The 69,730-nt window shown below is 35.7% G+C and overlaps 1 protein-coding gene across 2 annotated transcripts; it reads right to left on the bottom strand.

Moving 5' to 3' along the window:
- Positions 1 to 13,115: 13,115 nt before the first annotated feature.
- LOC111625037 (protein lin-28 homolog) lies at positions 13,116 to 49,001 on the bottom strand. 2 transcript variants are annotated; one of them, XM_023368047.1, is made up of 4 exons: positions 48,560 to 49,001; positions 45,129 to 45,238; positions 17,727 to 17,899; positions 13,116 to 15,758 (listed from the first exon to the last, which is right to left on the bottom strand). In XM_023368047.1, exons 1-4 carry the CDS (start codon positions 48,684 to 48,686, stop codon positions 15,500 to 15,502), a joined length of 669 nt encoding a protein of 222 aa, XP_023223815.1. In that variant the 5' UTR covers positions 48,687 to 49,001; the 3' UTR covers positions 13,116 to 15,499. The 2 variants fall into 2 exon arrangements, with proteins under 2 accessions (XP_023223815.1, XP_023223817.1); XM_023368049.1 differs by lacking the exon at positions 48,560 to 49,001 and adding an exon at positions 47,874 to 48,141.
- Positions 49,002 to 69,730: the final 20,729 nt, after the last annotated feature.

Raw genomic sequence — 69,730 nt, 5'->3', positions numbered from 1 at the left:
TTTTTTGTATTCACTTATCCTTGATACATTAGTTTAAATGTATATATATATTTTTTTTCAATTTTTTAAAGCACGTTTATACAGTTAATTTTCATAATTAAGGACTTAAAATTATGTAAATAAGATTAAAAAGTCATCGTTATAATCTGATTGTAACGAGTAGAAAATTCTATTACTAGAACATTGTATTTGCAAGAGATTTATGGTGATGTACACATTTATTTACACTTTTACAGTATACAGCCTATGAAATGGGTAATTTTATGGATATTTATGGAGATATTTTATTTATTTTGATTTTTGTCATATTTTGAGATGTAACAGAAAGCTCAAATCTTTTATTAAGAATAAATTTAGAAAAAGTTTACGTTAAACTTATGTAAACTTGTCAAAATGTCCATTTGGAAGTAACAAATTTGAGTGAAAGCAGTCGCTTATTTACTAAATATTTCTTTTAAACAGTTATTGAATCTGATATAATAATATATTACATATAAAAGAAAGACCAGAAGGCCTTAATGTAAGGCCTGCCCATGATAAGGCCTCAAAAACGTTACAAATTATTCATTCCACTGCATTTGTTGTGCATTAAGGAAAAAATACTGTATTTTTTTTGTCAAATTTTATTTTTTTTAAATATAATGCTAATTCATAACACTTTAATATAACGAGGCCTCAAAAACATTCTTATTCGGGCCTCATAATCTCAATATAAACTCAAATTGAAAGTTTATATATTAAACATAGCCTACATACACTTACCTAATAAACTGTATAAGTGTAATGTATAATTCATAAACTGTATAAATTTTATTTTGATTAATTTAATCATTATATTATATACTTACGAAAATCTCAAGGATCTATAAAATAGATTATTTAATGCGAATTCGTTTGTGTTGACAAAAGAAATAAATGAGTCCAGCAACGAGTTGCGTAACATTCCCGGCAAAAACGTTTGAAGAATGGTGTGTAGAGCCATCTGTTATGAAATTTTCTTTTAAAAAACTTATTATTATTATTATAAAGTAACAAAAAGCTTAATTTTCAGAGTAGAGACGCCTGTTACAAAACAATCGTAAATGCTAATAACGAGTAAAATCTTTATCCACCAAAATTTAATAGCATCTATCCCCTTAATAGATGAGTCTCCCTGTAAAATTTTTGACAAAAGGAACAGGAGTTATTAAGCTTCAAAATGGGTGAACAAAATCGTGCCCTCCCCACACACATTCTAACATTCATACATACAGAAAAAAATCCCGAACTTTTTGAATTTGTCGAAGTTTCATTTTTCGACCCAAAAATAACAACAACATCATTATATATAAAGTCAAACCTCTGAACCACGGCCACTGATGGTCACATAAAAAATGGTTACTTCTTGTAGATTATTTTGTTTGCATTTTTGTTCCAAAAAAAAGTTTCTGAAAATTGGCCGCTGTTTAGAGGTTTCCATTATCGGCAGACGAATGTATATACAGTAAAACCTGTATAAGCCGAATATTTTTTCCGGTTTGGTTTTTTAACTCAAAAAATTGCTGCGTTTCGAAGAATTATTCCCGTTTAGGCAGCTTTCCGTTTCATTAAAGTTCCGTTTTGAACAGGTTTTACTGTATATATAGGCTATATAAGTTTTTCTTTTTTTTCCTTCTTCACTACCAAAAACAGCTTTACACCACTTTCACATCATGCTTTTTTACATAAAAAGACTAAATTTTGGGGCCTCTCCACATCGGGGGCCTTGCAATATGCCATATACCTTAATCATTTACTGATTTAAATAAGATAAATTATGTACTGTATAGAGCTTGTGATTATCTTCTCATTACATTGAAACATGCGGAAACGTCATTGTGTAATCACCAATCTTACGTCATTTTTTCCTTCAGGAATCTTTACGTATTTACAGATTTACGTCACACTACTCGATACCGGTAACTCATTTTTTCTTAATCGAAAATCGATTATAATGCCGCCATTCTTTTTCTTCCATTTATTTAAAATTATTATGAATAATTAAAGAATAAACAAGAGGATTTTTTCTGTGTTGTAACGACTTGGATATTAAATTTTAAGTACAGTACCTGTAAACCAAGACATTGCCCGCCATTTTGTAAACAAGTGAAAAAAAGTATAAAGGATAATTTATATGTTGGTTTGATAGCGCTTCTTTCACTCTAACATATATAAATGATTCGTTGTAATACAGTATTTACTACAGAATATTATATTATACTTACCCCTCGTGGTCATAAATTGGCTGCAACGTATATTTTTTGAAAGTTTATCGATTACAAGCAGGTAACGTAATGGACAATGGTGTCTATCCCAGGCTTACATTTGACCTTTCACAAGCACAAAAAATACAATAATAATATATATATATTTTTTTTCAATTTTTTAAAGCACGTTTATACAGTTAATTTTCATAATTAAGGACTTAAAATTATGTAAATAAGATTAAAAAGTCATCGNTTGACGGGTCGAAGTTAGGTTTGTTTAGTATTATTTTGTATGGAAATTATTTAATTTACATATTTTTTAATTTTATAATATCAAAGAACATATTTTCCAGGAGGAGCGCAATGCTTGGTGACAGATAATCACATTAATAATTTTTTATTTAATTATTTAATTTTTGGAGGGCTTTATTAGTACGTTATAGAAAGATCGAGGGTCTTATCTCAGTCACTTTTACGATTATAATTTGTGGAATTTTCACTGATACATGGGGAGGCAAGTGCCCGGTTTGTACCCCTGTGCGTACCCCCACATCAAAGGATCCTTTTAATAATATTGAACGTTTCGGGTGGAACATTTTTCGTAAGTTCTAAGCAAATTACACAATTTACAAATTAGAAAAGTTACTAGAATATATTATTAAAATCGTCATAATGCCAGGCTGCAATTTCTAATTATCTTTTAATTTGAAAAACAATTTTTTGAATTGAAATCACGTGACTCTACGTTCGGATCCAATAGTTTCGTATATACAATAGTTAATCAGGACTCTAAACTCTCCATAGCTGATTTCGATTTTCATCTAGTTAACTCCGTCCTCGAGATTAATGAAGGACGGACGGACGACGGTGGGTATGTATAGGTTTGCAATTTGAAAATTGCAACCCAATATTCTATGCTAAATAAAATGACAAATGTGACCTTTTCCATTAAAATACTACAGAATGTTTTTGTGAATTTGCAATTTATATGAATTTTAATGCAAGTGGCTTGGCACCATATTCAAAAATACGGGGAAAAAAAAGCTTAATTCTTGAGATTAAATGAGATTTAAATGCTTTATTAGAGAACGAAGATGTTTTTGAATAAAAATTTAATTTGGTTGCCCAAAATTAAGCATCTTTTTCTCTTTTAAAAATTATTTATACGTAAATTAAATTTTAAAATTTTATAGTTTTTTAGTATCAAATTTTCAAGAATTTTTTAAAAATTTTAAGAGCCATTTATATCTTAATACACCTTTTTAAAATGAAAATTTGCAATTTTAAATTTAATGAAAGATTGCCTTTATGAAAGTTTTGCTTGTTGATTTTTCTGTTAAAATAAAACTAGAATATTTAAAGTGCTATAGAACAAGTTTCGAAAGGTCAATAGATCCAAATTTTACCTATAAACTTTACCTTCTATAGACATGTAACACTACCGATCATCAATTATTCATCACACTGACCTAGTGATCTCAATTAACAGATAAGGCCTCGGAAATTATCAGTAAACGCTCGTAGTTGGTTAAAGTTTGGTAGTTTTCATCGACTGGGGTCAAAAGGTCTTACGAAGAAGTATTCTATTAATGGTGAGGCAAAGCAAAGGACACACCCAGACGATTTAGAAGAGCGTTGTTCATGCCAAGCCGAATGGCGACACGACTAGGCTAAAGTATTGCCCTTGTCAACCCTACTTTAATTCCCAACTCTAGGCTATTACCTGGCCAATAAATGACTCGCCTGTCGAATTGGTTTATTGTGCCACTTTCCCTCATTGTCGATCTGCAATCTAAATAGATTTAAGTGGCTTATGTTTGCTTTTCATGTTTTCAATTTGATGCTATCATCTTTTAATGCCAAATTTCCATTTATTTACCATGAGTACGTTACAGTTATTACTCCGTTTTGCATTCTATATTTGCCTAAGCTCGGTAGGCTGTAGGTATTTGCATTGATTATCCATTATACGCCGGGCCAACGACTGACGTGACGTAAAAGTATCTTTTCATTATTCCCGGGTGCCAGGAGGGAAAACCACCAAAGTGTACAAAATACTTTTCGAAGGCCATCAATTTGTTTTATTCAGTAAACATGGTTTTGCATAAAGATAAGACAAACAGTACGATTATTGAAATTCAACGATTGCTGGTTATAAATGTACGGTTCTATCCATGTTATTAACATAAATATGTCTGTATGGCGGTTTCAATAAAAGAGAAAGTGACTCCTGTTACTTATTTTCAAGTCAAATTGATTGGTTTGGGATGGAAATATCGGAAAATTTGGTTTGCCTGAATCACAACGAACTGATTTTAATCCACTTCATTTCAGTTCTTAAACGTTGAGAATTCATTAAATAAGCGATTTTTATATAAAACCTATAAACCAGTGGTTCTCAATCAGTGTGCCGCGATACCGGATGCAGTCTCTAGCATTTTGTTCGAGCCTCACGTTTACGGAGGCCTTAAAAACACGCTACAAAACGCTGGCATTTCTCGTGTGTTGGGCCTATAAAAAATATCTTTCAAACAAAGTTTTATTATTTAAAACATTCTTTGAGATTTTTTAATATATTAGGAATCTCAAAAATGATAACTTGGCCGGACATCGCTGGACTTCTTTAAGGTCCTGTGTGTCAAAAATAATTTAAAAATGCTTTCCGTGCAGATGTTTATAAGGGCATCTTTGGTGAAACACTAAAGCATCAGCGTGTCACCATAAATTTAAACTTTGAGTGTGCCACTAACATGAAAAGATTGAGAAGTGATGTTGCTGAGAACAATTTAAATTGAAAAATTAATAAGACAAAGCATATAAAAACTGGTTCTGTATTCTTAAAAATTTTAGTTTAATACTACAAATGTATTCGTAATAGCGAGGCGAAAGATGTGACCTCGTTATTACGAACGGAGGAAGACAAAAGTGGACTCAGTTCGTTCTAAAAGCATGGAAACTGCCAAATTGTTAGAAAGACGTGGGGAATTCGCTGTGGGCATCTCTTCCATTGAGCTGTTTTCGGTGCTGTCTTTACTAATAACAGTAATTATACCAATAATTGTATCTTAAACGATTGTAAGTCAACTTCATGTCACATATACGAGAGACTTTCTAGATATTTGGTTCCTTATTTTGCATATTGACTCCATTTTACATGCAAACAGGAGCTTCTAACGTAATTAATCAATTTCGGAGCGTCATCTCAGAAAATTTAAAAAATTTTTATTATTTAAATTTTTTATAGTTATAAAAAATGTCAGTCAAAATAGTTACTTTAATTATATTCTTGTAATAAGATTGAAAAACAAATAACTGTAATAAAATCGCGTAACCTCCCCTCATCGATTGCAGTTAGTTATTTTGATATTTCAACACTAGATGGCGCTGTTGATAAATTAGCTTAAGGGGAATGTATATATACCTCGTTTTTCGAGCGAAATGTCAATTTTAGAAATTGCGTTTTTACGTGAAGCTCGGCACGTGTAAAATAAATGAGAGAATCGAAGTTATATGTACTACAGAGTTAGATACGTTCGAGACGATTGGCAGTTCTTGATAAATAATCCCTCATCTAACTTTTAGCCTTGGGCTTCAATCTGCGTAATGAGAAAGAAATGGTGTCGATGGAAAGTATCATAAATTCAAAAGAATAAATCCCTTGTAAATTCTACATTTCAAATCATTAATATAACAAAATGTTCAGTTAAACTTGACAGAAGGATTTTAAATATTAACCTCCAAACGGAGTAGCAAGGCTCTCAGATGAAGAAAGGCCCTTGCTACTTTATTTTTAAGACCTCAATATATTAAAAATAATTACATTTTACAAATAATAAAATTTGATTTTGTTTGAATGCACGAGAAATACAATAAAATGAAAATTTTGTAACAAATTTTTTATTTAATTAGTATTTTTTGTGCATAAGCATGAATTAATGAAGCTTCCGGATAGGAAACCAGGTCAAATGTCCCAGCTAATTCTTCTGCCTGATCTAAAATACTTTACAATTTAGAGTATTAACAGATGAATTATTCTAAATCAAGATTACGTTAAAATGAGTTGTTTATAAATAACGAATTCATAATAGAAACTGGGGATTTTCTACTAAGCTCTACAAAAGATCATTCATATTCATGTTATATTACTTGAACGAGTCAGAATATTGTAATCTCTGTAAAATCCTTCGTACTGTACTGTACAGCACATTTGAATTTGAAGACATTCTGCATCAAGGTTGTGTTTAAGAGCGTTGGCATAACAGAGAATTGAGGATTTTCAGCTAAATTCCATAAAAGATAAGCTAACATTCAAACACAATATTTCAATCTCCTGATCCCGGATGGAATGAGGAAGGCAGGAAGCAGTTTCAATCTATAGTCACTAGAGAAAAAGAAAGACGTAGATTGTAGCCATATATTTTTGTCGAAAATATCGACGAGAGCAGTTTTAATGGAATGTCTGAAGCCGAACCGAGCTTAATCCATCTGTTGTTGACAATTGGCGGGAGAAGATTAGTCAAAGCGTCTGCTTCCGACATGTTTGATTTTCTCTTTCTTTCCGCTCGAGATTTTAATTTGAGAAGGAGGAGCCACCTACTGTTTTTCTGTTCCCTTTATTGAGCAAGTGGCCAACGTTTCCCCTGGCCGACATAGAAAATTAATGATGTGAATACATACTTTCCACCTTTGTTTGCCCACCAAAACAACCGGATATAAATAATGCCGTTGTGTCACAGCATCGAGATCAGAATGTTTTCCCCTTATGATTTATTTAGAGGAGTTCCCTCGAGTAAACCGCACACCACTGCCAGGACTTTAAATTGCATGTTCTACCTTTAACGGAACTCTAATTACACAGAAGACATCCTTTTTCTAAAAACAAAAACGAAGAAAAACCTTTCCCGTTTTCCACCAGTCAGCACGCTTTTTTATTTAAAGGACAGAACGAAAAAATTGAGATTAATTATGTTTTCTGCCGCTAGATGTCTCTAAATGATGAGCGATGGTAACGCCCCTAAACTGGGATGGCAGCAGGCCGAAGTGGAAGAGGCTCGTGCCTGTCGCGTGTACGTCCAATGAACTGTAGCCGGGCTTTCTTCATACCGCCTCGTTGCTGGCCACCCGGATAAGCAACCCAGCGCTTTTAAAAAGACAAGTAATCTTCTCAAATTGCTCTGTAAGATTAAGGGACGCGCCATCTTCCAGATTGTTTCTCCTGATCGAAATGCAATTTTTTTGAAATGGTGATGGATGATTTCCATAAAATAAAAAATGTAATCGAGTCGTTTCTCTTCCACATTTCTCCAAATCCATGCATTTATATTATGGTAATCGTTAATAATCAGGTGTAATACTTCATACTTAATTTTTTTTTGTTTTAATACCTCGTATATCAAATAGAAATGGGTTTTGTAATCACCAAACTAAGTGGATTATTCTAGTTTTTCTTTGGTACTATAATCTCAATTTATATAAATTATTTTAATATTTTATAGCTTAAAACTATCGAATTTAATCGTTCAATTATCTAATTAATTTTTTATATAAATTAGTTAGATAAAGCTAAAAATCTGCTTTGCGTTTGGTACAAAATTGTAATTGTTTGCCTTCGATCTGCAGGAGGTTCTCGATTACAAATAGTCTCCATAGTTTTTCGTTAGATTTTTCTCGTGTGTGTCTCGTACACGCCTTCTTACCAATGCGAAACACACTCTTCACCGGGGCTTTAACAAGTTCATTTTGTCTTCTGATGGATGTTCTAAGGAACTGATGAAGTGGTTTATAGATAAACTTTGTATTCAAAGATCGAACCTTTCTAAAACGCGCGTAAAAAGCAGTTTAAAGTACCAAATTACGGGAAACCGGGAAGATCCCACGAAAACATATATTCGTTTCGGGATGATATCAATATGGAATTTTCTTCGGCCTTTTTTCACTATTGTCAAATTATCTTTAGTCCAGCGCGAGTTGTCCTGTTTACCGCGAAGAGAAGCTGGTATCGGATTATGATTTACTCGTCTTTCTCTGCCATAAAACTTGCGAAGTCGGTGCTAAGTCGTCGTAAATAATTCCTCCGTCGACAGGATGAGTGTGGAAACTGCTTCCGTCCGCCATAACGAACGCGTCTTCTTTGTCACCGACCCGTCATCCTGTCAGTGATTGACCTAGACGAATCTCGCAATGCTTTCTTGCTTGGCAGGAATGTGGCGCATCTCTTCAACAGGTGAAAAAAAAGCTGATGTGTAACACGAGATCTTCTTTGTTTCCCCGGGAACGGATTGACGTAATTTGCCGGATTATTAAATATATTTTTTTACTTGCGCGTGGCGTATATAAGACGCCATTTTAACATCCATTTATCGACGTTGCGTGTGTCCGATTGCTAATTTAAGCTTAAAAGTCGACTTGTATCGAACATTTATTACATAAATATTAATTAATTATAATAACGTAAACGAATAAACTAATGCCAAATAGGCCTATCCATCATATAAATGCAATTTTAACTCGTCTCGCTTCTGTTTAGGCCTGGAGTATTTAATGTTTGCAAAATTATTTTATTTGTTCTATAAATGTTAAATTTACAATAAATATTTTTAATAATATTATTTTTTTATCTAAAATTGAAAGCGCTATTTACGAATATTTTAATTAATAGCGTTCTCGCGTTTGCAGTTCGAGATTTATTCTTACGTCTTAACTTAAAAATAACGTTTTACGTTAAAATTAATATTTATAAAGTTATTCATAATAATAATAATAATAATAATAAAGAGAGGTCTGTATTAAAGAATCGAATTAATTAAATTTAATCGGAAATCTATAACTACGTCATAATGGCGGGAAACTGTGAGAAATGTCGTTTGGTTTTATTTTTCTTTATTTCTCAAAAAGTATTTGGGGATATTTATTGAATGTAATAAAATGTGTAAGATTTTACTTTATTTTAAATTATTTACTGTTATTTCCCCTTCTAAATACGTATTTAATTATGTACAAATAATTTTTTAGACAATTCTTCAATCAGAAGTTTCTAGAAGGAAGACATTAGGCCTAATTATTTATATGTAAATAGGCCTAATTTATAATAAGATTTGCAGTGTTTTATTATAATTTTGTCAGTAATTCTCAAGTAAAACAACTTTTTTGAAAGGAAATGATGTTACAATGTAAGTATTTTAACAATTTTCTCTTAATTGTGTTTAACAAGGTCTGGAAATCCAATAAAAATACTGGCATCAAAACAAAGAAGCAAAAAATACAATCCATAAATAATTTTACTTAATTTGATGCCAATTTTGATTTCAGATTAATTAAATTATCGAAAAATTTCAGAAATAAAGTTAAAAATAAAGGTATTTCTCGATAATTTAAACAGAAAAATAATCATATTGCCATTTTTTCAATAAAACAATATTAATTTTAGTTCGATATGTCTTTCAACTCATTACACGAATACAGTAAATTTATATCACACTAACATTTGTAATAGAATTAAAAACAACAACAAAATCAGAGTGAATTAAGGTTAATTTGATACTTCATATCTCAATAATTTAAAGATATATGTAATTTATCTTTTGATTTTACTACAAATCTAGGATATATGTATATAGTCTTCAATCAATATAGGCTATATACCTAATAAATTATAGTTTAATAATATAAATTACATGTTATAAATTATAGGTTACGTTTAATGGAAAATGAGTGCAATATGTGTGTTTCTCTTAAATATACATACAAATCTACATACACAGCTGCAATAGTTTTCTAATATATAAATATTTTAAGTAATTATTAAGGTATAATTTAAGACTGAATGTATAATCATAGCTACAAATTACGTCATTGTATAATACATATAAATTTTGTGTTTACACAGATTTAATTTATAACTACAATTTACATAATGTATTTATCTATATTAAAATTAAAATTAATAAATTAAATATTTGATTTTAAAATATTAAATATGTTTCTGTACTAATTTTAAAGAAATCATATTCATTTGATAAGTTACGATGATTGCAAAAATTATTGACAATCTATATAGGTTTTACTGAAATTTTTATGTTAAATAATATATAATTATCATTTTAATACTTCGAAAATTGCTTAGGAAAGACGAAAAACTGATTATTTTGTATTATATTTTTCGAAATTACGATTTTGTGACCTTCCAAATCTAGAAATTTACGGAAGAGTGAAGTGAGTGTCATTTAATGCCTCCTCAAGTGATGAGGATGCACTTAATAACACTGAAGTGCTTTGCTTCCTAACATGAACGGTAGAAACAATGAACCAGTATAAATAATTTCGGAGTTTGTCATTGGGATGGATAGAAAAGTATTATCTGTGTTAGATGATGGGCTTTAATTTTATGTTCAAATTTACGAAGATATGTCGTAATTGCATCTATTTTTACATTTTCTGTTTATAAATTATTTTCTAAATCCAAATATAATGGATTTTGGATAACTTCTATTCATAATCCTATAATTTACGAGTATTTAAATTCATAAATAGATGTTTAAAAATTATGTTTTAAATTAATTAAACACTGTTCTCTTTTTATTAAATCAAGTGCACTGTATTCAATCGCTTGTCAATATTTTATTTAATAAATTCAATTGAGAAATATTAATAAATTACATTTTATTGTGTTTGATATAACTGACAATTACCGACAAAATTTTTGCACATTTCACCTATTGTAATTTAAAAAAAAAAAAAATTTCATTAAATACTGTTTAACTTAAAGTATATTGAAAGATATTTTTCTGTACCTAGAAAATATATAATTTAATACAGAATTTATAATTTAATTATTTTTGTGAGTTTACGTTAAGTTTGTATATAATTAAATATGTGGTATAGTAAAGTGCTAAAAATATTTTGCATGTCTGTTTTATGTCTATAGATTGTGATTCGATTCGTAAAGGAAATCTTGGCGAGTTAAATTTGGCTATGGACCTCCACTTAAACAATCTTATTGTATTTTATAAATGATGGATTCGGGTGTAAAACTTGGTAAGCGCCATAATGAAAGTTTTGAGAAAATACAAAAATTAAACGTCTTAAGAAGTTTTCTACTTTGTTTTATTTAATTAGAATAAGATGCATGTTATAGTTAAAAAGTTGATAAAATATTTAAATTGAAATACATTGCTGTTTAGATGTTAGCACGAATTATAATGTATTAACGAAAATAGCACTTACCATACTTTACACCCAAACTCTTAAAAATAACATTGCTTTATTATATCTGATGTTGATTGAACGTTTCATACTTACAAATAATAATTGATTAGTAAAGGAAGTAAAAGAATAACACAAAGAATACTTTTCGTTAATATTATTTTTGCTAGGAAGTCATAGGCTATTTACATTATCCCCATCCATTAAATTTACTTCGAAATTGGTAGACAATACTATTGAATGAAATTAAACTCCAATAAGGGGACATCCAAGCTTACATCGTGGATTTTGTTGACATTTAATACGTTTTAGTACACCCTTCCATAATGCATGATAACATAACAATGTACAGTAGTTTACGAGAAATCGTTGTTTAATCTTTTCCGTGTGTGTTATATATCGAGTTGTATAAACGAATCGTAACTGGTAGGCGTGGACTAGTGAGTAAAACACCATGTTGGAAAGCTCGATATCGCAGGTTCATGCTGCATTTTTTCATAGTTTTTTAAGTGTGCAATCTAGTGAATTTTCAGTAAATATATTTAGTCTAAAACATTATTTTGTAATTATTAAACTCATTCTCTCCTCTGTAAACCAACAAGTGTGAAAAGCGAATCAACACTTTTCCTACAGTTGTTTAAAGATATGCAAATGATTTTAATAATCACAAAATAGTGTTTTTGGTAAAATATATTTTAAGCTAATTCACTGAATTGCATACTTAAGGAAAAATTGTAAAAAAAAATCAGGACGAACCTGTGATGTCGAGCTTTTCAACCTGGTGTTTTACTCACTCACTATTCAACGCATACTCGTTACGATTCGTTTCTAGAGCTCGATAGATAACGAACACGAAAAAGTTTAAACAATGATTTCTCGTAAACTAACGGTAACATAACTCGTGTTCATTGACACGAGTTATGTTACCGTATATTAATGGAAATACATACTAAAAACGTATTAAAATTTCAGCAAAAATCCAGGATGTCAACGTTTCGATATCTTGTGAGAATAAGATCCATATAGGCTTGTGATCAATAATATAAAGACAATTTATTATTTATTCAATTATCAATTTATTTATAGTATAATGGTAACCTATTTAGGAAGCTTTATAATCCTTAAAAATTTTAGATTTAGTAATTTTAAAACTAATTTTATCTAGATATGAGACGGCTATATCAAATAGCATGATCATTATTGTGGTTAATCATTCTTATATATTTAAATTACGTATATAAACGCGATTAATTATTTATTTCTATGTAGCGTTTTAAACAACAAAGAATATTTACGTCATAATCGATCATTATTTGTTGAAAGGATAAGAAGAAAATACAGCCTATTGGCTATCATAGTCATCTATCATTTAATAAATATTTTATATAAAATAATCGATATTTTATTTTATAATAATATCGTACAATAAATCATTATGACTTTAATAATTCGTAAATGTTTGTATATATTTTTCTAGTTATGTATGTTTTACTCGTATGTAAATCTATTGGCTAAATTTTAACGTATTTCGAATTTAAAATTTAGTAACTTTTAATGTCGTATTGATGAATTAGTGATTAAAATCAACCAGAAAATAAAAATGCAGCTGTATAGCATAATGAGCATAAAATAAAATTACAATTATGTAACCTAATCCTGAAAAATAAATAATTATTGCTCACAGTTTAATCTTAGTAAATTTTTTACATTAAATCTTTAGAAATGCTTTATTTTTTCATATTAAACGAATACTCGATAAAGTTACGAGAAATGTGGCTTTATCACGATCTAATTGTCGTGTAGCAAGAGAAAATGTCATATATACAATTGAGAACAATTAAATGAAAATGAGAAATGAGCGTTGTAATTAAAAGCGATGCGATGTAACTAGAAAACAAATCATATAACACGTTAACGTCCACAATATAATAGCTTACCTTATCAGAATATTTATAGGTTCTTGTTATTGGAATAATTCTGAATAGGCCTGTTTTGAAGTTCTTTCGAGAACAGGATAGGTTCTTTTCATGGTATTTTACGCTTAAAATCCTTCTAAAATTATGCAATCCAAAAGAACAATTGTATTCTTCGACCTTGTGAAGTTACACAAAGATGGCGGATGCGCTTGTCTATATTAATTATACTTTAACAACCATAACCTGCCCCAAGACGTCACGCCAATTATTCGTGTTTGGCATGGTTCAAGTCTTCTATCGACCATTTATCCGAGTAAAAAACGTCAAACTATAGAACACGAACCAGCTTCCGGTGAATTGGTACTGAGCGTGGGAGGATATTGCGCGAGCCCAGTGACAAGCATAAGGACCAAGAGCACAGCTTTGCTAGTGAAGTACAGTACAGTACGTAGGGTCTTATTGATTATAGACGTCGCGAACTAGTGATCTATCCAACTACCAATGATATGAATGCTGCTTGAAGTGGAGGTGGGCAGATTGCTGTATGATTTCACCAAAATATCGATTTTCTAGATCACGTTATTCTGAAGTAACGATAAAAAAAGGCATGCACTCCTTTGAAATACGAATTTTTATTTTTCTCCTTCATGATACAAACAGGAAATGAACAATGAATTTCTGTACAAAACTGCAGTTAGGTACGTAACAGTTTCAACTGCTGTGGTCTCACGTCTGGATTCTGTATATCGGAACTAACAGGGTCACATTAAATTATCAGCAAGTTTATTTATGGCAAAGATCTGTGCTCGGTTAAGTTCAGAAGATAACTCTCTTCTTATCCAGTGAGATTTTGATTCTCTCGGGACAGATTTAAAATTTTATAAAGATTTAGGGCGTATGGAGGGTTGTCCCTTAACCGATAAGAACGGGTGTTCTCATCTAAACTCTGTTACCAAACACAAGTTTTTAAAATAAAAGATGAAAAGCCAAAAGAATTGGGCAGAACATAGAGGCACTGGTGGGTTCAAACCATTTCTCCTGTTTGTGAGCAATGATCGTCGACAGACCGATCAGATGAAGTAGAAATTCAAATCGGTTATTAAATTATTGCGTAACAGAATCGGAAATCGTGAAACCATCGAGGACTGCCGTCTAGCAGTAGAAAGCATTTAGGAACAGGACTACATATTAAGTACTGTTAAGAATGTTCTATCACACACATCTCAGTAACGAGGAAGACCAATATAGTATCTGCTTACATATGGAAGAGAGGTTAGGGGGAGTAAGTACACGAGGAAATACTTACGACTAGGACAGCTTTCAGCTGAGAGGGATATCACTTCTTTCCGAAGGACGATATTCAAGGTGAATAGTGATTGCCACAATTCTGCCTGTCTCAATCACTCAGTTGCCATGGTGACCCGTTGTACCTAATCTGCTACTCACTCCATACACAGAAATGATATGTACTGATCTGATTATGTTGACTTCCGACCTCATCTATTTATATAGGAACTTCAACCAACCACGGAATTAACCGTGCTTTCCGGCAAAACACGCTCCGCAATAAAATACTAAACCGAAGGGTAGGGAGAATACCCTTTGAAATTTTGGATGAGACTATCTCGACTAACTCAACCAAAAATTTGAAACCTAAATAAATAAAATCATTGAGCAACGTTTGGCAGTTTTCTGAAGATGCGCTGCTCCTTTTGGGGGGCTACGAAAATGGGAATTAATTAAGCAATCTGTTCACAATGACCCGATTTGGCTGCCGGTGCAGCTCTCCTCTACCCTTATTTTAAGTGGTATATGGACACATCACCGGACTAGATGCCGTTTGATAAACATGCTAGTTATTATCAATAAAGTTCAAGTTCTTCTCGTCCGTCGTGCCGAAGGCTATTTTCTTTAGCAAAACACTTAAAAACATCAAATTCACAGACGATGACTTCTTAATGAGGTGCGCAATGTTAAAATTGTTCGACAGTCACTTTGAGTGTACGCAACTATCACGTGACCACGGTCCCGTTCGAAATGTTCCTAAAGAGGACAAAGAAGGACCAGTGGGATTTGGATGGTACCGTGTTCGTTTCCACCCAGAAGACCCTGGAAAAATTGATAGTAAGTTCGGATGCGCAGTACTGATGCCTCGGGCTAAACCTTCCTTTTCTCCGTGCTCGTTCCACTGCTGCCTGGCACGTCGTGCGCTTCCGTAGCAGTCCTGTGGTTATTAGAGCCGTCTTTATTGTTGTTGGTGCTGCTGTCTCCGTTTTTCGTCTTCTTTTTTTCTTCTAAAAGAGGACATTCCGCTATAAGATGATCGACAGATTTACAATGATGGCAACGCTTGGGCTGTGGACCCAAGGTGCATTTGGCTGCTATGTGATTGGCAAATTCTCCGCAGTTGTAGCACCTGTAAAAAGAGAGTATCTTAAGTTTCATCAACAATCGTATCGCGCTTCCCTAAGTCCCCCAATTTTTAATAATGTTGATAGTGGTTATAATCCACATCCAGCTGATCAGACAATACCAACACCGAAATCTCGTAAATTGTTGCTAGATACTTTGGACCTAACAGTCTCACTGGAGATCTATCCGATCAAAATCCACCCGCGAGATAATGGTTCTACAGAATTGCTCCATCACAATATATAGCGTTGGAAAAATTCTTTAATGATGAGCTGTGGCTTCATCTCAAAAATTTTTAACAACCGAAACTAGAGATTTCCTCCAAATGTAGGGTGTTTTTATATTTAGTCAGAAAGCTTTAATCTCTCCGTAATTGGTTTAGGTAAGGATAATGGCGGTAGTCATATTTGCCCCCGCGGTGTTGTCCAACTGACCAGTCACAACCATCTGGCACCCCAGGTCACTGGCTGTCGGAGAAAAAACCCACAAAAAACATACCTTGGTCACAATAGCGCAATAGTTTGTCAAAAAGTGATTCTGATGTCAAACACAGCACGGATCGAGTGCCACCCGATGGTTTGCGCTCGGCCTGCTTTAAACAAGTCTAAACCAATCTGGCGCACAAACAAAATCTAAATTAACATCTGCTCTTCTAGGAAATATGGCCTGGCCGGCCCGGCCCGGCTCGGGGTCAGTTGGGCAGATGTCCGCGCCGGACTGCACCTAAAGAACGATAAATAGCCAAATTGCTAGAATACGGTAAACACCATATGTTTCTGTTTTTCTTTCAGGATCAAATCACTTCCGGGAATGAGAAGTTTTAAGTCAGATCCGCAAGCCCCGTGTAAAAATTATTATACGGTGCACGACCGAGCAGTTACTTTCTCTCTTTACCCGGAATGGCGGTTGCAGGGATAAATTACACTACTACTAACAAAAAGTTATATCCGCAGTTTGGTTGAACATAAATACACATTTCCAGCAAGAAGCTTGACACGGGGAGAAAACAATGTTTTCTGACGCCGGTACAGCCATCCCAGCAACGTGTGTCCGTGTCTCATAAAGCAAACTTTGCTATTATTTTTCTTTCCCCTTCTCAATTTTGCCACTGCTATTATTACCCTTTCCCCAACGTAAACTCTATACTCCACTAATTGACGTCAATAAGCTATTAAGAAGCACATCACGTGACAGGTCACGTATCTTCTTATAAGCAAAAAATTCTTACTGATCGTGCTCCTTCTTCCGGTGTCGAGTAAGTAGAGGAATTCCGAAGGGGGAAAAATGAAAAAGGGTTTGTCGTGACAGCTAAAATATATTGCTCCGCGCGGGATACCTTTCTGTAAAGAATTGCACCATCATTTATATCCCGTGCAATCACTTGCCCGGTCTCGAACCTCTCCAATTATTCGACAGTTGCATGCCGTCGACGTGGATACCATTAGTTAGTTTGAAGGGTATGAATCTATCAAGCTGCAATTCAGTTCGATTGCACCGCTCACGTGCTGCCGTTTTAGATTAGACCTCCCTCGACACCGAATAGTCAAATTTCGATGGCCGTTCAGATGCTGAAATTTTCTCGTTCCTTCAATAAGAGGTCTACCAGAACCGAATGCGATCTGCAACAAAAGGTTCATCTCATAATGAGAAAAAGCTTTGTCAGCAGATCAATGTCCGAGGTAAAACTCAGACTGGAAGGATTATTCCTTTCTTACGTCCTATTATAAGTATTACATCACTTGTATACACACGGTACTGGAAGGCGCCAAGTGCAGCATTTAGAGGAACAGAGCCGTAAGATACACACAAAGGAGGAGGAGGTGGAGGTGGAGACTGGGCAGCTACCATCCGGAGAAGGAGAGATCGATGGCTGACTTTCTACTTTCGACTGCTTTATTAATGAACGGACAGCGGTTAAACCTTGGTGCTATCTGAATGATTTTTAGGTATCAATTAAAATTTTGTTGCTTACCTGATTTTTCTAAATCTTTTCTTGGACATGGGGCGTCGATGTGAACCCTTGCAATCCTGTCCATTGGGACCCGTGACAATGGTAGCTTCCAGACCTTTATCCGAAACTTTGCATTCGAACTCCACTTCCTCGTCATCTCCCAGACTTCTAAAGCCAGACATTTTGATTACGGACTGAAAAGAAAGAATCGGAATCAGTTGCCGCGGACAATTTTTCAACAGAAAAGAGGGAAAAATGGGAAGAGACGAAAATAGCGCAGACTATGTATAGAGCGGGCCTGTTATTTCTCAAAATGTACCATTAGCCGTATTTATAGCTTTCCAAAAATACACACATTCGGGCTTCGGTGGCAGATCGGGGAATAAAGGGCCGCACAAACAGACACCCAACCTCCAAGTTGGAAGAAGTGGGAAGAAGGCAGAAGTTTGTGCAGCCAGCCGGCCTTAATCTGAGCTGGGTCGTGCAGCTATTCTTCAACAGTAACAACCGTAGCAGCAACTCCCACGAGTCCAGTTATTTCAGGGTTCAGAAGTCTCGGCTGGGAAAGTGCAGAGTAGTGTTGGTCAGCCAGCCATCGAGAGAAAGAGTAAGTGAAGCGCACGAGAAGAAAAACGCCCTGTCAAGAGTTGAAGCGGAAAAGTAAGTTTAAGGTGAAGAAGAGCGTCTGAAGGGGAGAAGAAACGACGGGCCGTGAAATCTACCCCGGACATTAAGGGGAACGGTTGCCGATGATGGACCGATAATAAACACGGCAAACAGCGCGGACGACGAAAATTAGACGACATTTCGTACGTTGAAACTTCCTCGGATGCAGCCAGTGGAAAATTGTTCGCTTCCACTTTAATTTATAATGTTTGTCTCCTTCTTTCTTCTGATCTACCTAAAAAAATAAATATCCGAATGGCCATTTCGTGTTTTCCATCTTTACTATCTTTTGACATCTCGGCATTCTCTTATCGCACGTGGAATGCACGCATTTAATTAGAAAATGATTTAAACAGGCTCGTATTTCGGCGCCAGGAAGGAAATTCTTGTAGTCAAGTTTATTCAGATTCCATCACGTTGGCCAGGAAAGGCTACGAGCGTGGAAAATTTGGCAAAGACTCAGCGCAGCAGGTGGGGATCACTTGCCAGGGAGAAATCGAACTGTCTTTCTTAGTCTGGCACAGGTACAAGTGTGAATTGCCACCTCTTGTCTCCGCCCTCTTCTTTCGAAGATGGCAAAATCCATCCAAGTTCGCAGAAATGTAATATTTTCCTAGATATTACACGTTGTTTGTTCGTGAGTTATGTTAGACTTTAGCTATGTAGAAGTTTATATGCATTTAAAGCTAAATCGTGAGTTTGTGTATAAGTGAAATTGAAACCAATTTCGTTCCTCGCCATCACAAGTGAAAAACACGGTTAAATTTATTCTTCAAGAAAATTTTAAAAATTCAAAGTAGAATTGAGGAGGGGATGAGCGAGACGTAATTGATTCTCTTCATTTCAGAGTTGCATTAGGCGTTTGGTGATCGATGAAGTAAATTCCTCAAAGTTTCTGAGTTAAAAGAAAAGGAGGAAGAAAGAAAAAGAAGCGCAAATCATCGGGTTGTTGTGAGAAAGAAGTGTACAAATCGCAGCTGGATTGAAACAAAAGTTCTTGGATGGACGGGGAAAGCATCGCTTTCTGTTTTCATTCAACTAACTCCTCCAACCGTGTATATGGAATGGTTAGCGAAAAGAGGGGCGGAAACAGTACGATTTTCTGGAAGATTACTTCCACTTCTGTTCACGTGATGGCCGAACAATTTTTATGCCGTAGTTCCATTAGGCAGTGTAAAAAGAAAAGGGGAAACTACAAACTAGATTACGACGATATAGACAGGGATGGAAATCGTTTAGAGCCAATAGCAGGTACACTTAATGTACTGGCAACAGTGTAAAATGATGGCCCACGGTAGCCGGAACTAAGCTTTTCTCTTAATAAATTTATGAAAACTGCATCCCTACATCTCGGCCATTATCCCGCTCGGGATAGAAACGCTCATTTGTTACGTGTTGGCGTCATCTCTATTTGTTACTGCAAGTCTTGTAAATCCCACGAAAAGCCCCCGCGTGCAAAATGACCCATCCCTTGTCTCGTTATGCAAATCTTCCATTACTTTATCGTACAGACTGTCGAATGGCGAGAAGACCACGAGATTACATTTACACCTTGGCATCTTTTCTCTGTTGCAAGAAGAATGAGAATTTGCATGCTAGCTTGCGATCGATTCCATTCCTTTTTGCGGCGGTCATAAATTACCGCTTTAAACAGTCGAATGGGCGCAGAGACGGCAACCAATGGCGAAATGGCCTCCAATCGATGTCATCGACCGTGGCCGAATGAAATGAGTGACGTCGGTGGAACGACTCCAAATTGCTAGCTTTCACGACATCCTGCCTCCCCCTTCAGTTTAAAACGACCCCCATCCAATTGGAAAGGGAAGGGGGCGGGTATTATCCCATTGCACGTTCAGACTGGCAAGCGACCTTCCCTAGCGCACGCCCCAAATTTTACTATCAATTTAATTTTAGCCGCCACTACCGGCGGATAGCCTCTTAACGACTATATTCACTTTGAATGGAAGCTGTTGAACGCGATAACCTTCTGGCCAGACTCTATGGAGAAGTGTTAGCGAAATGACCCGCTCAGTGATGTTGCTGAGCCGGTTGATTGCCTCACATTTACAGCCGGCTACCGTACAACCGGATCTTGATCACATACATCAGTTGTAAGGTAATAACTCTGCCCTCTGACCACTTACACGTCACGTGGATCTGACCACGTGTGTGGGAACGTCACGTGCTCCTTTCTTTATTTTATTGCTTCTTCTAGCCACTTTTTCTGATTTAAGTGGACTTCCAACCCGGTGGCCGTACGAGTCGAATTGCACCGATTTATATTTCGAAAATTAGCCGCTTCGATTCTTCTCGTACCGACCGCGAACACCTTTTTTTCGTTTTTGAGCAGCTGTTCGGTCAAAAATTGGTTGGCTGCCTTCTTATGGCTTCCTTTTCTTGTCCAACGTTAATCTCCGGTGGGGGTGGGCCGCTGCATCTGCCCTTCAATGGCCGCCTCCTCCTCGGTCGGGCGGTTTGTTTCCGTTCAAAGTGGACCGAATTAATGGTCGAGTTTAGAAATTCGCCCACTCGCCCTCCGGCCTTACAGCTGCCTCCCCCAACCCCAGGTGTTCCTATAGTTATGGTTTATCTTATACGCTACGGGAAAATGAGCTTACACATCGAGTCGTGCCCTCTGTTCGGGGTGACGGCAGCCAGAAGTTCATTTACCGGCACTTCTCGTTCTGATCTCGTTACCGCGGGGAGAGCCGTTCGGCCCTAGTAGATGAACAAAATCGACTTTGGTCCAGGAGAACCACCCGCCGGCTGGAATTTAAAAACGCGAGCATCCCTACCTGGATTGCACTCCAGAGAAGATATTACCATCGGAACTCTCCGGCGCATTCGTTTATTGGTACCTAGGGGTCGATGGCCACTGGGTCTTAATAGGTCTGACCCGCCATATAGAAGGTTCGGTTATCTATCTTCTGCTCACCCTATTTAATAATGGACTGACCCTCGTATTAACGACTTGTGTTCCTGCAAGTTGCCATGGAGATCGGGACATCCTATTGTCCCCGTCGCCATCTGGATTTGGCTGTTTGAATTTGAATCGCTGGGTATCGGGTTTCGTCCATTTGCATCTTTCCCGGATCGCTTTTCAGCAATTAGTTTTTCCCGCATCACAAAATCCGCAGAGGAGGTCTGCAATGTTAAAAAAAAATACACGAAAGAGAAAACTGAATACGCTTCATTATTCCTCCAAAGTTTCCGCACGTATATCTGTCCCACGCATCAATAGGGACTGCTGTTTGTTCATCCGCATCCCGATAACTGCACTGTCTTTCGAGCGGTAGGGAAATCTCACTACTAGAAGAAAAGGCGGTGAGGCAATCAATCAGCGGGTGTTAGATGTGTGGGCAAATCAACGAAGCGAGTATTTTCCTTACGTAATTATGATGGACACTGAGTGAGCCTACTTGTCACTCATAAATTCCTTTTCCCTGGGTAGTGTTTAGCTATTATTTCGATCTGGTAGATCTGATTTGTATGCCTCCTTCTATAGGGCTTAGCTAGTCAGTAAAATATAGGTCCTGTTTTGTATAGTTGAAGCTTAGTTCTCCTGCACGAATATATTCTTACGGCAGCTGGAAGTGACAAGCGCAATCCACTTAACAAACTATATTTTTTCTATTCTGAGAGAAACAAACGAGGTTGAAGATTATTATAAATTAGAATTTAGGCTTCTCTAAACTTTGTTTCAATGTGATAAAAAATAATAATATTAACTTCTGCGGTAACTTCAAAAGAAAAAATTATTGACCGATCCGACTAGTGAGAAAATAATATTCAGACTGGAAAATCTGTTTATCTGAAAGAAAGAGACCACAAGTAGGGCCAGATAGGAGCCGAATAAGGAGCTTAAAAGGGAACGAGTACCATACAAAAGACGCACGATGTTAAGTTCCCTTCTACAAACCAATCAAAGGAAGATAATACCCCGAACTAGGTAAAAGGGCACGTGTATTGTTATTTATTTTTTAACTTAGGAAACGTTTCAAATCTTTGGCTCGCTCCTCTATTCAATAATCTCTTCTAATCTTCATTTTTTTTCCTAACTGTTAGTACGAAAATTTTTAATTTCGAATTGTCTTAATCTAAAAAGAAACTTCTTTCGTGTTGTCTGTCGGATGAACTGTATATTTTGTCTATTTTCCTTCGTATAATGCGATTTTCTACTGATCTATAATGAAATTGAATCCATCCAGATCGAATTATATTGTCCGTGTAAAACTATATATTTTCGTCATCTCTTTGGGAAATGAAATTTGCTGTCTGTCTTAACAAGATAGAGTTCTTTTTAATCATTAAGCTTATCGGTTTTCTCACAAAGTATTTCGGAAGATGAAGAAAATGTAAAGAAATTTGAGTTTCCGAGCGATCGATAAGTAGAAAAATAAAAGAGTGGAGTACAGCTACTTAATTGCAGATTTCAATGAGGAAGTAGTAGAATGGTTTTCCGAACTAATTGAGAGGATAGACATCGTCAATACACACTTTAATAAGTAGGGATCGTTAAAAAAAAGGCCTCAGGCCGAAGTAGAAATTCTACTCTCGGTCTCTTTGTTGCTGCCCTCGGCCAATTGTCTAACAAGTTAACGAGGTGTCGGTTGGCCTTCTTCGCTTTTCCTCAGACAAACGTCTTTTGTTTCATCCAGATCTTCCCCATTAGGCGTCCACCTTTTTCTTCCAACGAGAAATAAGTTATTTATTTCGCGAGATCTATCCTTTGACCCAGGAAGAAGTCGAAACTCGTTATCATTTAGGGGGGACGCTCTCAGGTGGACGGTCGACGACATCTACCCTACGACAAAAGTCTCTTCCCTGTTGTCCGCCGATCGATGAGTGACCAAGCTTATTTTTGATCTGGGCACGTAGGAGGAAGGAGATGGGCGGCCGGTCACAACGTTCTTCAATCACCAACGTGAAAAATCCGAGAAAGGCAAAGGATCAAAGCGGAGAAAATCCGATGGTGCTGTAACTAGGCGGGGAGATGAAGGACACGGCACTGCACTCAAGCGGGCGCCGCCAGGGAGCGTCCAACCGGCCGTGATCCGCTCGACCCTAATAAGAATTTACAAGGAAGTGTTTCTCGCACGCGCCAATTACCGGATACGGGTGGGAAATCGAAGGAATGAAGTCGAGTATCGGATGTCGCCGGGGTGGCCGAGTAAATTTTCATTCGGATGTCACGGGCGAGAGGATGATGATGATGGAAGAGCCGAATCGTCAGCCACAATGGTTTAGTTTCCAAACGCTCGACCTCAGGTGGGCAACGGCCATCTGACTCCTCTGACAATGAATGATGCCCCGTTGCTGTTTCTCTTTGGCCCTTTACAATAAACAGCATTCACACTCAAAACCTAAACAGAAAAATATGCTATTTTTTTTGTTAAAGTCAACATGTATTTAATCTTCTTCCAGGAAATCGAAACAGATAATTTTGTAGATTATACTTTAAATCAGCCGAAGATTCCTGTATTATTTGCAGAAGGAGGGAAAAAACTCGTTTTGCATTCCTACGACATAAAAATGAGCATAAATATACAAAGAAGCTGAATGTGTAAAGCTAACTAACGTCCATTATACAGACTGTAGATTCAAAAAGGAAGAGGAGGAGAAAGAAAAGTTAGCGATAAAAACTTTTCTCTGAAAATGGATGAAGGGGAGACTAAAGAGATTTTTGCAGCAAAATCCAGTTATGGAAGTTTTTTTTTTTTTGTTTAGTTTTCTGTCGTGTTCCTTCTTTCCAAGGGGGTCCAAGCAATCTTGGAAATTATCAGCAGTTCGAGTGGAGGCGTAGATCATCCGACAGGTACATCAATAACGTGTGTTTATCATCGCGCTACTTGGATATGACAGCGGGGACTGCCTAGTGTCTCTTCCACCGGACAGCCTCCACTCTATATCTATCACCGTTTTTTAATACCTTGTCCGAGGCGCAGGAAGTACAACCTTGCCATTTCTTCCCCCTGGCCACTTCGGGTTTATTAAGCTTTGTTGGGAAGGGAAAAAAAGCGAGAGACGGGAATATTTCCGGGTCGTGGCTCGTCGTGTATAGTTTTTGGGATACGAATCTACCCGCGGCGCTTTTACGAGGGGAATTTAAACCTTCTTTCTCTGCACGTTTTGTTTTATGACCCGGGGATCGTCTTAAATCAGGGCTCCCTTTAAAGTAACACCGAGCGGGCTAACGGCTTCCAATCTTTACGACAAGTAATCTCCACTCCAAATGTCTACCCGATCGATTGTACGCGCAGGACGGAGTGATGCCGAGAGGCGGGACTATTGGCTCCACCTAAACCGTTTCCATGACGACACGACGGGACCCAGTTCAGCCTTTAAACTGAATTCTCTCTCTTCCACCACCTCCATTCGTAAAACGGAATTCCTATTAATTCTCGTGGCCCCCTTTAGGGGAATGGCGCGTGAGAAATGTAGCATACAAAGAGATCGACTGTCTCTTGGGTAGCGATCTCCCTAGTAATTCTTATCTAAACGTTGTTCACAAAGAGAAAATGACGTCATTGAACTGGTTATTTTTCTTATATACTTTTGCGACGATCTTAAGAATTATTTACTTATTTTTCATCCGAATTACAATGTAAATCTTACGAAATTTCTAAATTCCGATGAAAATTCTACAGATCTAGTTTAAACCCTAGAAAAATGCGCTTTCTCAATGAATTCTTGTAGAAAATATCAACTACAATATATGAAAGAAGTTAGGAGATTAAGAATTTTAATAAAACTTGGGAGATTTTTTTACCGACAAAGACGGTTTAGAGTTCTAGACACAAACAACCTTTGTCAGCGCCTTCCCGAAAGGCCAATTTTAGAAATGGAGTTAGACATTGTTCAAAATGCCCCTCCGCGTGATATTCCCCTCATTCATTGACCACTCCAGATGAGTAAACACGACCAGGTAGAAGAGAGGTGATCCATCATTTTCTGAGCCCAGCACGAACACAAACTCGTTCAGAATCACGGTAGTTAAGCGCGCGTGTATACCAAGCCGCTGTAAGGATCGCTGTCGGACATATTTTCGTGGTTACGAGCTCTAAAAAAGACTCGAAAACGTGAGAAAGTTCGACCCAAGCGGGTATTCTCGTTGTACTTTGTCAACGAGTGTTTATCTGGTGAAAATGTAGTTTAATTGCTGCAGATAAGCGTTTTACTCGTCCCTCGACGAGTATTAACGCCATTTCTCCAGAAAAAGAAAAAAAGGGCAAGATTCGGACATTAGAAAACAACTTAAATACGATTGAAGTGAAGAGATGAAGGTGGCTGCGCAACATGGCTTCTGCGTTTCCAACAAACAGTGAGCCGGTCAATGACATCCTTTTGAGTTATGAGAGTCGGTAGCAGCATCGACGCCTTCCAACTCCACCTTATCGTGATAATGGAGGAATGCTGTAGGTTGCAAGATGCAGTCACCGGATTGACGCTTTAAAACGCACCAATCTCCGCTTTGCTCCTGCTCTTCCTCAGCAGTCGTTTTTCATTTGCCAGCCGGCTCGCACTGGATATCGATCCTCAAATCACGTCTTACATCTTTCTCGTCAATGTCCCTCTCAATAAAATGCGTCTCTCTGTGTTTCACCTTGTTGCCTCCCACCAAAAAAAAAAGCTTCTTTTGTCTAGGCCGACGGGGATTAGGGGATGAAGCTTCTGCAGAATTTCATTTGGAAGCTTTTTACTCGATATCTTCCTTATACAGTTTTGTCACGGAATTGTTAAAGAAACGAGTAACTTTTTATAGCATTTCTCGTTTAGACCACGTATTTTAATTTAAAATACATCTGGATTTCAGCAGTTGGTCTCGATACTCTAGCGCTCACGTCATATAAAGAATTGATCGTTCTGCAGATCCCGCACCATTTTTGAAACCAAAATAGATACGTTTGCCGATACGTTATAAAACGTCGCCAGAAAATCCCATCCACGCGGACGATAACTAAACTTAATCTTTAAATTATAGCCATTTTTAACTGAAAGCGAACATCCGTAAAGACTTCGTCCCAAGCTTCCAAACAATTGCCAGAACCACGAAAAGAAGTGGCCCCGTATCGGCCTGAAGCATCATCTAGCCCATCTAAGTAGGGCTAACAAGATCCAGCTTCTACTACTCCACTTTCGGGTTAACAAACTTATCCTTGAGTCAATCAATCTGGACATTGGCAGCAGTCTGAGTGGTGACACACAAACTTTGCTTTATCGTCATCGCCCAAATCTTTATTGAAGGAAAAAACCACTTCTGTCCATAACTCACCAATCACCACCCGCGCATATTCGCCTTGGGGAAAACCAGATTTGTTTATATCTCTCTTTCTAGCCCGAAAGACTTTTATGCTTAGCTGAGAGATTCATTCTTCATCAGTTTGTCTGTACGCTTCTCATTTCTATCAACGGAATAAGCCATTTTAGACGGGCTTAGCTCAAACCACTTATTTATATACTATATAGGATGTTTTATCGCTTTATTTATTGCGCCTTAACGAGGAGAAGTAAATAACAATTATTGGAGCTGCCCTTCGATCTACTTTTCTCCACTCATTGCAAATGGAACGGATCAATTTCTGCTGCTGATTTTTGCATAAACTTAAATTATTTATTTATTTTTAGAAAAAATGGCAGTTTAATGCTGAATTCTATTCTGATTTTCTAACTTAATTGCGAGGAAACTGTTAAAAAATAAATTAATTCTTCGGATTTACGGTATTTTATACTATGTCTTTAAGAATTTCAAATATTTGAAAATAAATCGCTTGTTCATTAAAGTAGAAAACGATTTCGCATAAAGAAAGAGCGTGTTTAACATACTCCTAAAAGAACAGGAATGTCGAAAGACACGAGAATGACAGATAGATAGGAGTTCGTTCGAGTGTTTTATTTATTAAAAGGCCGAAAATATCTCTTACATCAAACCAGACGTATCCTGCATCGAACCCGGTTGTTAAGTAGTAGATTTTGTACTTAAAAGCGGTACACGCAAGCCTGGTCGATAGTCACATAATTTATACATAGAATCGTTCCGCCCTGCATGTTACTGTCTGGCGTGATGGACCACAAAAGCGTCACGAACCTTTATAAATTACACGATCTCTTATATAAATTGTCCGAGATTAGAATTTCTATCCTTTTCGTGACGTATTAAAGATGATTGAAGAAAATTACAAGAGGTTTTTTTAGATTAAAATACCATCCGCTTTAGGTATGTATGTCGCAACATAATCAAAACTTTCCTTTGTAGAAGGGGGGAAAAGAAGTGGTGAACCTGCACTTCGTTCACCTGTCCCCTCACGTGGCTACCTGTCTGATGGGAGAAGAAAAAAAACGGCAGGGCAAGAGCGAGGAGCTCTTTTTTTCCTTTCTTCTCCCCTATTCTTGGTCTAGGAGAGTGGAGGCACGTGTAAACCCACGTGCTTGTCTGTGACACTTGTCGCCTATCTTTATTTCTCATTCACTGATATCCCGTATAGAAGCGACCTTAATTTCTTAGCGTAGTGAGCGAAATAATAAAGCGAATCCGTGTCTTTGTAAGATCTACAAAGCGGGTAATTGTTTCTCTCCAAGATTTATATTACGATTTATAGCTAAATAGGACTATTCTTCTCCAATACTCGGTGACAGCTTGATCTCTGCCCAGTAACGAGCAAGAAAGTTCTCGCCAATCAGCTAAGGTGTGAGCCGAACGGAGAGAGATTGAACTAAATAGAAAATTCGAACCTTTCTTCGCTATCTTCTCCGTCCTTATCTGCAGGGTCCAACCGAGATTATCCGTAGGGAGAAGAGGCGAAGAGCAATCTGCAGCATCAATTGGCCGCGGGGGCAGTGCACAGACGATGAGTTACAGTTTGCAAAAGTAATTTCCAGCTTCCAACGGATGGATGCCTACCTGGAAAATTGGCACTAGTATATGTATCGATCGAAGTAAGAAGGTGCGGGTCCGGACAACAGATAATCTGTCTTCTCCGCTGGTTTGCCAGCTGTTTCACCCCACACGAGTCTGCAGAAGGCTGTTAGTTTCATTGCAACAGTTTCACGGCCTTATGACGTTCCACCCCCATCTTATTCGCTTCCCTTATCAACAGACATAAAACGGAATGGTCTTTGAGAAGTCAAGTAGACCACGTGATCAGAAGTCCGTTCCAAGTGGAAATAATCGCATTGGCAAGGTCCAGGCTCCCGTACAAAAGTTGTCGCGTCAAATCGTAAAAATATTTATGATAAATTTTTCGAAATGACGTCTTCGATAACGCAGAACCTTAAAATATTTAAGAGTTTTCGTATCAGGTATTCGAATTTTAGGTTATTGCTTCTCTAAAGAAAGGAAAAAAAAAGGCATCGTTCTCTGAATAAGAACGATTGTATTCGCCCGATTAAATGGCACAAATCGAATTTTTTTTATTATAACCTCAGTTCTCCATCTAAACTAAAAAACAGCAAAACCAAACGGTCCGAGTGGCTTCGATCGGCCTCCTCTCTCGAGAACGCATTCCGCTTTAAGATTGGAGATTGGTAGACGATCATCGATTTCTGTAAAAAACCTCCCCTGCCTGGTAGACTCCACCCCCCGACACAGCTCGGCCGAAACCAACTTTAACAGAAATTGCATGCGCCCAGCCGTCCATCGATTCGATTAGAAGTGCACCAGCCGCCTTCTTCCCCCATCTCTAGGGGTTTTTGCAATTCCACTCGACAGAATTTAAAGCCGAGCCACCAATCTGCCATCGGGGCGTGGTTATCACCCTCCCTCACTTTACAATTGGCTTTTTTTTTAAAGCGGGGGTAGGAACGATTTTCATCAGTTTCTAACGGTTCAGTCGAATCTTATCGCCGATTTTAAAGCGCATTAGTTGGAGCGAGTGTTGAATTTCAAAATTATGGGCCCAAGTTACATAAAAAGTTAATAATCGTGAGTGGATTGGGCTCTTACTCCTTGACAGACTCTAGTTTACGGATCCGCGCAATGTGGATAAGTGGAACCATTCATCAACAGAGTTCGAAGCTTCTAACGAAGAAATATGGTGAAGTTTGTAAGTAAGACGTCCAAGCGACGAACATACATGCCATTGAAGATTGAAGAACAGCGCCTTTGATTGGTCAGATGGACAAGACAGTTATAGAGGCGAGTTCAGTCAAGTGGCAAGACGGTGCAAGCTCTCCACAATTGGTTCAGTCGAATCATCCAGGAATCCACACCCAGACGGATTTCAGGAAATTAGAAAAGTTTCTGCTGACATTCTTCCAACTTAACGGTTTTTCCCTTTTCATTTACTCGACCGGAAAACCGGAATTGTTCGTTCCATTCCATTCCATCCCTTTACTTTTCAGGGGTTTTAAAACAGAAAGAAGTCGAGATGGTGGACGAGGAAAGAGGAAAAAAGAAGAGTAGAAAACCCACCAGGCGCCTTTGCCTTTCATTCTGATCAATCGCTTTACGCTCGAATCGTCAACCGGAGTCAAAGATTTAGGATAAAGAGAAGCGTCCAGGAGATAAGTTCCTTTTGAACTTGCCTAGGCGATCAATGGAGCGTGCTGGCTAGAAATTGGAAATATGACTCCATATTTTCCTTCTTCCTGCCTTAGGGCGGCACCGATATTGGAGATGCGGAGGAGTCTCTTTGTTTCTAAAAAAAGTACACGGCCCATCCTTCGTTTTTCTTTTCCTTGTACCGGAAATAGTTCAGGCCGACTAGCTTTCCTACTTCCTGACACTCTAGATAAGATGGTCCACAGGTTTGCAAATTCCGGGTTGTATATCATTCTGGCATTCCTCGACTAAAAAGGGAGGATGGACTTACGACTGGGGAGGGAGAAGATCGCCCTGTCTTGGAATTAGTGGTTCCAGTTAAGAAAAATCGCCGATTGGAAACGAGAAGAGCTGGTCCATCGATTCTAATTTTATCTCAAAGAATCTTTTCTAAATTTAAGTGGAATCACATTTGTAACTTTTATTTCAATGTATATGAATTACTTTACGGAAGTAGTCTGAGGTGTATGTCATAGATATATAGAAAAATTGGGTTTCTTTTCATCTCTGTCAGTAGACCTAACTATATCGTCACTCATTATGTCACGGAAAGGTACTTAAATCAATGCAACTTCATCAAAATCTTTTCCTTCGGCAATTCCCGATCGCAAAAGCGACCGATTCATTCAAATTATATATTAAATATAACGCATCTAACTACTATGCGCTGTCGAAAAATGCATTTCAGATGTATAATTTTAAATATAAAATTTTCAAAAATATTAAGATGTGTTATAATTCATTCTTACATCGCAAAAAAAGTATATTAAATGGTACATTTTTTAAAATTTTTTAATAATTAATTAAATTCGAATTTAAGACACATTTTTTTTTACGTTTCCTAACTAAAATTCCAAATTTACTTTCAAATTTTCCCCAAATTCGAAATAATACTATAGCCTATATGTATACTCTTAAGTATATTTAAATTTATTTTTATTCTTATAATTTGATATAAATCACGCTTATTACTCTATGAAAATCGTGAGAACGTGTTTAAAAATATGTAATATTTATTCGTTTTAGTGAATTCAAATAAAATTTAAAAATTTCAAAATATCAACACTTTTCTAAAGTGTAGACAGAAACAGATGAAATAAGCCCATTATATTAAATTTTAAACGTGTTAAACTAGTACTCAAAAAATATAAAAACTAAACGAAATTGCAGAATTTAGAAAAGTTGCTTTATTTTAGATAAATTATAAATAATTAAGCTAAGTCACCCAAAATTATTAAATGAAAGCAGAAATATTGGGAGGAAGAAATAAAGGAATGTAACAAAATATATTTTCTAAAATTATATTATTATCAGAGATTATAAATTTGAGAATTATGCAGTTTAAGTTGCAGAAATTTAATGAAAAAATGTATTTAACACAAACATTCTGTAAGCCCTTAGTCTCATTTAACTTAATATAGCCTACGTAAGAGTAATGGTGGACGAACTTAAAGGGAAAAAACAAACGCAGTTTTATCTCACTTACAAAATTTATTAATTGATTTAATCTCTTTTGAATTAAAAGAGTGATAATTGTTAATTTAAATGCGAATATTTGCCAGTTTTGCGACAATAATTGCGTTTAAACGAGGAAGAGTTAACCGGATTCTTATCAGAATCACATCATTTACAGGCACAGCAACTTTTTATGTAAAGCATTAACAATAGAAATTACAGACGAAATATTTAAATATTAATAGAAAATTAGAATGCCGAGCTTATTCAAAGGTTTAAATTTTTGTAAATGTTTCAGCTTAAGTGTGTTGTGTCTTAGACATTCTGTCTGAGACAAAACAAGACATTCTATCTTAATTTACGACTCTTGTAAATTATAAGCTAATGCCAGCAATCCGAAACATTCAAACACTCCTTTCTTTTGTTACGCTTTCGACATTGAAATTTTTTTCTATGACGTTACTCAACGAATAAATTTTAATTTATGCTATTTTTTAAACTTGCTTTGTATCGTCCTCAAATTTCATACAATTCTAATTAAGATAGAAGGCCGAAACTTTGAGGACATACCTATACCCTATTACAATGTATTTTAATAATGTTTTAAGGGGTAAACCCACCCTGAAACACTATAAAAGTACCGTAGCCAAATGTAGAATTTAATCATGGTGTGTGTAAGTGTACTATAATGATGTACTGTACTGTAGTGTGGTGTTAATCTCGAAAAACGTGACCAATAAAAGCGTGTATTTTAAAAATTTTATAAAAGGAGTTGATTTGAAATTTACCGATTTTTAAGAGCATAACTTACTTCGTATAGGCCTAATATAATAGGATATAATAAAAGAAAAATAAAAAGGACGTTCTAACGAAGAATTATGGATAATAGAAACGTTGTAAGAAGCGTGTAACGTTCATTAATTGTAAAGCTTTTAGTGTCGAATGTTATAGTAGCGTTATATACGACCCTCGAATAGTCATTTAACTTTATAGATTAACATAGAACAATACGAATGCCCAAATTAAATACCGATGAATCTTTTTGAAAGATTTTTATTAAAAATAATTTGTTTATAACGCGCTAATTCTTTTATTTTATTGGTTACTTTTTTTATGGAGCGAATTACTTGTTTTGTTGGGGGTGGTTATAGCATGCCATATAGCAGTACTTGATGTATTTTATAAATATTTTATGTACTGTACAGTACAGATAAAAGTTTATATTTTTATGCAAACATACTGTAAATTTTATACAATAGAAATCATAATTCATTATCTTGTACGACTCGCTCTATAATTAATTAAGAAATTTTTAAAAAATAACTTCTTACATAAAATTTTATAGAATATATTTTAAAAATTATTACAAGTTTTCGATATGTTTTAGCATTGTTTCTTTGAATTATAATAAGGACTTTATTATATCTTTCGCTGGTAAAATATTCTAATTTCGAAAAAATTCTCGTTTAAGAAATTTTTCGAATATTTTCTCGTTTTTTTTTCGTTAAGTTTCTACTTTTTTTAAGATGATTTAGTTCCTTGAAATCCAACCAAAAAAGTGATAAAAATAGGTGCGTAAATTAACCGAAACAACCTTAAAATCCTTTAAGTGCAGCATTAAAATTCGAAAATTATCTCTCAAATCGAAATTAAAAATTCTGAAAATAAAGTAGTAAAAATGTTATTAAATTTATTCAAAAATTAATTTAGTAGTGAACGATTATTTGGTGTTTTATGATTCTAACATTAAGCAGAAATGATTTCGTGAAGATTTAGTAAATCTTCAAGCTTAATTGATGGAGATTGGATATTTAATTCAGTTCGTATTAAGCTATGTTGCAGTCTCTACGCCTCTTCATAAAATAAGAATAAAGAAATTAAATTTCTTGTTTGTTTTTAATACGTATTAATTAAATTCACCCAAATTTATAAGCTCTACATAAGGAAACCTTGTATTTAGTTTTTGGGATATTTTGAATCTGTCAAACCATTCTAAAGTAAATAAATTGAGTATAATGGGAATAACAATTCATATATTAATGACTTATGTTGGTTAAATTAATTTTAAATTGATATTTTCGATGGCTTAGTTAATAAGAAATTTGTACTTTAAACGAATGTTTATGAGAATGGAAAGAGTGTTGTAACTTGAGTAACTTGTTTCGTTTGATTAGAGACAATATTAACAAGAGAAGAACGAGAAGATTCGAACGAATCAAAGCAAAAATCAACGAATAATCTCTTGGACAACGATACAGAAATTTATTCTGGCAGATGATCCAATTTGTATCGTGTGCCGGGAGCTAGATAAACGGATATTTATGCAAAAATCTTGTTTTTCGGATTAGTTTCGCATAAACCCAAATATCGATTATGATAGCTCTCTCTCTCTCTCCCCTTTTCCGTTCATCTAGATGGTCATTTCGCAAAAGGCTCTGTAACCTGCGGGATCTACTTTAAGCCATTGGGCTTTAAAGTGTGGGAGAGAGGAAGGGCAGGAAGTTGCGTAGCATTCAACTCATCCGTCGGTTCGCAATTAAACTATTTGGAGGTAGCGGTGGTCCGACACCAATTTCCTGTCGGCCGATGCGAGGAGAGGAAGCGGCCAACTGACACATTAACCGATATTTACAACTGTGGGCAACGAGAGACAAAAAGGAGATAAAGAAAGCCCCTTGTCCTACGACCCACACATCCGCAATTACTCTACAGAAGCCGAATTCACCTTTCGTGATCCCACCCTTGATCTACGACCACAGAAATCGGAAGAAATCCCAAAAACCGCCGAACCCCCCCCCCGTCATTTCCGGAGTCGTGACCTCTCACTGGCCTTTGGCACGAAAACTCTTACAGAACCGGCCGCTTGACTTTCGAAACAACAGTCGAGTATACGATCCTAACGGGGCGCAAAAAATTTCCGTTCGAAATCCATCCTAATAAATTAACTCCTACTTAATAGGAGGGCCACGCGTCGTAACAGGTGCTTCACTTACTACCTGTTAATAGAAGCCAGTCTCTGAATCAAATGCCTGGACAAAAAAAGAGAGAGAAAGAAAGAAGCGGCAGACAACCTTGGTGCCATCTGGTTCTCCCATGATACAGGTGTCGACCGACAGCAGGTGGTTGTTAGAGTAAAGTAGATCAAGTCAAGCATCGATGTCATGCACAAGTCGTTACCAGACTGATGGCCAGTCGCTTGGGTTTTTGACTCCATACTGCTCCAAAGGGATGATGGTTAAGAGAGACGTCTCCGAATAGAGAAAAGGCTTCTTTTTTGCCAGCTGTTCCGACTGGTTACGAAAAATCAAAGCTGAGGCGCGAGATAAGCTTCTACTCTGGAGACCTTCCACGTGCTGGGAAATCACTTTTTCGTCTTGATGTCATTGTATGCCTGTTTGTCAATAACTTTTCTAATCGAGATATTCTTCGTACCACCGCAAGCCAGATTTATCCATCCGCTTGTAACGGCGAATCGAAGCGCAAATTCTAGGCACTCGCGACGACGAAATTTCAAATGAAAAATTATAGAAATTCATGAAATTTAAAGTATGAAGAATATTTAAAAATCTTCTTACCGTGTTGCCTGTTTGATGTTCTTTCTGGTTTAAAAGGGAACCGCCCGACTTGGTACGAACAAATGACATACCGAGCGAGCTTCTCCAACGGAGATTACTCACGCTCTCGGTTTAACCTTTCACCGACTGCAAAATGTTGAATTTGCAAAAAATTAATTGCATCTTCAACGAGAAAAGAAACTGGTCTAACGAGATGCCATTTTGGTCGTTCTTCCCCCGCTTCAGATTTATTTACTGAGAATAAATTTCCGAAAGGGGGGGAAACAGTTTTTAACACGAAATCCTTCAGGGAAACGTTTCAATTTGATACTTTTTTAATCGAATTTTTAAAATAAATTTCTTTCCGAAAGTGTGCGATCGAATGAGGAAATACCGTTTAATGTAATTTATCTATCGAATGATGTAACGTAATTAGAAGGCTTTATCAGAATATACTGTACATTTTAGTACTAAGTAGTTACATTCTCAACAGGATTCTTACGTAAATATATTAATACTTTCCTTTATGAAAAGTAGAGGATAGTTTAATAATAAAATTAAAATCTCGTGTGTAAATAGTTTTATAAATTTCGGAGTTTTGATTTAATAGCATTTTTCATTCAGTTAAAACAGTAAAAATATTTTTTATTACTCATAACTCTATCAGTGTAGTAAACAATTCATTAAAGCGTGAAATCTCATGATAAATTTAAACCAAAAAAAAAAAAACTGTTAGAAAGTTCATTTATTTATTGGCTTTCGGTATAGAAAAAAAGTGATGAATTTTCTAACTTTTCATTAAATTTTTATTCGAAAGCTTCTTATTAATTTTTAAAATTCATAAAAAATTTTTGAACTTCCTTCTTAATTATAATGCAGTAGGATATTTAACAAGTAGGCAAATTATATTTACTAGAAATATATAATTAATCTTAATATTAAAGACTCGATTATTGTAAAGAGAGATGTTAAAGCTTTCAGTACAATACTTTCATTCGATCAGTGTCAATTAACCCTCACTTAAATACTATTATAGTTAAATTTATCAAAGTGTCATTACTGCTGTAGTAGTAAATTTGACATTTGAAAATCCCAAGGGGTTAGTATAACTGAATTACTACAGGGCCTGTCAGCAATGGATTAGTGTCCTCGTCTCGTGACATTGAGATATTTACGAGCACGACATAAACATTTAAAATATATTGTGAAATATCGACTGTACAAAACTATTTGTTGACGTTGTGTAATTTCCAATTTCAATGATAAAAACGTGAAAAATTAATTTAAAAAGGGCGCGAAAGCGATACAAGTTTTAATGTTAATAAATTACATTAAATTAGAAATTTATTCAGAAATAATTAAGGAAATCATTAAACTGGGGTAGTTTTATAATAGCAATAGTCGACAATTAAGTGGATCATCAATCAATGTTTGCTTCGGTTCGTTTAACAAGATAAATATGGAATAATATATTGTAATAAAGAAAGATCGATAAGATTTTGACTTAGTAAAAAATCAAAAGAGTAACCGTATAAAACGCCTTTCAAAATTAACTATTTTTGCCTTAAAAGTAAATATTTTACTAGCTTAAATGTATGTATTTTTTACAGTAAGGTCCGACACAAATTCACGACGGTGCGAGGAATATAAAAGTGAGGTATTGTATGTAAAAGGACGTTATCGAAAGTAGCTAGTAGAACATCCACGGTTTACGGGGAGTCCACATCTAATCGGAACTCGATTATACGGTGAGATGAGAAATGATACGTCGAAGAGATGGAGTAGAGAGTACAATTATTGTTGTCGCATCTGTGAGACAAACGAGCGTAAGCTTACAAGCGATAACACGGATGAACGCTTATCACCACGAGTTGTGGAACGCAAATTTTAATGAAAACAACCTCAGTAAAGTAATTTTAACCAGTAAGTTAGGACCATCTTCGAAAAAACACGTTTAATATTGTAGCCCGTGATAAAGTAAGTAGATTCAGTAATAATTTCGTAAAGAATGGAGAACATTTCCCGAATAAATCCTCTTTCCTTCGATAAAGACTCGACTTTTGGACAAACTGCCTAAATTGTAAGAATAGCAGTTAGACGATTTCGAAGAATTCAGAAAATGGGAGAAAAAGTGTTTCGTCAATTTCTTCAATAGAAGAGCGATTGCAATCTTTCTTTCTCTGATAATAAACCTCTTTTTTTTCAAAGACAACGGTTTAATGCTCTGTAAGAAAGTTTCGGTAAGTTAAATTTCGACTCGAACAATTTAAAAATAGAATTGCAATAAACTTAGATAGAGTAAAATACAAAATAAAAGTACCCGATTCATCCCTTTCATCGAAACTAATCGAAGCTTACACGACAAAAAAAAATTGATTCTGAAATGAATTTATTGTAAACCTACTTTAATTCAAGAATTAATTTGATACTATTACTTATTTAGAGTAGTTTTCTTTATTTATATACAAATCTAAAACGTTGTAGCTTAATATAAGTGGGTGCAAAAGCAAGTATACAGTTTTTATTATGGAAAAAAGTTCTTATTATATAAAAAAACATTAATTGTTATGCTTAAATCATAAATAAGAAAAACTCTGCCAACTTGTATACCTAAATAAATTTATAATTAATATTATCCTAAACACAAATCATCTGTAGTAGTTGCATATTTAGGTATAATCGTATACCTACTTCTGCATACCCTGTATATTTCTAGATAAAGCTTAATAAAAGTAAACACTGATCTGATAATAACAAACTCCATTATAGAATTTCTACATGGTTTTAAATAGGGTTTTAACTTGTTATTAACATCATTGAAGTCTGTCGACTGATTTCTAAACTTATAATACTTTTGTTTTAATGATTTTTTTTTTCTGTTTTTAAATTCCTGTACTCAAAAACAAGTCTGTAACAAAACACAGATTACTCGGAAACTTGTCTTCTTAATTTAATTTAAATTAGGACCGATTATTTTATGATATATACATTTTTACTGTGTTATATGATAATTTTAAAATGAATAAAAGAAGGAAATATCTAAAATTATAGCAACGAATTGGTAACATTCGTATCACCAAAAGATGTCAATCACCTCACGTCTTAGTTTTATGGAACTTATATGTCTTGTAGAATAATATCTTTATGTAACTGAACAGCTTTTCTGTATAAAGCAATCTTTATTATATAGAAAAACTAATATAACCTTTATCGTAATACATTTGCTATTTGAAATAACACAAAAATAAAACTGATTACCGTAATACTACTTCTAAGATTTAACTCTGCCTAATTGTATTCTTATAATCGCCTTTATTAATTACGTTAACTGAAAACTGTTATTATTAAACAATTATCTACCGTTCGATGTGATGAACAATATTAAATTATAGAATATAAAATGTTATTTTATTTATCAAAAAAATTAACAAGGGGTTAAACTATTTAACTGTCCATATATTTTCTTAAATTTCTAAAATTAACAGAATTTATTATAGAAAAAAATGTTGTTGATATTCGATAGTCCTTTTGATAGTAAAATTATTATTAAAATTAACATATTTAAATTTGAATTATTTCTAATATTATATACTTTTATATTATCTCAGCATCGAAATTCGTACTTTATTAATAAGTCAAGCATTTATCATACAGAAATCTGTTTAAAATATAGTATTATCCTTTACTGAAAAATATCGAATTTAAGCAGATTAAAACATATGTAGTAGAATATAACAAACTTCTGATATAATAAAGCAGAGAAAAATTTTAATAAACTTATATTCGACAGCAAATCGGTCACGTCAGTTATCTGCTCCATATAAACTTAATGGTACTCAATGCGATCGTAAACATCTATTAGCATCCTCAAAAGGAGATATCAAATATCTGAGATCGTCGTTACCACATTCTATCTAACGTTACTAATATATTAATTATAATTAACCTTCGTTCGTCTTTATTCCATAAAATAATACGAAGAAACCGTCGAATTAATAAATAAAAACTAAAGACGAAAGTCGTTTTTGGGAGTGGCATTTCATCATCATCATCATCCCGGACTGGAAGCTATTTTTAGAAACCTACGAAATGAATTTTCTGGTCACACGATGACAACGAACTCGCAAGAAGAAATAGATTAAAGATTCAAATTACGTTTTATTTTCTTCTTCTTTCCCCCGTTTTTTTTCTTCTTGTAAATTCTAAAAATTACAACAAAAATACCGACTTTCCAGACGGGATTTATACAATGTAGTATTCAACAGTACGGTGACGTGGTTAATACTATGCTTCCTTGCCCCTGGATAGCCTACATACCCATTTAGAAAGAAAGTGGGTGGTCTTTACAGCCTCATTGGGAGGGGAAGACCCGGAATTAACTAGGAATCGATCTCAATGCTTATCCAGCATAGAGCTTCTTACTGTACCGAATGCGTATCGAGGCTATTCAAACTCGAATAACTTAAAATAGCTGGATAAACACGAGCATATATTACATATCTAAAAAAATTACACGTTACAGTTTCTTAAATTCGCTTGGCATAAAATATATATAAAATATAGAATATATAAAAGAATTAAAATCATTTTAAATTATTATTAATAATAAAATATGATAAGATTCATACGAATTTTTCACGCATTTTTAAAGTTAATAAGTAGTATTATTTAGATATTTTTTAATTTACGATGATTAGCCTATATTACGTCAGCCATTCCAGCATCTCAAATGGCTTAATCAACCTGCATATAGAAAATATCAATTTAGTAATGTAGTCCCATAATGAGTGTTATGACCATAAACTCTCTACATAAAACTTTTAAATACATTATTAAATATGTTCTAATAACAGAAATAAACGTAATGCATAGTATAATAAAGTTATAAAATTAGTGTAAATAAGAAAGATGTTTTGTAACCTCTTTGTAGAATCAACTTTATGTGTTTTAGTTTACAAGTATTTTCTCAACTGTATTCTTCACAGAATGATGTGTCACTTGTAAAAATTATCTTCTATATGGGAATCTATTGATATAATGAATTATATGCTTTTATTTTTATACCGAAACATTTTAATTTACAGATTTTTTCTTAGATCCTACACGGTTAGAATTGGAAATACTGTATAAAAATCTAAATCGTTTCTATTATTTAACTAGGACTATTAAAAATGCAATTTAATTTATCTGATATGGACGTTATTTAGGCCTTTATCGTTAAAGTTATTTAACCACAAAGCTTACACTCAAATATTTTATTATTATGTTACATCTTCCAAAATCTTAATCAGATAAGAGATAGTTTATCGCAAACGGAGAGCGTTTTCTTCGGTTTCTTATCGTTATTTTTGTTTATAAATAAGGAAAGTAACGTGTTTACAACCGTCAGAATTGCTCCCTTAATGTTTAGTAAACTGTCAAAATTAATCTTCAAATTCTTATATCACAAATAACCGAGGACGTTCTACTTCTGTTTATTTTCATTATATAAATAATAATATAAAACAATTAACACATAATTTTTAAATCATTATTTTTTATAAATTTGAATATGTTAATGAATTGGGATTAGAATTCCGTTTTGTCGTCGCCAGATGTCGCTAGCGACGAGGAAATGAAGACGAAAGATCTCAGCCTTAGGTATGGCACCCAGACCTCATTTTTATCTTAAAAAAACAAACAAAAAAAAGGATCAAAAAAGTGCCGTCGTTTACTAACATTCCTTTGACATTTATAAAAATCAAATGAGTCTTATGCATTGATATCAAGGCTATTATATTATTATTATTCGTTAAGAGTTAAATTTAGGAATATTTCCATTAGTTTGACACGTTAATAAACATCTGGACCTATTTGTCTCTGTCATTTTAGAACCTGTCAATGATGTACTGCATCTTTTTCCCTTCCCCAACGTGTCATCTCCAATATCCAATCTAAGTTACGGTTTATTGGATTTTGTAGAATAAATTCAATTGTTGATTGAAATATATATACATATAGATAGATTGATAGATAGATACGAAGTTTGAAGTTTGCAGTTAATTTCGAAATTTATGCTATGTAATTTTTACAGTTTCGCGAGAAATAATGCAGATTTTTCTTTTTGCAAATTTTGAATCGCTCTCTGATTTTGTGATTCATTCTTTGAGTCACCCCGTCGATCCTTGAAATAAACAGGAAGTGGAAAACCAAGTAACTAGCTGGCAATTTAAAAAAAAAAATCTAAAAAAAACTGCATGTTTATGAAACGATTCGCTGATTATCCAACGGAGGATATCCTTTGGCAATCTTCTCTTTACCGAAGAAAGGAAAATGCTCGAAAGTGATATTTTCGCCAACATGCAAATAACGAGTGGACATTGGCGGGTAGGGGAAAAAAATAAATGGTTGTAACTTATGTCACGGTGTATCTCTCTAGAGTTTATTCTGGGAACCGAAGAGAGACAATAGGATGCAGTCGGGGATCTATTGTGTCGGGTTAGAGACCAGAGACATAAACACGATACAACAGTAGAAACATTGTCAAGACCAGAAATAGAGCGACGACTCACAATTTTGGTAGCGACGTGCCTGGGTTTTTTGTGACTAAAAATGACAGAAAGCTCCGCTGTTTTGCTCGGGCATTTTCTGGAACGATTAAGTCGACGAAGATGCGCAAGAACAATTTATGGGAAGTTATGTGCATTGGTTTATTGGGCGCGGACGGGACGGATGAAGGCAATGCTCTCGCGCTTCCCTAGAGAAAAATTCGTTCTCCTGCAGACGGAGAGAGAGCGAGAACCTTCCGGGCTTCCCCCGGGCTCGAGTATGAGAGAAAATAAGAAAAACGAAGGGGGGAAAAAGCCGAGAGAGGAATTTCGGTCGCAGACACAAGAATGAGCGCAGACGACCGCTGTTTATTAATAGCCCGGGCGGAGGTCTCTGGAGCAGGCATCAGGCATGCGAGAAGTGGCACGCTACGTCACTGGTGACGTCATCGAAGTCTAGCTACCTGTTACGTCGGTAAAAGGCACGTGTGTGCCCACCGCTGTTCTACCTTGCAGGACAATTGCCACCCGGAAAGAAGCCGGTTTTAAGAAAGAAGGACAAGCCGAAGGGAAGAGGGGAAATCTTTTAAGATAGCGGAACGAGTGGGAAAATACAGGAAGAAGTAGAAGATCGTAAGAAAAGTTCGAAAATAAACCGGAAAATATCGGTTTAGCTGGACTAATGAGTGTTGGCATCATAAATTTCTGCCACGAGAATGTCCAGGTTTCCCGAAATGGTCCGGGATTGGGTCTATACTAACAAAACATATGTTTTACAATTTTCCTCGGTAAATCCCAAGGATGAGCCTTCCAGTCTATTCATAGACTTTCACTAAGGAGCAAAATCTCCGGTTGCAATCAATATTTTCTTGCCAGTCTCTCCGATAGAATATCATTTCTATTATTAGAGCATCAGTCAATAGCGTTTCCTCTAGCTTTCTTTTTTCCCTTGCCTTATTTTGATATCTAACCTTTGCTAGAAGCGCAAAAATGACATTCGCATTTATCATTGTTCAGTTCTTATTCCTTATTCTGTAATAAAATGGTGGAGATTACACAAATTTCATTTGACTCCGGCCAAAAAGGACATCATCATATCGAGAAAATTACAAATTTAACTGCTAATATTGCTATTTTGTGCGAAGTCTTGACTATTTCTAATTAATTTTCATATAAAATCGGTATTAATACGATTAAATCTTATAATAAAACAATTTTTATTCCTTTATTAATATTAATTTTGATAATATTTAATATTGACTAGTACGAATTAGCTCATCAATATCGTCATCTTTTACTAACATTTAAAATATTTAGCGAGAAATTTGCGTGAGAAAAGAAAGCTTCATACTTGAGAAAATTCTTTTTTTTTTTTTTTCGCAGGAATTGAAAGAATTCCGTAATTTCATATTAAATATTTTGCGATGGATGAAGCAAATATATATATATATAATAAAATAAATAAAACAATAAATTACAACCGGATGCGTTACATAAACAGCAACTTATACAGTATTGTATAATAAGCCATTTTGATTGCTAACAGTCGCAATATAAAAAATTATCTAATCAATATTATAATTGATTGTTGTTGTTTATAACACTTATTGATATATTCGATTGCTATTCTGTTGAAGATTAAATATTAGTGGCCTTGAATTTAATTTGCCTTCATTTTGTCTCCTTTTTATATTAAATATATAATACAGTATATATATATTCGTGAATTTATGCGCCTTTAATGTTATTTAAAACTATATATACTAAAAAAATATATACCATTTGAATCAATGATTACGATTAACTTATATTTTCATTTTAGATGGTTGGCATTAAGATTTTTATTCGTAGTTAAGCGAAAGAGTTTCGCCTATTCTAGTTCCTCTTAGAGGAAATTGTCAACAGATTGGAAATTTCTTTCAACAGGTACGATGAGGCATTCGGATGGTCAAAGAGATAGACGTTAGTATTGACCCCGATCACTGTTTAACCTCGATGAGGATGCAGTTGATTTTGAAGAAATGCATCGCTCCCGTCGTTCGATATGTTTATGTATCCCGTATCCCACATATTATTATTACACGATTATGCTTATTTAAACGTGCCAATTAATTTTCTTTTTTCATCAAAATCCTTCCAACCGCGGCCAAGAGAACAAAATAAAGATGCCCTCCCCGCTCATCGACTTAATTTTTATAGGGAGGACAAAAACGACTCGAGTCCAGTTGTCATAGAAACGGTTGTCGAGTCGACAGCATTCAAGATGGCCGACTGCCTCCTCTCCAATGGCGTCCTATCCTCTCAGGATGGACAACACCTGTGTTTTGTATGACAGAGGCGACCGAGACAGAAGAAAGAAAATCTTTTCTAGAAACGCCCACATAAAAATACCATCTACCCCGAGTATTTTCGGCAGACGGTTCTGTGTATAGCAATTGTCACTCCCGTGGTACCGAGAGAGTTTGTAGACCCTCCGAACAATTTCCCCATTTGCTTTTTCTTCCCCTCCCTTCCTTCTTTTTACTCTTTCGTTTACAGTTTGCACCCCTTTTTTCACCTCGAGTCAAGTTAAAAAATTTTTTATCTCTATCCGAAAGTAATTGTTAATGTCGTGCATGAAATTGAATTTTGGATTAGCCAGAAATATCTGAAATATGCTCCACGTGACGTCAACGCTTAATTTCTCTTAAAAAAAGAAAGTTGTATTTTTTTAAACATCAGGGTGTATAAGGAACTGATTTCTTCTTCTTGGAATTCAGCCAACCATTCTGTTTACAATAAGGTAGGTCTGGAGAGGGTCGAGCCAAAGAAATACGACCGAAACAGGAAGAATTTAGGGATTTGATCCACAAGGCAGGTATTGAAGCCGAAACATTATTGGACAAAGAAAAGTGCCTTAACTTGAGGATGTAAAATAGGTAGATTTTTACCTATTCAGCAGCTCCGTTTTTTCGATCAGGTTACTTACATTTAGAGATGTTGTGTTAGACTATCTGTAAGGATGATTATAATGATAATCGATAATCGCTTCGCCTACGTAAAACATGTCTTGAAATTTTTACATAATCTATAGAAGTCAATTCGTCTCTTTTTCTCGAAGTATCTAATATATAGACCAACGATTAAATTTCAAAAACGAATTATCTAAACTAAAATTATATCCATGTTTTGCTAAAAACTGTAGCTAACATCTGCAGCCTCCTGATTAGAATTCAATTTTTCACTAACAAATTCATCTTATTCAGTATATACAATCTCTATACTGTACATGTACTGTACATCTTACATACGATAAATTATCCTACACAAGAAGGTTAATTGACATTCATATCGTGACTGTAGCAAAATTTTCGGGCAACATTTCGCCTGGTTAAATTTATGGAAAAGCTACTGCAATGAGACAGAACTGACATATCTTCGCAGAGTAAATTAACAAAATTCGTTCGAAATAAAGTCAGGCGACGTTAATCATCTAATTTTCCTAATATTTTATGGTGTTAAATATAAGACTAAGTAAGTTTAATAGACAGAAAAGTGATTATATTATTTTCTCTCCTCCCGAATCGTAAAATGTCCGTTCTGTAAACACAGAAGCCAAAGCGAGAAGATATTATGGTGTTTATAAAAGAACGTTTTCGCGGATATATTTAAATACAGTAAATAACAAGGGATGTTCTTCACTTACTTGGTGTACGAATACATCCGGTCCTCCGTCGTAGGGTGTGATGAAGCCCCAGCCTTTAGCTACGTTGAACCACTTGCATTTACCCCTTCTGCGTGAGCCCAACGACCCCCCTACGAAAAAAAAGACAATATAATAAGAATCAAAGCAATAAACAATGTTTTTCAGTTATTATAAAAAGAGATAATTTAGTTTGAGGTCGTTTTAGATATTGTCAAAGAGAATCTTAGATGTGAACCAGTAGAATTTGCGGTTGAGTCATGTGTGATTCATGGGTCGACCAGGCCTTCTGCTTGGAGGTGACTCCACGTTGACCACACAAAAATATGCGCAGCATCTGCTCGCTGCGCAGGACTCGATTACATTAATGGCATTTTAACGCGATCCGATTTTTCGGGAATGATATAATGAAGAAAACTAAATAGAAAAGGAAATAAAGATTGCATAATATAGATTAGAATGAGAATTTTCGTGTAAAAATCTTTAGGAACAGTAGATTACGGTTGACTGCAGTCTCGGGAAGAATAAAAGAAATGCTTACAATTTATACGCGATTCTTTACAATTTATAAAACGCGGGTGGCCAACGTGGACAGTTGGACAATAATTATACAAGCGGAGTGGACAATGCTGCAATGGGGGAGGTTGGAGAAGAAAGCCAGTGAGTCACCACCCGGTCAGGCAACTGACCTGGTCAACTCGCCACGCGCGGGAGGGGAACGGTGGATGAGCAGGGAGGGATAAGAAAAGCATACAAATATCCGTGCCCAATACTGGATGGAAAATTCACTCCAGGTCTCCAACTTAGGAAAATGCGCTCTAACATTTCCAAAATTTGCACTCTGCGTCACCCTCTCTTCTCGTTCTCTCCACCCACACCCCCAAAGAAGTAAATGTGAACGATCTTTCGAGCACGTCCCCAGAAAACGAGAAGCCGAATGCGATCGTTCTCTGGCTTCTTACACCTGTTTTCAGCACCGAACCTTTTTCTTACCTCGAACGTAACGGTCTTCTTGTGCACATTAGAAGAAGGGGAGAGAGAAAGAGAGAGAGAAGGGGACGTAAGGAAATAAATTAGGGGGCTCAGATAACAGGAAGTTGGGAGTTGGAGGGGTCCCCAGCCCAAAGATAGGACGTGCCTAGGAATGTCAGTATTCTTGCCGGCTGGTCCTATATCTTCAAGGTTAAACAGATGCGAACAAGGACCATCGAACCTAATTGTTTGGCCCGCTGGTAACGAGAGGGCCACATCTGTACTGGACATAATTCGGGGATAAAAAATTTCTTACTGCTGCAGAAAAGATAAATGTTCAAGAAGAACATAAAAATTTTAACAATTGAAGTCCACAGCGTTGGCGGAAGGACTTAACTCCCGCAGACCGTTATTGGAATTCTATTGTGACAGGCAACAGCTTTACGGTTTTATTTCAAAATGGGACCTGCGATAGGAAGAGATTTTCAATTTAGAAATTGAAAATGTATCAGAAATTGAATCGAGTGAAATTCCTCGAATATAAAGAATAGTTTTCGTAGGATTGCAAGATAGCAATCGCCGAAGAACATTAAAATTCTAATTTATGTCAAGAGAGCGACCAATGCTAACCAAATACACGTGCCGATCGAATTAGCATTACGAGAGAGAACATCTACGGCCGAGACCAAATCATTGATCGCCCTTTAATCACCCTCATTGGACAGTTTACTCCCCTCGCTCGCCCACTTTAAAATTTTAAAAGGGAGAGAGGGAGGTCAAATAACACGAGAGAGAAGCCGGTCGAATGACTGGTCGCACCGACTTTGGGGATGAATGTTTTGAAGGGGAAGCCGCTTCTCTCGATTTACACCGTCATCCTCAAACTAAACAGCTAATAAATGTGAGCATCGTCATATCAGAAGCGCGCTTTTATATCCCGATTAGCATTTGAACGGTTCGGGGATCTCTAGGCCAAAGCGAAATTATGGTTTTAACGAGACCTACAAACAGGATTTAGATAGAAACGATGGATATTCAGCGGGATGTCGGGAGGAGGGAGAAGACGATGGCGCCCGAATCCCAGAAAGGCAAAAAAGCAAATGTCGAAAAAGCCACAATACCACTAATAAGGAGGACAGCTTACGTAATTGAGCCTAACCGGTATAAATGGACCCGGACGAAGTATCCGCTCCACAGCCAAGACGGAGGCAAATAAGTCTAACTAGCTGTGGTGTAAGATGCGCCCCTAGGGTCAGGTTTGTCGCCCCGAGCGGTCTTACTACCAATTAACTCGCCATTAACTCGTAGTAACAGATTTCCGAGAAGACCATTCAGTCATTGGCATTAAGCGTCTCTTCCTCCTTTCTAACCACCGGCTGACCATCGAAGGGAACTCCTACGGTATAAAGTCTACCGGAAATAGTCATTGTATTCAAAAATCGACAGCGGAAACATTTCGGTACCCGAATGGAAACCGAAAAAAATCGCTTCCGGTTTTTAAGTGCCGGTAGATAGACTAACCGCGTGGAAGAGGTACCATTGTATATTAATTGGGAGTCCGAACGATGGACGGGCAGACTGACCTGACGGATCGCTTTCTGATTGACAACACAAACCGCCATGTTGAGATTCGATCGGGACCGTTCGATTGCCGGCGGGGGTGGATACAAGGACGTAGCTACTTAGTCAAAAGTTAAAAACATACCTGGAAACCTAAAGAAGGACCCATCGTCCGACACTACATTTAAGGCAACTTAGCGTCTATACGCTATTTACCTGCCACGTCCTCGCCATTGTTGCTGCTGTGGTCGGCCATGTTCCGTATTGCCGTCGTCTCTCCTCCATTCCAGCTAGAGTTATTAAACGTCCGGCCTGCCGTAACCCTGGATGACCGCTTTTCCTCGCGATTTCTTCTCAGTAGTGGCAACGCGTGCTAAGTCCTACGCTGGCCATAATTCGGCTCGCAGGCAGCTGCCGGTAGCGGCTCCTCGGTCTGCCAACTCCGCCACCAGGCCTAGCTGTCGATAAACGCCGTGCAATCGCACGTGGACGGCGACACTCTCGTTCCACCACCGGAAGATGCGGAAAGGCCACCGCGGCCGGGGTTAGTGGCCTCGATATCGCTTCGGGACCGTCCAAACTGGCCGAGACGATGCGGACAACGTGACAGCATCTCTTTGTCTGAACTTCTTCCCTCCCTCGCACCTACTCCCCGCCCGAGTTCGGGGGTGTAGGGGAGGTGGGACCGTCCCCCGCAGGGTCCAAAGCCCTAAAGGAAGGAGGGAGGCGGCGGACGACGGGTAAGACCGCAGTTGTGCCATAACACCAGCGGGGTCGTAGGGCAGCTGGTCTACAGGTAAACAAATAGAGGAGCCGGCGCCGGCTCCGTTCGGCCCTGCTTACCCTTCCGGTATACGAAAGAAATACTCTTTTTTTTTCTTTTTTTAAGGAAAAAGTTTCACCTGTAGCCATGGAGGCTTCTTTGGCTCTTACGTCGTCTCTCGATCCATTAGCGACGTGACAGCACACTGTCTGGTGGTCTTTCCCGGTTCCATCATCTTCTTCCCGTGCTTGGTCGTGGATTCTCATCTTCAATCCGGCACTGATTTGTCTGCGAGGTCACGTGACGTCTCTCGTTGTAGTGAGCGTCCCGTCTACCTCCGACCAATCAAATTCGGTGATTGGCTGGCATTGGAGCAAACGCCAACGTGTGGAGACGGAAGGGCCATCTTGCGGAACTACTTAGCATGCGCTGTCTCTCTCGGTCATACGGTGGCCCGCCGCCGACTCCGCTCCTCGGGCCAAAGGCGCTACGTGTTGATTTCGTGGATGCCAACTTTGATTTTTTTTCCTTCTCTCGTCCGGAACGGAGGAAGCCATTTCGCAAGTAGAAAACGGAAAGAAACTCCTTCCTCCCATTTGCATGCGGTTGTCGGCCGGGTATCCCCGCAGTTTTTCCAACATTTTCCGAGAATCGATCAGTAGCGATCGATGACACACTCGCGTGATGGCAACTTTCGGCGCCAAGAGTCTTTTCCCTCGGCCGAAGAGAGAGACCAACTTTCTTTCGCTCCACTTCTGCCACGTATTAATTTTCCTCGCACATGCCACACACAATGACGCTCGTAAGAAGCGGCAAACGTAGGCCAACCCTTTGCTTTCATTCCAAATCTCCGTTTTAACAACTGAAGAAACGACTTTTCCGGATCCCAGAAATAAAAAATAAGTTATCCAATTCTCGAAGTGATAATCCACAATGAAAAAATATAGATGCAATAACAAAAAACCAAGAAAATTTCGGATTAGAACAGTAAGCGGTAACCACAGAGAGCTTTCTCTTTTGAAATGTACTTTCACCGAGTGAACTAGAAGCAGCTATTTAGTCTGGGGCGGGACGGAGCTCCCGAGAAAGTCGACCCCAAAGTGGCTAAAATAAGATCGGCGGCTTTCAGCTGGTGCTGCTGAATCGGGAAAACATTTGAAAAGTAGTGAATAGTCGACTGGACCGATAATTTTCATTTAAATTAATATTTTGCATGGAACAGTTCCGAACTTAAAAGCGGTTACATGCACTAATTTCCTCTTGAAGTCCAGAATTTTTTTTGAAGCGTGTATGATAAAATAAGCTCTGTATGCATGTATCAAACCGTTATATTCTTTGAATGAACGATATATAAATTTCTAAAGTGAAACTTAAATTTTGACACATGCGAAGCGAGCAAAACATGAATATTAATGTCTTCAGAGGGATTTTCAAGATGGATCTTTGCAAGAGATCAAGTAAAAATTTGAAATTCATTAATTTCGTCAAAGAAACTAACCTGATTTTGCATGCTATTTTTAATGTTTTAAACATTTAAATCATTCTTAAAATCAATCAATGAATTTCTTGGTTTAAAATATAATTTTCGATATAATTTACATAATATTAAACAAAGTTATGCGCGTGTTAATTTAATGCACTTCGATTCACACAAATCTCTTTAAAAGTTCATACGAATTTGTATTTAATAACTCGGAAATTTACAATTTATTTGTAAATTACTCAACAGATTTTTAATTTTATTTAAATGGCAGAAATTTTAATTATTTCATGTGGTATTAGCCTACATACAGTGCATAATGTTTGTAAATTAATTCAAATAATGGAGATTTATTCAGTTAATTCTCGGCTTTAATTATGATTAAGACCTTAAAATCGTTCATAACTTGTTAATCATTTTTATTTATTTTCATATTATTCAACACTAAATACAATAAATTTCGTGAGAAGTGCGTGAAACTAACGAAACTTTCCTGTGTCATTTCGCGTTGGAGATTAATTCCGCCCTTTTAAAAATAAATTTTTTTTAAAGTAGAAATTTAAAAATAATTAAAGGATGGATGCAAATTGTTTAGACTTAAACTTATTTAAAAATAATCAGAGGCCTTCGGGCCTAAATCGCAATTGTTGAGAGTAAGGACTCGCCATTAAGCACGCGGTTGACATTACGCCTTTTAATAAATCACGGCAGTTTCTAATTATTCCTCCCATTCGTCCGACCAATGGGAATGCCGATTAAATCATTGTAACCGTTTTTAGATACACGGTACTAAAAATGTTCCCGTTTGGACATTGGCTATCACTCACCCGATAAAGGTTACGTCATACACGAAACGTATAGGTGGGAGTGTTTTTTTCTTTTACCGCCGTCCTCGAGCAGGCAGCGCCACCTGGAGTTTAACACTAGAAACACAGGGAAAATTATTTATTTCCTCATTTTCATTTAACCGAATGTTTTAGACTTATATACTTGAGATTATTTACAAGGAAAAAGGCTCTTAAATGTAAAAAAAGAAAAGGTAAATTTCTTATAGAACTTGGAAATTTTAATTTTGAATTGCTTTTTTTCCTGTATCTAACCCCTTTTCGGTGATGCTTTTCTGAATTTGTTTTTATTTGTTTATCAAAATCGTCTTTAATTATAAGTGGAAAAGTCTTCTTCCAAAGAGGAGAAATAATGAAAATGGGTGCAGCTACTACCATCCCGAATTTTTGGAAGGCATCTCTGCGGGTTCCCCTTTCGCTGGAAGGTCGAATTTCTGCGGGAAGGAAACGATGTTTGCTTTGTAACGTTAGATCCAGTTGGCCAAAAGAAAATGGCCGGTTGTACCTTTTATCGAAGAGTAGCCAGAGGGCCAAACCGCCTAATTGACACGAACTGCTGCTGTAGGAGAGAACTATTTGGCCAACACAAAAGCTGTCCTTAACTGCTTTGCTTCGGGCCGGAGGTTGGGGCGAACTCCCCCTGGCCGTATCCGCCCAGTTCCATCTGGTCTGTTGTTTGGTACTGTCAAAGTCGCCGATTGATTTACTGCAGGACAGTGGTCAGCGCTTTTCCCCTGCCCCTTCTTCGGCTTCCACCATAAAGAGTATGTAGATTGCCCGCTTTTAGAGGTTCTACTCCGGAGAGACCTCGCTAGTGGTCGCTTGTAATTCAGGTAAATTGCAACACTAGAAATAAATCCATCAAAAACTTTTCCACATTTTTAACTTGTGTACAAATCCCCCTCATTCTTTCAAATTACAAGTTGAGAACTAATTACCTTCGATTGTTAACTTTGCATCCGTTCCTATCCATTGAAGGTATGTTTTTTATTTTATTTTTTTTAAATCTCGATTCAGTTGTACTGTACAGTACCTTGGATTTTTAATTAATGGTTTGGGAGTGGTAGAAACATCGTTTCAGGGAAATTTCTTTTATATTCGGTCAAGGAGAAGACAAATAAGGGCTACTAACTAGAATCATTGACCTGCTATTCGGTGACATAAACTGGAAATTCCGAAGTTTTATAGGTTGTACCTTTTCGTGCATTCTAAACGAGGCTTGCATTATCACCTTCGTTAGAAGGTCTGCGAAAATAATCTTTAATTAATTGCTTCTATTACAGCTTTAATTACAGAAACATAATCCAAATAAATATTTCCTGTGAGTTTCATTATAAAAAAATGGGAGCGAATGTTCGTTGAGTTGAAATTTTGTTCTTAGGTCTAGGTTTAACATGCTTCGTTCAAAATTATCTGGAATTGTGTGACGAGTTTGAATAAACTATATTAATTTTGTATTAAAATATTAAATACCTGGTTAGTATATTTAATTAATATTCGAATCTTAATTTCAATTCGAATGCAATTTTCTCTTGTTTAATATTGCTCAAAAATGAAATATAAAATTTTCTTTAGATGATAATCAAACAGAAATTTTGCTAAATGAACTAAATTTGAATAAATTACACTGATTTGAAAGCTAAAGAAAATTAAATTTAAAATAAATTTCTAGAATTTTTCACATGACAAATATAAATAAAGGTAGTAAATTTTTTAAGACGATTTAAGGTGATAACAATAAATAAATGATGACAGATTAAGCTTTAACTTTTCATTTTTACAGTTTGCTAAATAACATTCGCTTTATATGAAGCGAATGGACTGTAGCTAACTCGAGATTAAATCTACTGCAACAAATGATATCATTTAGCTTAAAAAATAAAATCAAATGACATGAAAATTGCAGACAGACTATAATGTCTTCCTAGCTGGCTTATGATGCCGATAAGAGCCATCAACCTCAGCTACTTAAATTCATTCGAGATGATCAGATCCATATCTGTAGAATGCCTTGGGTGAGATGACGATGTAGTTTGCCAAAGAATCTACCTTCGTCGTTTTTTTTACTGAATATTTTGCTGAATACCGAACTTTAAAATTTCAGTAAAGGAATATTGGAAATAAAAAACTCTCCGTGCTTAATTTATTATAATAAGTTTCCTCGAATATTGTTGCTGACAGGTTGGGGATCTTTGAAAAGTTTGGTTGTAAATTTATAAAGAAATAATGTAGAAAGACGGGCAAAAATATCTACTTTAAAAAGAAGTGCACAAAAGAAACAATAGACTAAGAGGAAAAAGAGGATGGGAGGAAAGCCCTCGAGTTATTTAGAGTCAGGTTTAGCCTATCTGTTACACATAAAACTACTAGAACAGTCAAAATTATGGTGTCACTGCTTACAGCATAAAAGAAGCTCCAATTTTTGTAATAAATTAAATTTTTTCCTTCGAGTAATTATAATACAGCATCCAATAATTCTATATAAACAGAGATACAGCAGCGGTTTTATTTTGTTTTCATATAATTTAGTTTTTAATTTATTAAATCTGAGAGTAAAACTTTAAAAAATGAAAGAGAAAGAATATAAAATAGGTTCATTGATTTTATAGAAATTTGGTACTCTTCACGTCGGGGGTGTGTCTGGATCTTTAGATTCTAGCATTTACGTACAACGCTAAACAGAGAAGGCGATCGACCTGGATGGTAATAAGCTATAAAAGAAGTAGGAGGGTGACAGTGTCGTGCAGCAAACCTTTTTTATGTCTCCGATTGATTTCGACTAATAGCATTCGACAGTCGTCAATTCGGTAGCAATTATCCTCCTCCACCTTACATCATTATGGATATTTTTCTTGCCATTAACGAGGTGCGCGAAGGAAAAAGGGTCTTTTACTTTATATTCCCATTATATTTTACGCTTTGCCATTGGCCTGTAACATCATTAATTTCGAGATAATTAGTGAAAGAGAACGATTGCATGCTTTTATATAACTGCTTTTCCATTAATGTACTGTACGCTGAATTTACTTTCCATCTAAGAAATGTTATTGTAAAAGATAAATTATCAAAATAGTTCTAAAAGCATTTATAAACAATCATCTTTACGTTAAAATATTTGTACGTGATATCGAGTAAATTCGATTATCGATTTGTGATAATGTTTCGATTAAAATTTTGATCCATAAAGAACTTTTATTAACAACATTTTTATATTTAGATGCGTGGGCGTAAAAAGAAGGGGAAAAACGAGCACTTTCCCCCTGGGTTCGAGTAAAAAATTCTGCAAATTATAATCGTAAAAGTGATTGAGATATTTAACCTTACATCCTCGACCATGGGACGATTTGTCCGTCTTTTTATATTGATGCAATACTGTATTCTATAATCTACTTGTGAAAAAAGCCCCCCAAAAGTAAATACAGTAGAACCTCTATTATCCGGACTAATTGGGGATGAAGGTAGTCCGGATAAGGAAAAATCCGGATAATCGAAAAAATACTTTAATTTGTCTTTTAATGATAATACAATACGTTTTCTTTTCGATGACATATCGGTAATATTAAAAGTAAATACTGTATTTAAATCGTGATCAGATTTTCAAGAAACAAACGTTCGTATTGAATTTGTACTACTACTGACCAACGCTAACAGACTACCTATTGTTTAAAAGGCCCTCTGGCGGCTCAAGAATAAGGATTTTATAAAATAAAAAGCAGTTGAAACTGCATTTTTATGAATAAAAATTTGACAAACTATCATTTTATGACGAGTAAAATATTTTCGTCGCGTTCGCGGCTTTTAAGTAATGCATAAACCTTCGAAACGCGAGGCCCTTCGGACCGCGAGGCATAGGCGGTGGCCCACGTCGTCCATGCCTTACGCCGCTCTTGGTCATAGAAATGATTTAATTTGAATATAAATTATTTATAAATACGTTTGTCAAGTTATATTTTTATTACGACGTAAAATATATTTAAGAGTTTACGACCACTGTGCTGGGTGAGACGTTGTTGAAACAAAAAAAGTTATGCATTCCATCATGTACATAAACAGTGTCGTAATTCGCCAAGTGCAAATCAGCAAATTCGTAAAATTTTTGTTTATTTTGGACAATCCGGATAATCGAAAATCCGGATAATGGAGGTCCGGATAATGGAGGTTCTACTGTACTTTATTGATGTAATTATTTGTCTCCTCCTCCCCTGAAAAAATTTCTGCGGAGGCCCAAGATTAAAAAGATGTTCGATTTCTTAAAGATACAATTGTAATCACTTAAGCTTCACTCTTCAAATCTTAATCTGTTTCTAAATATATTAATTATAGTTACTTTATCATTAGACTTTAGATAATTCAACTGCATTCAGCTTAATTATACGTAATAAATTTCAATAACCTTCCGAATTTACAACTAAGAATTATTATTCTTGCAACCGAACATCTCAGTAACTATAATTATTAATAATTAGTATCGATAAATAAATAATGTTCCCACAATTGTCTGTTTAATAAGAACTTATTTAAAATTTGGAATTGTATTCCAAATAATTATTTATTTTTAAAATATTTTTGAAATACAGGCGATGTCTCGAAAGACAATATTTGCCACCCCTAATACGAAAATTAACTAGAACGTCCAGTGTCAAGTGTTTTCCGTCTTTTCTCCTTCCCGGTTTATTCGCATTCTTAGGCCAAGCAATAATAACAAAAATACCTCTACGATAATTTCCCCCTAATGATTATTCAATATTATTTCTGTAAAATTTATTACTCATACCTCATAAATTTGACAGTAAATGCCTGATTTCCAGACACGAGAAAAGACTTAAATTATACTAATTTAATCATAGATGAATTGCTTGTGTTCGGAATGTTGTCGTATCGATTTCCGTTTTTGTAATAAATCCGCGTAACAATCGATAGAAAATGTTAACATCTATTATATTTTATTATATTTCTCAACCATAAATTACGCCCTTATTTTATTTACTTCAAAAAAAAATTCATTTATTTCTGCAAGAAACCACTGTAACATGCATCATAAATAATTTAGAAATCCTTTGCGAATGTGTACTTTTCTTTTCTTTTATGGTTAAGTTTAAAGTTAAAAAGAGGGATGAAATATTGAAATTTTAGTAGAAAAGAGTAGCCAGTAAAATATCCAAATTCTAATCCAGCACAGGACCGAAGGCGGGGGAAAATCTGCAATTCAAAAACGGGGAGCGGCTATTAAAATCTCGTTTGGGTGCGAAGTACTCTCCATTTATGACCAAATTCCTCCCACGTGCCTCGAGCTATTAGATGTCCAACCTGACGTCACAGTTCAATCTGGCGCTTTCTTGTTATTCCGATCCAGTCGGCCCACCAGAAATTTGAGAGCAGTTCGAAGTAAAGCAGACTGTGCAACGAATGCCATCACGCACGGTAAAAGTGTGATATATATTTTTTTTCCATTTTTTTTTTTTTTGTGTGTGGTACTGGGAGGAACTCTTCGAATGAGAAATCGATTCTCTCTCTCTCTCCATTAAAAATTTTCCGCACGCCCATCCCGAATTGCAATTATTTTAGAGTGGAAAAGAGGGAATCTTTACAAAAGGCTCTTTCATCCGGGCTTTAAATTCGTCGGGGTGGAGCCGTTCTACCAGACGAAAACAACTCTCGAAACACCTGGCAGAAGCAGTTTACACTTGTTTACAATCGAGGGATTTACCGGCCACATTGGTCTAGACCGACATAACAGGGCTCCGCAAGCAATCTCCCTCTGAGTAAACAGCCACCGGGAAGAAAACATCGGAGAGGAAAAAAATTAGCCCACGTTTTCCGCACTTGGGTTCTCCCCAGAAACATTTTTTTTATTTTTTCTTCTTTGCCATCGTTTGTACCGATGAGGCCGAAATGGGTGGATCGTTAATACTTTTCTCTTTGTACGGACATTTAGCGACCTCTGGCGTGCCAGATCACAATTAAGAGGAATCTTAGGAGTAAAAAAGAACAAAGGGGTAAGGAAGGTGAGAAGTAATTGGATAAAACGTCTCCTTTCTTGCTCCTCTAATTAGCTCCATAAATCGGACTCGTCTACTTCACCTCGGTAATAGAAACACCTGTGATGTTCTCTTCCCACTTGTGTCTTCTTTTGTAAAATTGTAACATGGTTCACGAGAGAATCAAGAGGGAATAGAAAAGTATATTTTGGCCAATCTGTGTTAGTTATTAGCAGTCTAATGAACGGTACAAGTTCGTAGCCTTAAGATAGTCTCATCCATCAATTTTCTGACGAGTTCAAGTTTGAGCAAATGCCATTGGGCCAAACGGCGAGAAGATAATTGCACTGTTTTTTGGAGGATTTCAAAATAACAAAACTACACAAATGTTTTCGTAATGCATTCCATAATTATATAAATAAGCGAATTTTACTCCTCTTAGTATCTTTCCAGCAGAACTTTTTTCTTCTCCTTGCAGAAATAATGTATCCTTTATGAGAACGGAAGCAAGAAAATTATTTAAGAGACAAAAACGGATGGATATAGCCATATCCGTCCGGAGATGGACTCTTTACAACTTCCGATATAATTCCAGATAAACGGAAATCCTGACCCCCTGTTGCTACAGGTTAAAACAATCGACCAGGAAGTACCGCCTTCCATCAGGAAGCATCGGTACACAAGTTAGGCTTTATAGTTACATCTAGATTTCGGAAGAGGAATGAGAACAGAGAAATGGAAGTTTAAGGAGTAGGAATGTTATTTCAGAAGGTTTAGAAGAATGTTATAATGTAGATTGGGGTGGAAATCACCAAATTTATACACGAAACTTTTTTCTTGGACAGAAAAAGTCTTAATTAAGAAATAATTAAGGCTTTTTCCTTATGCAATTAACATGAAATTCAATTTCTCAACTATGGATTATCATGAAGATACTTTTTCTAAGCAAAATATACACACAGAAGAAGCATTTCATCGTTAAATTTTAGTTTTAAAACATTATTTTTATTACTTAAAAATCCAAAAATATTTTACTATTTTAAAAAGTATTACTTTTTTTATTTTAATATTATTGTTTTTATTATTAAATTTTAATATATTTTACGATTAAACTTAATAAGTATCGAGTCTAATTATAATATTTTATCTGGAAAAAAACTGAAATTTAGAATAGTTGCTTATGAAAAAAAACATAAAATATTGTATCAAACTGTTGGGCAGATTACTTAATTGATGCAAACAGGGATCGGAAATTGGGTCCAAAACATGAAAATAGAAAAAGGTCGTGACAATAACTACCGCAACAAAGAAGAATGCTCTTATTGGTTGTCAATGACCTTTGCCCCCGACCCTTCTTACAAGTAAACTTCTTTTGCATTTCTGCTTCTCGAACACGTCATAAACATCCGCCAAACTGCATTTCTCTCTCTCTTCCCTCGTCTTAATTCCTATTATGGAGCATAATACTCAATTTCTGCTTGTCAGATTTCTGTTTTCCTCCAAAAACACCCTTGTCCCATACTTAGACTTTTTATCTTTACGATTTGATATTTTGTTTTCGGTGGCGAATATCTAACAGAGTTTTAAGAATTGCAAATTTATAAATTTTGATATTATTTGATCCCTTTGAAGGATTTAACTTACAAGATTCCAGATTTCGTTAAAAGTAACCGGGGGAAAAAGCTATTTTTTTTTTTTTTGTTTTTTATCTTCCTTTTAACGAGACTCTCAAATAAAGTGAACTTTAGACGAAAATAGAACGGGATCTTCAGGAATAAGCGAGGACACGATTATGTTTCTATTTTGGGAAAGTTTTTGTCGACTGCAAAAGAGTTTTTCTGTCTTTCTTCCCCATTCGCCTCCATACGCTTTGTTGTTCCTCGACTATTGTCAAAAGAAAGTGAACAGGAAAAACACAAAAATTGCTTTTATTAGCTGAAGAAAACTTGTTTAAACTGGAGAAACTCGATCTTTCTGGGAAATGAAAAACAAACCGGTTTTAGTTTTTTATCTAATTATTATTTTTTTTATTTTTTATTTTTTGCATTAACTAGAACGTCCAGTGTCAAGTGTTTTCCGTCTTTTCTCCTTCCCGGTTTATTCGCATTCTTAGGCCAAGCAATAATAACAAAAATACCTCTTTCTCTATGACATGATTTTTTAATTGTTTGCGCCTAGAAAACTTGGTTTCTTAAATGATTAAAAAACGTGGATTATAATTTATAATTAAATATTTTCTGAGTACTTAGAAAACCAATTTAATTTTGTTCATCCAACACATACACATATAATAACTTTAAACATACAAAATTATTATTTTAACTAAACAGATGTTAAGTTATTTTTGCTTTATTATCCATTCGTTAAAGGAAAGGATAATTGCAAAAATCTCTTCTTAATTCGAAAGTATCTAATAATGAATTTCATTAGAAAAAATACATAGTAGAAAACCCTTTGCTGTGATTTCAAATATTTCGAATTCGTTCCGGAGTGAAAATTTCCAAAATAGAAATATATAAGCAACGGGTTTTTCGGGAATATATAGACGCAAACATTGTCTGGAAATGAAAAGAGTAGAATTGCCACTGCCCATGTTCCAATAGAAAGCCTCGAATCTCTTGGAATTATCGGGGACAAACACAAAGAAAGCTGTTTACTCCAGAACGATGACCCAGGGGTCATTCATACCCTACGGGGTAAGAGTTGGGGGCTACTTTACACAAAAGGACTCGAAGAATTTCTCGTTTCGAACACATAAACAGTTAAACTACGATTGGAAACGTATACGAAAACCGAATACCCTACAGTTAATTATTCGAGAATATAAAGCGATTCTAGTGGCCAACAGGTCCGAAATTGCGAAGACTCAGGTGGCAGAACGGAACGGAAACCGCGACACATTCCTGGAAGGGGAAGAAGTTAAAGGAAATTCTTACCGTTAGACTCCATTTTCGGTCAATGTCTTTCTCTCAGATCATTGTAAGCGTTTGTAAAGAAAGAAACATATCGCTCCGAACTGAACCTTGAAGAAGATTACTCCAGCTCAACCCTGTTTAGATTTGACGATCGACCAGGCGAACACGTCCCGCCACGAGCGCACGTCTCGCTCGGCATAATTGGTCGGAAAGACAGCTACGACTGGCAGCGATTGGCTGTCAACGTGCCGGATCCGAGTCATCGACTGGTTAGCGGGCATTGGAGGAACGCGATTGGTTGACGTTCGTTGCCACGCCTCCCCGGCGGAGTCGCCGAGCGCGTCCAGTTCGAGTTCATTGAGCACCTGTTGGCAGCCGAGCACCGTGCTTCGACCTATTAATATGCGCGTTTATTGCTCGCATTTGCCGTCAAATGCGCGCTACGCGTCACCCGTGACGTCAAACACTAATTTTATGCGTAACGCCAGTGATTAGTGACGTATTTTCGTGCCTTTAAAGTAATTTTATGACTTTAAAATGTCTGCTTTAATGTTTTAAGGTAACAGGTTTACTATTATGATGAAGCTTGGCTAACCGATAAAAAAATAATTTTTTAAAATCGGTATATTAAAAAATAATGTAACAGAATTTATAATTTTACCTTTTTTGCGGCATTAATTATCGTCTTATAGTAATATTCATTTCGTCTTCAACCATCTTACACTTGTGATTCGATATTGTTTCCTTCCTGATTATAGGATATTTTCGTTTTAAAGTATCAAAAACTATTGTAAGGTGATGCTTCGATTAACCTTCATTTATATTTAGCATGGAGACAAGTATTATATAAAATAAAATATAAAGTTTACGATGACCTTAAACAATAAGGTATCTGAAATTTTGGCGCATGATGACTTATCAAGTCTTCACACCATAAAGTAATAACAGAGCATTCCATTCTTTACAAAGTTTGGGAAAAGCATCATTAAGAATGCTCAATGTTTGCTTAAGTTCTGGGCAAAAATTATCTGTGGACTAGCTCAATTTTTTCCCTTATTTTCTTTTGCTATATAAATAATCGCTTTGTTTTCGTACAAAGAAATTTCCCATTGTTGCAAGACTTAAGTTATATTTTGGTCCAAAGAATTTCCAAATTAAATGGGGAGGTTCCTCGATGTGATTTGGTATGCGCTTTATCGAGATGACAAATTTCTAGCAGTAAATATAGAAAAGGCCAAGCCTGCACTTTAACAGAGAATTCTTCACAATGCTGATGCAATTCCACATTGTTCTTCTTTGCTGTGCAACAGTGCCGCTTTGTTCTTCAAGAATTTCGACTAAAGCTCTTTAATGACTATAATATCACAAAATGATATCAATTTGATAACAATAAATAAATCTGAATTTATGTGGATTGCAGGAATCTCCACTATAAACATTTTTCTTGTAAGCTAAACGAGGACTTATTAGACAATCAATGATCCTTATCCCTTTAGGTCAATAATCATTTATATTTTATTTTTAATTCTCTTCTTGCTCGAAGAACGACAAAGAAATTAAATGGGATTTAAAAAAAGAGAGAGAGAAAATTGTGGGAGAAACTCATTAGAGGGTGTCACCAGTTTGACAATTTCTTTCTTTTCCTCTTAAAGACAATTTAAGAACTAAAGAGCACCTTTGTGATGTTGACCTCTGCTCGCATCGGTTACAGATGCTACCAATTACACTTATTTTCGTTGCTTGGTTGATAGCAACTAGTATAAATAGTAATTAAAAAATAATTAATAATTTTCTATAAATTATTTACAACTGTAGAGGACATTGAAATTTAAAGAAGTGATGCCATGATTTATAGTTTTACTATTGTTGGATTTATATTATAAATTGTTCTTCCATTCTTTCTTCATTTACAATAGTTTCGCATTGTTAGAAACTTTTCGGCATATCTTATTTCCGAATGTTTTACTTCAGTCATTTTCACTCTCGTCTTAACATTTTCATCACCCTCACTCCGATTATTCGACCAGAAAAGTGCCCGCAACTTCATAGTAAAGAGGGTCATAAATTACGACCAACAGTTTCGACTGTGGGTGGTAAACCCAACTTTTGTACAGACTCGGAATAGGAGAAGACTTAGTAGGTAGCCTATCCCTCCCGCTTTACTTCGGATAAGCTGGTCCGAGGAAAGAATCGCTCGTAAATCTGCCAGGGAAAGTGGGATGACCGGACGGTGAGAAGGTATCTTAGCAACGAGCATTGACCCGGTAGTAGCGTGATCGGGTCACGTGTCTCCATGCTTAAGATCCCCGTGATCGCAGGTCTTTCGTTTCCGGTGTCCACTGTCACAGCGAGACTTCTCCCTTCGATTCCAAACTAACTTTCTCGAATGCACAAAGAAGGGAACCGAAAGAACAAAGCTTAAGCGTGGATGAAAATGAATACGTAGCGCTGTTCCAGAAGAACAAAATTCATAATGTTCTCGGGTGAACGACCGTATTTCGTGCATAGGACCAATTAGAAGGCGAAAGTAGAGCAGTCGATATAACGCACCGTTTCCTCGCTCTTTAAAGCTCTTTCGTTCGCTATTGACGCTTTTTCAATATTTGTAAAATCGGGGTACGACAACGCGATTCTAACGATGTGAAAATCCGAGCGTCAGTCACGCTTCTAAATCCGAACAAGACGATGATACTTACCACGGGAAAGGCGTCCATCCTTCTCTCTTGCTACCGGATATAACGGCTAAAGATGCTGCACCGTCCTCTCTCGATGACGTAATATCGGGCAGCTCAGATTATTGGTCAAGTTAAGAAAATCACTTGAGAACCTTCTACTCGAATGATTAAAGATGAAGGTGAGTGGACGCTACTGACCAATCGACAATCAAGTATTTTGCTATATTAATCTAGGCGTATGTTTTAAAGCCTTAAACGATTTAAAATAGCCGAAGTATTCTGTATAATTATAGAAAATCTAAAGTTTTTTTTGTTTTAAATTAGGAGAAAATAGCTGACCCGTTCTAACTTAGCGAGTAAATTAGGCTAATTAAATTTTCCTGGAAAAGACAATAAGTCTATTTCTGGTTTTTCTTTAATGATCTGGGGTACAAGAGTTACAATCTTGTTAGCATTTCAACAGACTAAATCTCGGAATTAATAATAATAAAAAAATACAGTTTTTCCGGGTGAATATATCATTTTTCAAAGAGAACGAGGAAGAAAAGACCATCCCGTTTAACCGAGCAAGCGAGGGGAGGTGAATAAAACATCAAATTATTCTCTACTCGATTCTCTTTTGTGTATTCAATGAAGTTTATTCATCTCGAAAAACATGGAATTACGGCTAAATTAGTTTTAGATATATTCTGAACTTGTCAGAAATTCCAATAAGTCCTTCAATTTAGACATTTTCATTGTGGGTAATAGTTTAATATCGCGATCATCCTAGATTTTAATGGTAAAACCGAAGGGAAATTTTCTACAAATTCTGGCGTGTTTTGTCTAATTATTTAACTGAAAGCGAGTCACTAGACCTATAAATGTCCAGAAGTAGAAATATATCGCTTTGGAAAATGGCTATTGAGCGGTTAACGACCTTCAGACGCGATACAAATATATATTTATATACTATATATATATTGTATAAAGTCAGAATGTTCATATTTTATAACAAAGTATAAAACAAATTTTCATTGGTTGATATATTGCTTCCGAGAAATTTAATTTTCTAAATGAAGTGATGTCATCTGCTAGTCTAAGGGGCGTCAGCCGCATTTAAAGCGGTGGGAGGATAAATCTTACCATAAACATGCCCCTGGGCGTTTCTACAGATTCAAATTTGCGACTTTTTGTTATCTTTCGGCTCCTCTCTTTGGACGTTAAGCTGATTTACGATGAGAAATCGATCCGTTTAGTGTTAAATTTACTTTTACAGAATAGTCTAGACGCAACGCCACTGGTTTAAAATCCATAATTACTCATTATCATTACCAATCATGGTATAGAACTATGTTATAAATCGCAATTACAACCTCTATTTTTACCGTATCTAATTCAATAACACCAGTTTGAACATCTTCGTTAATTTATGTCTGTGTAAACCACGAAACACGAAATCGACTTACCAAGAAACAAAATGTAATTTAGGATCTTCAAAGTACCAGAAATCTCGAAAAGTTGATTAAATTATAATCCGTTACGCATTCTTCCCATCAAATTAAATTGTACGTTACGACAGAGTGGAGGCGACAGCTAACAAATGCAATGGCATATAGAGAAGGATAGGCTTTTTATCGATCCGTTCAATCGATCGATTTATTAATCTTACTGTAAATTATAAGCGGTCTTAACTTATATCCGTATACAGGCCTACGTATAGGCCTATATCCTTTCCTGTCTTTATTTTTTTTGTTGAGGGTCTCTTTGATTATATTATCAAGGCGTTTGATTATATTATTGTCGTTTTATATGCATATTTTTATCTTTTAAAATTATCGAGATCAAGGACAACAGAAATAGGACATTCGAAATTCCCATTTTACGAAAGCTCACTGCTATTGATCGCTTCGTAGATTGTATTTTTTTTCTTAATTAAATTTGACTTTTTATTATGCAATTTGATATCCTATCTTCTCATTTAAAACAATAAAGGTTTCAGAATTTAATCCGGATTCTACATTATATTTGAATATTTACAGGATCTTTACTCGTTCCTAAAACATGATCAAACCCATTCTAAGTTAGATTGACCATAACGATCAAATTTAGTTTTTAATTATTTTATCAATATAACACATACAGTCCCTTCTCCTATTTTATATTAACATTATAGCCTAGCATCGCGAAAAATCCTTCCTAAGAGTTTCGCACTTTTTATATTAAAATTTACAGGCCTACAAGAGAGTCTAAACCTATAAAAGTGTAAATTAAATTAATCCTGACAAAAAATTATTTCCGAGTAATGAAATCAAACCATTACTTGCACTGATTAAATTGTTTGTAGGAAATTCTTAACAATATTAAACTTCTCTTTAAGATCAAGCTAATCTTACGCTTGACAAATTTACTAAAACACCCCTCTCTACTTAGACTTTATTCCCTTTTCTCAAATGTTACGGAATGGCAACCCGTTACCTTTGAAAAACATTCATCTGTCGTAACAGTATCTAGTACAGATAATAGTGGGAGGAGGTGTTACCTGTCAGCCACCTAGTCATCGACCCTGGGGACATTGTTTTGCCGATTGGATTTTAGTTTCCGTTAATTCGTAGAAGGCGCGGCTATCAGCGTGTTTACCTGAGCGTTTACGCAACTTCCTGAGAATCCATAATGATAGGATAGCCGAGAAAGCTTTTGTTCCGTAATTCCGCTTTGTCTAGCGCTACCCTCCACAGCTATCGAAGCGAAGCGTTAAGAAAAGAAACATCGGATATGACTCTGCTAATGACACGTATGTAGATTGATGCCTTGGGCAGCGGATGCGACTTGGGAACCGTGCTCCACTTCTGCTCTCCAAGTCCACCTTCTCCTCTTCTAACCAAACAAATAAACCTTCTTTTCTATTCCAGCTCTGTGGGCATACACCTGTTGCGCACCTCTGCACGCTCCTCTTTTTCTATTCTGTATCAGAAATCTTTGTTTGTTCGTCCCGATACTGAACTCCTAAGACGACTCTCCATTTTGTGTCTAGTTATCCTAATTCGCATTAACTGTATCTTTTAGCGTTTTCTCTTCCCGATCACTTTCCATCTAAGAATCACCATTAAAAATTTGTAAAGTACCACAAAAAGAGAAAATCACACTATCTCTCTACTCTGTAAAGGAATCTGAATAGCATCTACTTACTGCTAACCAGTGTATAAGACTACCCGCTTCGAGAGAAATGCTCCAAACCCGACCATAGAAAGTTGGCCCGTATATTTTTGCTGTCCGGACGGCGGTATCGCATCGTCGACTAAGCAAATAATTATACAAATACGTTCGGAACAGACGGATACGCGTGACACTACACAGACGAAAAAGTGAAGACCCTACTCACCTTACCCACGTCCCAAGACTAAGTAGGGAGTGCTGCATACTTCGAACTTTATAAAGACCGGTTCGGGTCTGCATTCCACGGTGTTTCTCTTTTTTTTCGAGACGATTCTCGGAATTTCCGAAGACACACCCCGTGTCGTGGCCACACTACGAACCGTTTCCCTTCCCTCGAGCAAAATACCAATCCTCTGAAGCCCGTGAAAGGTCGAAAGGGGTAGATTAGAACGAACGGAATGCCACTTCTCCCTTCTATAATCGAAATCTAGTATATAATCGGGGGCAGCGTCAGATAGGCTAAATTTTGACCCAATAAAAGCGATCGATAATAGTAATGGACCTAATAATTTATGCAGGATAATAACAATCAATGAACTGTCGTACCGTACAAATTGGCTTTCTTTCATACCGTGTCGCAAACAATAGTCTTTAAACAATATACAAGAGAGTTATATTACCTTAACAATGCTTCTATCGGATGTGTTATTAAGCAAAATTGATCATAAATTGGTTTATTTGTTAACGTTCTAACATAGAAATACCAAATACGAAATTTTATTCGTCAAAGCACTGAAATTGCAGCCATAAACACAATCAGTAAAAATGTAATTTAATCGTGCTTCCGTAAAATTACATAAAAATATGTTATTTTCAATTCAAAACAGGTGTAAAAATCTTCCAGAAAAGAAAAAAGAATTGATATTTTGCAATATAAAAACTCGTCCTTGATCTCTGACAATATAAAAACTCGTTAAGTGGTTTGTGGAATGAATCGCTTACACTTGTATGCCAAGCATCTGCATTGTTTCTTAATATGTTGTAATATTAAATTCGAATGCAAAATTAGAAAATATTTGTAAACTGAATAAGTTGGAATGCCATTTATAAATGAAAGTAACAGAATGAACTCACATTTTAAGAGTTTATTACGAACTTAGTCTATAATTTGAGCGTTTATAAATTCAATTACTAGCGTGTAGTTTGTTACCTGCTTGTAATTTATACTGTATAATTTATTAGCTAATTTTTATACTTGTTTTACTCGTGCTTTCAGTAAAATATACAGTTTATCACCGGTTTATGGTATATAATTTGTTACTTGCTTATAGTTTGCAGTTCACTGCTTTCATTTATATTTTATTGTTTCTTAACAATTTATAGTAGCTTGTACTTTTTATTATTTGCTTGTAATCTATGCGTTGTTACCCGCTTAGATTATTTTCAGGCTTATAAGTCAATTAGGATATTTTAATTAACCCTAAACTGTAAATTAATACATTAGTTTAATAAGAAAATCTTGTATCGATAAAAAGTATAATTTATTTCCGTTCTCTTCTAGCGTAATATTTGTAATAAATATATTAGTAATAATTTAAAAGTTTGTAATAAAATTAAGTAAAAATTCAAATTAAATTATTATTTCTTCCATGTTATTTCACTAGAGTTATAGTTTATGATTTGTTTTCTTTTATTTATTTAGTTGAACTGCCTGTTAAAATTTAAACATTTTAAGAGATTATCTGATTATTTTTAACAGTATTTTAATTTATAATTCAGTAATTCATCTTTCAGTCTGCTTGGAAGTAGGCAAAGTGATAATTTGAATGACAGGTTCAAAACGATTTTTCACAGATCCTTAAAAAGTTCTACTCGTGAGGGATTTTCCCAGTCATTCATGTCAAGTAGTCCAGTTCATCACATCTTTTTATGTGACAGTTACTATGTGAAGGCCTTTCTTTTGATTTGCTCTATTGAAAACAGTCCTCCTTTTTTGAAGTTATCAAATTTATTCTATAAACGTATCCATTGTTTTAAATATTTAAAAAATTTTACGGAGATTTTTTCTGTATAATCCGATCAGTAAAAATGGAGTTTTACGGAATTTTTCTTGATTTTAAACGTGTTCTTTTGTAAAAGTAAACTCACATTTATTGTGTTTTTCCCTGAGAAAGGTTCTCGACGCATTATCGATGGATATATCAAAAAATATATCCATCGATAATGCGTAAAAATATATCAAAAATATGTAATTAAACATGTAAATAAATTTTGGATAAATATTCAAAATGAAATATTCGATAAACAAATATTTCAAATTTAAAAAGAGTAGGCGATTGCTGAAGGTTGCATCATGCATTGCTTATCGGCAATTCTTGTTAAAACTATTATGCAAAACATGTAGATGTAAGGTTACTTGTATACATTACAGTACAAGTCTAATTGGTGCTCAACTGTAATATGATAAAGGCTAGTTATTAGGTGATGATTCCGTTTATCTGAGATCTAATACAACCCTTTACATATCTACATTTATCAGGAAGTGGCATTACGATTTGTGAAACACGCTTTCATTTTTTTTAATTGAAAGACAAGATTAAAAGCTGTAGAAATCAATACAATTTTTCGACTTTACAGAATAAACCTGTAATATTAATACGTATCTCATAAAATAAACCCATAATTTAATTTCAAAAAGCATTAGGCATTTGATAATGGTTTCGGTTTCGGCATGAATTTTACAATAAATTTTATATAAAAAGTAAGTTTGTTAGAAAGTGTTTTAAATACTCAAAAACCACTAAACAGGCATCTTGGCTCTTCTAAATGCTCATTCTTGAGTGCAATTCTAAAAAATGCTAGAATCACACGTGGATAATTTTCTAAACTTAAGATTTCGGTTGGTTTACTGGTATACTAACTTAAACTACTAAAAGAAATATTTCCGTCTGTCTAAGCGCGAATAGAAGAGAGATAAGTAAAAAGAAGATTCGCACGCTTGGTATGGTTACGAACGAAACCGTAGAACCGGAGTTTAGATACTTTTTCTACAGAATTTCGTATGATCGATGACCGATTTATCCCGACAAAAGCAAAAGAAAAAAAAATTCCTCTAATTACAATAAAGAAATCGCTAAAGCGTGTTTTCCATTCTTTTTCCAGTTTATTAATTTCTCGCTCTGACAATTTGACATCCTTCTTCCCTAAAATGGATATGTTATTCAATCTGTAAGCAAACACTTTACTCCTTTTGAAATTTTCTTAATGTTTGCTTTACTTTGAAACGATTTTAAGCTTGAATTGATAATTGATAGACATTTACCTTAGGAAATATTAAGAATAAACAAATATTACTCACTTGGGCTGAGCTCGATTCTCCGTTTCACAGCCCAGATCCTACAGTTCGCAAGGAGTGCGTCACCATGATTATAGGCCTGTCAGTGTCATATACTCCGTAATACCGTTATGCGTGGCCGAGTGTATAATCGAAAATAGGCAATTAAGCTTATACGACGATGGAAAGGAAAGAGTATTCATTGAAACTTTCATAACGTTGTCTCCTGTCTAGCATAAAAGAATAACAGAAGATTGAGCGCGTACAGGTTGAACGTGAGCAAAATTCTTAAAATCTTAAAAATATCCCGACAATTAATTCAGGTAGCGGCCAATGGCATTTTCTTAACGACGTTTAATTCCATTAAGCTTATTTTGTTTTGTTGTTTCCCGAATTGACCATGCGAAACTCTAGAATGCCACATGAAAATGGCGACTATGGCTGCCATCTGTCATTCGGCTCGACGTACAGACGTCCTCACCTGGAATTCCCGGTCGAGGCCTCTGGCAATTCACAGAAATAATCTAACCCTTTCCACCTGCTTTAGGAAGAAAGAGTTTTGCCTCCTTTTTCGTTCTTCACGGGGATACGGCAGCTGTCTTTGTATTGTCGCATTCTGTTTGACAAACGCAGAGCACGCTCTCCTGACTTTATTGGAAATCTTTTAATGTGTTTTTAAATACTATCCCGGAATGGCAGATGACAGGCAGTAACAACAGCAATTGTTTCACTTTAACAACCAGGCGGAACGACGAAACGTTTTGTTGCCCTTTTAAGTCAAGGTCTTTCGAGGGTACCCATAACGGAACCATCGACACATCAGGCTACTTTCCCCAGAAAAGCTCAACGAATTTCAGGTAAATCTGCAAGAAAAAGCTTAACTTCTACTCATTTCTACACCCTCGCTCCGGGCTGATGATATCAATGATTAAGAGGATATTTTTTTTT

The sequence above is a fragment of the Centruroides sculpturatus genome, unplaced genomic scaffold, assembly GCF_000671375.1.
Source record: "Centruroides sculpturatus isolate CEXI.00-Female unplaced genomic scaffold, Cexi_2.0 scaffold40, whole genome shotgun sequence".
NCBI lineage: Eukaryota > Metazoa > Arthropoda > Arachnida > Scorpiones > Buthidae > Centruroides > Centruroides sculpturatus.
This window is presented reverse-complemented; position numbering and strand designations above follow the sequence as displayed.

Excerpts from the sequence above, each read along its gene's own strand:
- LOC111625037 (XM_023368047.1), bottom strand. The coding sequence starts at position 48,686 with ATGAGAATCCACGACCAAGCACGGGAAGAAGATGATGGAACCGGGAAA. Across the intron at positions 45,239-48,559 it reads AGAAGCCTCCATGGCTACAG|GGGGGTCGTTGGGCTCACGC; the intron begins GTGAAACTTTTT and ends TTTTTTTCGTAG. Across the intron at positions 15,759-17,726 it reads AAAAGATTTAGAAAAATCAG|GTGCTACAACTGCGGAGAAT; the intron begins GTAAGCAACAAA and ends CTCTTTTTACAG.